The sequence below is a fragment of the Acomys russatus genome, chromosome 27 (assembly GCF_903995435.1).
Source record: "Acomys russatus chromosome 27, mAcoRus1.1, whole genome shotgun sequence".
Classification (NCBI taxonomy): Eukaryota; Metazoa; Chordata; class Mammalia; order Rodentia; family Muridae; genus Acomys; species Acomys russatus.
In genome coordinates this window covers 14,215,011-14,287,099 of record NC_067163.1, presented here as the reverse complement: position 1 = coordinate 14,287,099, position 72,089 = coordinate 14,215,011, and the positions used below count along the sequence as shown (strand labels likewise).

General features: G+C 43.0%; 2 protein-coding genes across 3 annotated transcripts; both read left to right on the top strand.

Moving 5' to 3' along the window:
• The first annotated feature begins 37,759 nt into the window (after positions 1-37,759).
• Positions 37,760-52,426, top strand: Golga7 (golgin A7). Of its 2 annotated transcripts, XM_051169555.1 has the most exons (6): positions 37,760-37,866; positions 38,078-38,210; positions 43,723-43,875; positions 48,471-48,572; positions 49,877-49,939; positions 52,043-52,426. In XM_051169555.1, exons 2-5 carry the CDS (start codon positions 38,100-38,102, stop codon positions 49,922-49,924), a joined length of 414 nt encoding a protein of 137 aa, XP_051025512.1. In that variant the 5' UTR covers positions 37,760-37,866; positions 38,078-38,099; the 3' UTR covers positions 49,925-49,939; positions 52,043-52,426. The 2 variants fall into 2 exon arrangements, with proteins under 2 accessions (XP_051025512.1, XP_051025513.1); XM_051169556.1 differs by lacking the exon at positions 37,760-37,866 and having other exon boundaries at positions 37,876-38,210; positions 49,872-49,939.
• A 5,625-nt stretch (positions 52,427-58,051) lies between these two features.
• Gins4 (GINS complex subunit 4) lies at positions 58,052-68,053 on the top strand. Its single transcript, XM_051169907.1, has 8 exons — positions 58,052-58,132; positions 58,690-58,803; positions 60,909-60,995; positions 62,602-62,715; positions 65,193-65,290; positions 65,422-65,510; positions 67,704-67,794; positions 67,868-68,053. The coding sequence occupies exons 1-8, from the start codon at positions 58,064-58,066 to the stop codon at positions 67,962-67,964; spliced, it is 759 nt and encodes a 252-aa protein (XP_051025864.1). The 5' UTR covers positions 58,052-58,063; the 3' UTR covers positions 67,965-68,053.
• The last annotated feature ends 4,036 nt before the right edge of the window (positions 68,054-72,089 follow it).

The window sequence follows — 72,089 nt, the reverse complement described above, 5'->3', positions numbered from 1 at the left end:
GAGATGCAGAGTGGGCTAAGACTAAAGGCCTTCTATTTCTTCTTGGAGTCTCCTGTTTTTCTTCAGCTGAGATGCGGCATTCTTTCCTTTCCTCACACTCTTGTACTCCATGCTTGCTGTCTGCTTCGCCCAGCCCTGGATACTCTTGCTTTTGTCTTAATTTTCCAACTACAATAACACAGGCTGAGAAAAAGAATAGGCTGATGCCAACCCTTTCCTGATTGCTTTAGGTTTCAATGCTTTCTGTATTCCGTATTCGCTAGATTATAGGGATTTGATCTGAGACTGCACTACGTGGTAAATTACTGTAACCTGGTCTACAAGAAGTCTAAAAAAAAAAAAAAGAAAAGAAAGAAAGAAAAGAAAAGCAAACAAAACAGGCCCTTCAATCTCAGCTAAAAACCAGAAGTGCAGCCACACACATTATACACATTACAGCCAAGGAACTATCTTTGCTAAGCCTTCCGAGATATGTAGACCACAGCTAACCACAAAGATCAGCCACTCATCATATGATCTCTGGTGTACAGTGCCTGACTGGTACCAAACTCTCATGTCCAATGACTTCTATGTTCCCCTACAGCAGTTCAGGGTCTTATAACTGCTATTTCTTGAAGATTTTTAAACTTTATGAGTGTTTGCCTGCATGTATGTATGTGCACTGTATAGGTGCCTGGTTGTGGTGGCTTCAAGCCACCATATAGGCCCTGAGAACTGAATCTGGGTCCTCTGCAAGAACGGCAGGCACTCTTGACCACTGACCATCTCTCCAGCCCTTACAAGCGCCAATCTATGGCCTCCATATAGGTTGGACATTTTTTGTATTGCTTATTCTGGACATTTTATGTAATGAAACCATACAATATGTGGTTATTTGTGATATATTTCAAGGCTCATCCCTATGGTAGCACATATAAGGGCTTCACTTTGTTTGATTGCCCAGGATCAACTCATTGCATGGTTGTACCACATTGAAATTACCCCTCCAGTCCTTGACGGGCTTCTAGCAGGTAACCTTTTTTTTTTTTTTTTTTTTTTTTTTTTTTTTTTTTGCTACTTTGAATAGTGCTACAGTGAACAGTCTTGTGCAACTTGTTGTGTGCACATGTGTCTTCATACGCGTCTCAGCAGAACTGCTGGGTCGTGTGGCAATTCTGTGCTTAACTTTCTGAAGGACCTATAGACTTTTTAAAATAATGCACCATTTTACATTCCAACAAAGAGCATGAAGATTGCAGTTTTCTCTACATCCTCAACAACCCATCTCCTCAATGACTCTAGCTGTCTTTTATTTTACTTAAATTTTTTTTTTCCCATACTCCCGCTGCCTTAAAACTGCAGCGTTCCATCACGGCTCTGTTTGTATTTCCCACCGGTTGCTGATGTTGAGCATCTGTGCATGTGCTAACTGACCATTTGTGTATCTTTTTGAAGAAGGACTATACATCACAAGGCAGGGTTTGTAGAACGGAATCACACAAGCAAGTGGGCTTATTCTTCATCTCTACACAAACATCTGCATCGCCATGCCACTTAAATGTACTTAAACCAAAACACATTTCCTGATCCTTCTAGGTCTTCTCTGAAAAGTAAACAGGACTCAAAATATCTCAATATATAGTTCTCCGAGAAATGCTTTACCCCCACGGCCACACAAGACACATTTTTTTAAAGATACATCTCCAACATTGTCTTAAAACATGTATATCAAGCCAGGTATAGAAGTCATACTATCTGTGTCTGTATGATATGTAAAGCTACCATTCAATTAGCATGAGCCCCATATTCCTACTTTACTGTCTCCTGGACTTCATGACTCGCTACAGCAGAAAGGCTCAGAGTGTTAATAACTCAATGGTAGAGGGCTTGCCTAGCATGCACAAGGCCCTGGGCAGACGTAACTCTACAGAGTGGAAGCCTGGTGACCATTACTCTGGCCAGGTGGCAAAGGTTCACACTGCCAAATGATAAGTCAGGTTGATATCAGTGGTTCCCAATATGATGCGAAGATGAGGAAAACTGTATTGTCGTCTTGCCCAGAACTAATACCCATAGTCTGTTCATGAGAAAATATGTGACAAACCCAAATGAGAGAAATTCTACAACATACTTGACTAACACCCCTTCAAAAATAGGAAAAGATTAAGAAGCTATGGCAGACAGGAAGGTTAATCACACACACACACACAAACACAAAAACCCTAAACCTGCTGAAACATAGAAAAGATATTAGCTGCAAAGACAGGAAAATTCAGATAAAGGCTGGAGTTCAATCAGTGGGAACACACGGGGCTGGTTTTGGAGTTTAGGATTTTGATGGTTATGTTCATGTGGTCACAATGGAAGAAACTGGTCATGGGGGATACAGGAAATCTCTGTATTATGTTGCTTTCTTCACTGTGACAAAACACCTGAGAAAAGCAACCTAAAAGGAGAAAGGTTCAGTTTAACTCCCAGTTTTGAAGGTTTCAGCTCGTGGTCACTTTGCTCTGCTGCTTCTTGATAAATCAAAACATGACAGCAGAGAGCAAAGGGTTGCAGGCAGTGGCAGCAGGAAGCAGAACTTTAGCACAGGGCTAGAGTGGACATTTCAGACACAAACTAGAGTGCTGTCCTCACAGCTCTCTGTAAGTCTAAAGTTGATCTGGCCTAACAGCTATTAATTTACATAGCTTTATGAAACAATACAGCGCCTTTGCCTACCACTAGCCAGAACAGAATACAAACAATATGCGCATCAAATCACTAAAAACCCAGAAGGCTCCAGTACATCAATATAATGAAAGAAAATAAATGGTAAGACCAAGATTGCACTTCAGCACAGAGGGTACACTAGGCATTGTGTTCTGACTTGTACTTTTCCTATATAAAAACAAGCACAGCTGTCAGAAAACAGGGAAATCATTTAGATAGGTGTTATTATTTTATGAAACACAATAGAAATAGCTAAATTTCTTATGATTACTAATTCATAAAGTAAAAATGAATTAATACACAAAACCAGTGGTTTACGCACTTACTAGAGAAAATCATCCAGAAACGATGCCTTTCTAAACTCTATAAATAAAGATGAGGTCAAGTCCCAAAGAATGCATTTTTAAATATGAAAATAATTGCAAAGCTTTTCCAAAATAAATCAAATGAAAGGATACAGTTTGGATGCAGAGCCTCAAAATTAAAGAGATGACAAACATCCTCTAAATTATTCAACAGATAAAATGCACCTCCTATATTTAAAATGGAAAACAATATTCTAGGACTAATCAGGATAAAATGAACAAATATTTTTGGTGACAAAAACCTAAAAGCAATCTAAATATCCCACAGTCAGAGAAAGCCATGCTGATTGCCTCTTATCCTTCACCCAGTGGAAAATTACCAAGCTATGATAATGAGTCACAACTTTGTACATTCATAAGGAAAAATGTTTAAATACAGTTGCATGAAAAGCCAGCTACAAGGAAATAAATATCACATGATCACACTTTGGTAAACACGTATATACACATGTACTTGAATACATGCTTTCTGAATATAGGAAACCTTCCAGCTGTATTGACACTAACTGTTCCCGAAGAGCTGAGGAAAGACAAAGGGTTTTAAGTGGACCTTGCTTTGTGGCCAGGCTCATCTTGAATTCCTGGGCTCAAAGGTCATCTTGTCTCAGTCTCTAAAAGTAGCTATCATGGCGCATGCCCGCACATTGGGCTTCATTCTTTATTTGGTACCCTAACTGCTCTCTTTGCTATAAACATGCATCCCTATGGTAGCACATATAAGGACTTTACTTTGTTTGATTGCCCAGTATCAATAAGAACTACTTACAACACATAATAAATAATAATTTAGAAAGTTAACACAATGTCATATCATGAGTTATAAAAGACATAATGAGGGCCTGCCAGAAGGCTCAGCATGCGGAAAGCACTCCTCCCTGTCCGAGCCTGACAACCTGAGTTCAATCTGAGGGCCCACATGTACTCGTTAGATTGCTATTCCTGCAATAAACACCATGGCCAAAAGCAACTTGGGGAGGAAAGGGTTAATTTTATCTTCCTCTTCAGTCTTTCATGAAGGGAAGCTAGTGTAGAAATTCAAGGCAGGAACATGGAGGCAGGAACCAATGCACAGGCCATAGAAGAGGGCTGTTCACAGGCTTGTTCCTCCAGCTTGCTCTGTCTGCTTGCTTTTTTTTTTTTTTTTTTTTTTTTTTTTTTTTTTTTAGTAGACCATGCTGGCCTCAAACTGACTGCTTTCTTATAGAACCCAGGATCACCAGCCCAGGAATGGCCCCACCCACAATGAGCTGGGCCCTCCTACATTAGTCATTAATTAGGAATGCCCTTAGGCTAATCTCGTGGAGGCGTGTTTTTTTTAATATTTTATTAATTTATTCATATTACATCTCAATTGTTATCCCATCCCTGTATCCTCCCATTCTTCCCGCTTTCCCCCTACTCCCCTCCCCTATGACTGTGACTGAGGGGGTCTTCCTCCCCCTGTATATGCTCATAGGGTATCAAGTTTCTTCTTGGTAGCCTGCTATCCTTCCTCTGAGTGTCACCAGGCCTCCCCATTCAGGGGACGTGGTCAAATATGGGGCACCAGAGTTCATGTGAAAGTCAGTCCCCACTCTCCACTCAACTGTGGAGAATGTCAAACTTGTACAACCACTTTGGAAATCTATCTGGCGCTTTCTCAGAAAAATGGGAATAGTTCTTCCTCAAGACCCAGCTATTCCACTCCTTGGAATATACCCAGAAAATGTTCTACCACACAACAGGGACATATGCTCAGCCATGTTCATAGCAGCCCTATTCATAATAGCCAGAACATGGAAACAGCCTAAATGTCCCTCAGTAGAAGAATGGATAAAGAAACTATGGTACATTTACACTATGGAATACTACTCAGCTATTAAAAACAAGGAATTCCCAAAATTTGTGGACAAATGGATTGAACTAGAAATTATCATAATGAGTGAGTTCACCCAGAAGCAGAAAGAGTCAAATGGTATATACTCACTTATATCTAGACACTAGCCCAAGGGGCATGCCCTATGAAAGTCTTCACTTACCAGGAAAGTGGGTCAGAGGGGAGGACATCCTATTGGGACTTTAGGTGAGAGAAGCATGGAAAAATGGGCAAATAGAAGAATTCAAAAGGTCCTAGAAACCTACAAGAAGAACATTATGACAGGTAGATCTGGGCCCAGAGGTCCTGCTCAAACTATGGCACCAGCCAAGGACAATACGTGCAGTAAACTTCAAACCCCTACCCAGATCTAGCCAATGGAGGCATCTTCTTAACTGAACAGCCTCTTCCCAGATAACTCAAACTTGTTTCAAATTGACAAAAAAGTGACCAGGACACACAAGAAAAAAGAATATAATTGAGTTGTCCTCTGACCTCCACATGCATGTCATGGCATAATGTGTGAATGTATTCAGACATACAAATAAGTAGATAGATAATAATTTTTAGAAATAAATAAATATAAGCCAGGTGAGGTGTGCACACCTTTAATCCCAGCACTTGGGGAGGCAAAGGCAGGTGAATCTCTGTGAATTCAAGGCCAGCCTGGTCTACAAAGTGAGTCCAGGACAGCCAAGGCTACACAGAGATACCCTGTCTCAAAAAATTAATTAATAAATAATGAAGTTATGATACTCATCTTACAAAAATGATATGCTACAAATAGATAACTCAATGTCACAAATTATGTAACACTGAAGGGGGGTCAGGGGAACTTAGGCTCCTCAGGAAAACAGAAACTGGTCCCTTGAGAGACATTCCACTTGGACTTGGAGTTTTGTACAGGGTGATAAATATGGATCTATACACTAAATCTGTTAGTAGAAGAAGTGGGAAAGCTCATTGAGCTCATTGGCACAGCAGACAACTTTCTTAACAGAACACCAATAGCTCAGGCTCTAAGATCAATAATTAATAAATGAGATCTCAAGAAACTAAAAAGCTTCTATAAGGTAAAGGTCACTGTCAACAGAACAAAGTGACAGCCTACAGATTGGGAAAAGATCTTCAACAACCCTACATCTGACAAAGGGCTACTATCTAAAATATATAAAGAAATCAAGAAATTAAACACTGCCAAACCAAATAATCCAATTCAAAAGTGGGGTACAGAGCTAAACAGAGAATACTTAATAGAGGAATAGCGAATGGCTGAGAAATACTTAAAGAAGTGCTCAACATCCCTAGTCATCAGGGAAATGCAAATCAAAACAAATCTGAGATTCCATCTTACACCTATCAGAATTGCTAAGATCAAAAACTCAAGTGACAGCACGTGCTGGCAAGGATGTGGAGAAAGAGGAACATTTCTCCATTGCTGGTGGGAGTACAGATTTATACAACCACTCTGGGTATCAATCTGGTGCTTTCTCAGAAAATTGGGAATAGTGCTACCTAAAGACCCAGCTATATCACTCCTGGGCATATACCCGAAAGATGCTCCACCACACAACAAGGGCATTTGCTCAACTATGTTCATAGCAGCTTTATTTGTAATAGCCAGAATCTGGAAGCCACCTAAATGTCCCTCAACCGAAGAATGGATAAAGAATTGGTAGTGCATTTACACAGTGAAATATTATTGAGCTATTAAAAACAAGGAAATCTTAAAAATTCAAAGCAAATGGATGGAACTAGAAACAATCATCCTAAGTGAGGTAACCCAGACCCAGAAAGACATATACACAGTATATCCTCACTTATAAGTGGATATTAGGCCAAAATAGATCCCTTCTGAGAGACTCCACCCAGTGGGAGATCAGAACAGATACTAGGACTCAAAGCTGGACTCTGGGCAGAGCACTGAGAGTTATAGGGACGAGTTGCGCCATGGAAGGTCTGGGCAGGAGCAGGAGCTCCACAGGAGACCATCAGGGCCTGCAGATCTAGACACAGGGGAGCCTGCACAAACTAATGCACCTTTCAAGAGCAATGCATGCAGAGAACCAAGACCTCCTGTTCAGATGTAACCAATGGACTGCCTATTCTCCATGTGTGTTTGTGTTGGGGGGGTGGGACTTTGTTGAACCTCTGACATGCACTCAGCTGCCCACGATTTGGTCATTGTCCCTAGCCAAGACAGCCTAGCATGCACCCAGAGAAAGGGGATGCAGGCTAACCTGATGAGACCTAATAGGCTGTGGCCAGATAGTGGGGTAGGGGGGCCCCCCCTCTTACAGGTCTAGGGGAGGGGAATAGGCAGAACAGGGAGGGAGGGAGCGTGGGAATGGGAAGATAAGAGTGAGGGGATAACAATTGGGATGTAAAGTAAATTATTTGTAATAAATAAAATACACATTTTAAAAATAGACATTCCAGCCTGTCATGGTGGCATATGCCTTTAATGCCAGCACTCTGGAAGCAGAGGCAGCCAGCTCTCTGTGGGTTCAAGACCATCCTGCTCTACAAAGTGAGTCCAGGACAGCCAGGGATACACAGAGAAACCCTGTCTAAAAAACTAAAGAAAGAGACAGAGACAGAGACAGATTCCATGCTATCAGGTTGCTCATCCTCACAGGTTTGCAAAAACAACACATCAAATTTTACAAATTGCTAATGGCTTGGATAGGACCAATCAGAGGGAAGGTGTTCTAATGAGGGTTACTACTGCTGTGATGAAACACCACAACCAAAAGCAACTTGATAAAGGAAGAGCTATTAGGGGCTGGAGAGGTGGCTCGGTGGTTAAGAGTACCGCCTGCTCTTCCAAAGGACCAGGGTTCAATTCCCAGCAACCACATGGCACCCCACACCTGTCTGTAATTCCAAGATCTGACACCTCACACCAACACACATAAATTAAAATTAAATAACGTGTTTAAAAAAAAAAAAGAAGAAGAGCTGATTTGGCTTATACTTCCACATCATAAGGCATCATTGGAGGAACCCAGGACAGCAACACAAATGGGGCATGGATTTGGAGGTAGGCATTGACACAATAGACATGGAGAAGCATGGCTTACTGGCTTGCTCAACCTGTCTTCTTTCCTTTTTCTTTCTTTTCTTTTTCTTTCTCTTCTTTTCTTTTTTGGTTCTCCACCCCACTCTCACCCCTAGACAGGGTTTCTCTGTGTAGCCTTGGCTGTCCTGGACTCACTTTGTAGACCAGGCTGGCCTCACACTCACAGAGATCCACCTGCCACTGCCTCCCTGAGTGCTGGCACCATGCTTGGCTTGGCTTCAGCCTGTTTTCTTATAGAGCCCAGGATCACCAGCCCAGAGATGACCCCACCCACAATGAGCTGGGTCCTCCCCCATCAATCACTAGATAAGAAAATATCCTATAGGCTTGCCTACAGCCCCACCTTATGGAATTATTTTTTTAATTGAGATTCCCTCCTCTCGGATGACTTTAGCTTATATCAAGCTGATGCAAAACTATCCAGTACAGAAGAGAAAAAGAGTCCAGAAAGGGAGGTAGGGTGGAATCCTACAGAAACTCCCACCCACAACTCTAGGGTAGGCTTCCCCCCTACTGGTGCCCCTCCCACACTCTTGGTGGGAGCTGTGTGAGCAATTTAATAAGATTTGTTTTTAGTTTGTTTGTTGTTTGTTTTTTCCTCTCTGTGTGATGGTGTGTCTCCTCTCTCTGTAACCCTCCAGATCTCCGAATGTCACTTCCACTTTAGGACAATGGCCACTCTAAAATGGCCTCTGCAGTCTGCAATTTCCAACTGTCACTCAACTTTCCCAGTGGAGGCCACTCCCACTTTCCTAGCCTCAGCTGCCCTCCTGACATAAAATTCCACCCCACCGCCCCGGGATATGCAATGCTTTGTGTCACAGTACCCCTAGATGACCACGCCTTACTCAAACCCCTATAGCAGTACAAGAAAAAAAGAATAAATATATAAGTATTTGTTATAAGATTTAAAAAGCATCTCAGATTCCTGGGAAATGGAAAGACAGCATCAAGTAAGGCAGCAGATGCAGTAAAGCACACATGTTGAGGCTTAGGGTCCAGCTCAGCAGAAGAAAGTCGTCTATTAGCATGCCTGAGGCCCTGAGTTCAATTTCCAGTACTTAAAAACAATGTGCATAAATACTCAAAGATTAGTGGTTATAGCATGAAAGGCCATAGAAAATTAATGAGGAAAATGTCTAAAAATAGAAATTTGTTTAAAATTTCATTGGATAATTATGTTGTATAATTTATATGGAAATGCAAAGGACCTAGGATAATGAAAATAGCTTGTGATGACTAATCTTGCCTGTCAACTTGACTACATCTGGTTTTACTAAAACCTAAGCCTGTAAGGGATTTCCTTGATTGGATCATTTGGGGTGGGCAGGCCCACCCTAAGTCAGGGCCACACCTTCTGTAGACATAAAAGGACATGGAAGAAGGACGCTTTCGGTTTCTGCCTGTTTGCCCTCACTGTTCCCGGCAAGTTCATCTGTCCTGCTGCTGAGGTGCTCCTTCACTGGATTAGAACCCACTCTCCCAACACTGACTGAACTCTCTAGGAATCCTTTGGGACTCCAGCACCAGAGTGCGGCTACTGAGACATCCAGTGTTGTGGAGTGAGCAGCTAGCAGATGCTTGGTCTTTCCATCCAGAAAGAGTCATTGTTTGCCTACATATATTCCACAGCCTGTAAGCCAGTCTAATAAATTGTGTGTGTGTGTGCGCGTGTGCTCTGTTCCTTTAGAGAACCCTGACTAATACAGGCTGTGGCACCAAGAAGGTTTCTAGAAACAGAATTGCCAGAATGAGTGTTACAAATATCTAGAACGGGCTTCGAAAGTCACAAGCACCCACAGTTCCTGGTGAGTCCTCCGGCAGCAGGGAGAACACTGCAAGCCCATAGTTAGAAATACTTGAAGGGCTTACTGTGTAGAACAAGGAAATAGTGACTCTGTATAGAGAACTTTTGACAATTTGTGGATAAATAAGGAATGAGGTTTATGAAAAACAGTGGTAGTGCTGGCTAGCTGGTTCTAGAAGCTCTGCATAAACCAGCAAAGGAAAAAGTATGAGCTCAGTGAAAACCCAACCACTGTCAGAGTCACATAAAGAAGACAGTGCTTTCTGTGTGTGCCCTGGGAGAGAATCTTCTCTCCAGCAGTTTGAGCTGTGGAAAATCAAACCAAAGCCCTCATTACACAATTGGCCGATCTACAGTGATAATTCAAGTCCCCGCCTCAGAGAGTGTTACCGTGATAGTCTTCATTTATTATCATGGATGGTTAAAACATTTGGAGTTCCAATTATGGCCTAGATTTCCTAAAGATGTCTTTCATTTGAAGAGCGCAGTCTCTGTCGTAGCTAAGCAAGAAAACAATCAGATGTGCCTGTTTTCTTTTGAGTCTCTTAAGAATGGCTGTTCCCAAAATGTTGCTCAATGTGGCCTGGAATATTATTCTGCCTTTTTGTTGAACTGCAAGTGACTTGCAAATGTGCAAGTTATGTTAAATACAAGGAGAACCACTGTGACTAATTTTGTGTTGAAGAAGTGGTTTGTCAACCATGATAAACTTGCAGAGCCTTACACAGAGTGCATTCTTGATGCTACAATGAAAAGGGGAAAAGGAAAGCCTTCTGCTTGGATGTCGTTTTGTGTAGGTCGCCACTGGAACCTGTGTCCTAGACTTAGGGTGGGTTGCTTCTGACCAAGGTACTTACTTCGCATCCAGAGAGCTGCAATAGTTGGGTCACTCTGGTGGAATCCTTAAGTCTTACAATGTTCGCCACTATCCTGAAGCATCTGGCCTAACAACATGGCAGGATTTCTCTGTGAAGACATACTTACAGTGCCAATTAGGTGGCAGTAGCCCGGAGGGCCAGTGCAGTGTTCTCCAGAAGGCAGTATGGCTTTTGAGTCCATGCCCAATGTATGGTATGGTTCTGTTGTGGGCTGTCCACCAGAGAAGACGGCTCGGGCATGGCTTTTAAGTCAGTAGAAGGTCTTTTTCAATCAGCCTGCAACTACACTGGCTGTTCCGGATCCCATTGTGAACATGAGCCTTTCTTACTGAGCTTTTACGTACAAATACCATGTCCTAGGTTGACATACATCTTCAGTTAACAAGAACAGTTAGCCAGAAGCAGAACTACAGAAGCCAAAAAGCAAGGTTGGTACATTTAGAGACTTTCGCAGAACTATGGACTTTGGTGAATTAGGTCTTTGTTTTGTTTTGGCAGGTGGTGCTGTCTGAATGACACTTCCATCACGGAGTCAGTTGTGCTAACATCTGGGGACCTACTAAGGTCTAGGGCCTTGTTACAGTTTCTGCCATAGCCAGGATTCGTAGGTCCAGGACCCAAGGAGTGGAGGTGGGAGTAATTCCATCCACTATCACCCCTAGTGACCCACCCGGGGGAAGTTTTGGTCCCTGTCCCTGAGACCTTAACTTGTGCTGGCCTAGAATTTTGGTTTCAGACTGGGAACAATCCTTCCAGAGACAATACAAACATTTTACTGAACTGGAAACTCAGACATCCCTTCGCCACATTGGGCTTCTGATGCCATTCAGTCAAAAGGATAAGAAAGAAATAACAGTATTGGGAAAGGCTGATAGATGCCTGCCCTCCCCCCAGGGGGTGTTTGCTTCTCCACAATTGGGTAAAGAAGATTACATCTCAAGTGCAGAAGATCCTTTAGGCCATCTGTTGATGTTACCATGTCCTGAGATAAAGGTCAATGGGAAACTACAACAACCCATCCCCATCCAGGCAGAATGACAGAGGGCCCAGATCCTTCAGGGATGGAGATATGGGTCACTACTCTAGAGAAAGAACCAAGATCTATTGAACTGCTTGCTGAAGGTGGAAGAAATACAGAATGGTGAGGAGTGGAAGATAGTTATAAATAAGCTAAGGCTATATGACCAATTTCAGAAATAAGGATTATAACTAACTTGAATGTTTTTGTCTTACTTTGTTAAGAACCTCTTTGTGCATATATATGAAGCAGGTATTTGTTTTTTCCTTCCTCTATTTTCTTATCATGTGATATAACAAAGATTGAAATAAATGTGTTTAAATTTATCACATTTAAGTTTTGAGGCACTAAAAGACTAATCATTCCTCAAGGGACATTGGCATCTTCTCTAAAATATATAACACATTTGTATTTGCACAGGCTAGTTATATCACATTAGATTATGGCCTAGTTGTTGTTTTCATTTGGAAATTAAGCATGACACAAAGAGATGTGATTGTATGTCAAGGAATAGACTTAAGATGGCAACTTTTTGTCAACTTAACTATCTCTCAATCAATTAAAATGAAGCAGCTGTACACACCTCTAAGGGATTTTTTAATGGATCATTTGGAGTGGAAAGACCCACCCTAAACCTGGGCCAAACCTTCTGGTGCCAGCCTACATAAAAGAACATGAAAGAAGTAATCTTTTGCTTTTTGCCTGGCTGCCCTCACTCCTGCTGGTGAGTTCATCTACTCTGTTCTTGAACCTGCTATTAGAACCTACTTATTTGGTATTCCAACATTGACTGATGACTACCTATACCATAGCCTATAATCCACTCTGAGAAATCACATATATGCATGTATTCATATTCATATGCATATATATTCATTCTATCAGTTCATTTTAAAGAACACTGATTAATATACAGCCTTTAAAAAGAGTTGTACCACAAAAATTTTCAACTCTTCTTAAAACAAATGCTAAGGTAAATATAGAAGAATATTAATTTTTAGCAAATGCAAATGGTAGTAAGATTGGTGTTGTTTCAGTCAGCTTTCTGTGGTTCTTTATCACAGATACCCAAGATAAACAACTTCAGAGGCTATGTATTGACTCATTGTTTCAGAGGTGTAAGCCAATGGTCACTAAGTCCCTAATGTTTTGTTTTGGAGCCTCATGTGAGGCAGAACATCATGGGCTGTGGGAAGCACATGGTAAAGCAAGGCTGATAATCTCATGGCAGTGAGTAGCAGAAGAAATAGAAGAGGAACTGGGGTTTCTCAATATCCCTTCAAATACATGGCCCGCCTCCAGTGACCTAAATTTTTCCTCTACACCTCAATCTCAAATGTCTCAACACTTTCCAGTAATTCCACAGGCTAATGACCAAGCTTCAATATACGAATTGTTGGGTGGCTATTTCCTCTAAATGGAAATAGTCCTTCCTGGAAGGCTCTTAAGTCCTGGACAGAGGCTCTTAAGTGGTGGGTGTAAACAATTTACAAGTTTCAGGAAGTTGCTGAAACTTACAGATCCAAAAGGCACTCCCTGTCCCCTCAAGTTATGTAATCAGTAACAGTTGCTGGGGAGTTCCCCAGCTGCCTACAAGTTGTGAATGTTCCATAGGTGCAGCTTTTGTGAGTCATTTTCCATCTGGGGGTAGGCTTTTCGGTGATATAGCTACCTTTGGGTCATTCATGTTGCTATAAGTAACCTGTGATAGTTTTATCAACTTGACAAAAACTCCACTCCCCTGCGAAGAGAATTTCGATGAGAGACAGTCTAGATTACTGTGACTTACAGGCATGTCTCGATAGATGCTAACGTAGGAAGACACCAATAGGTGGTGCCACCATCCTCTGGTCTGGGGCACTGGATTGTAAAAGAATAAAGAAAGATAGCTGAGTATTAAGCATGTGTGCATTTATTCTCTCTCTCTCTCTGTGTGTGTGTGTGACTGTGGATGGCAGCTGGCCTAGAGACCCACCTCAGTTCCTATTCTAGCCATCTTGTCAGTGAGGTCTCCCCTGTGCTAAACACAATGCCCTAATGCTGTTGTCTGAATATTTGCATCCTGTCAAAGTTCAAATATTGAAACTTAATTCTCCCTATGAGAGCATTTGAGGTGGGGACATTAGGAAGTTGTTAAATCCAGAGAACAGAGCCTTCATGACTGTGACTAGTTTCCATAACAACAAGATCCTGGACTCTTGGCCTCTTCCACCCAGGAAGCGACACCTCCACAGACACTAATTCTGCTAGTAGCTCAGTCTTAAGACTTCCCTGCTTCTACAACTGTGACAAACAAAACCTCTTGTTTATAAGCCACTGGGTTCTGGTATTTTGTTACTGTTGCTCAAAGACACTAAAACATGTACACTTAGTAAGGTCTCTATAAACACATGGAAAATAAATTACATGGTCTTCAGCAACCTGGATACCCACTAGATTCACCTGGAGAAAATTAAATTATACCTTTTTCTAACCCATCCCCAAAGGGAAATACTTTTTTTTTATTATTAATTTATTCTTGTTACATCTCAATGTTTATCCCATCCCTTGTATCCTCCCATTCCTCCCCCCCCCCCATTTTCCCATTATTCCCCTCCCCTATGACTGTTCCTGAGGGGGATTACCTCCCCCTGTATATTCTCATAGGGTATCTATCAAGTCTATTCCAAAGGGAAATACTTAATCCAGTGAGGATCTGAAGAGAAGCCCTACCTGAATTTCCCTAGTTGTTTCAAATATATGGTTGTGTGACAGTCCTGGTGAAAATCTAATAAGAAGCCTCCAGGGCTAAAAAGATGCTTCCACGGTTAAGGGTAACTACTGCATTTGCAGAGAACCAGAGTTTGGTTCCTAGCCCCTACACTGGGCAGCTCATACCCACCTTTAACTCCAGGTCCAGGCCATCCAATGCCCGATTTCTTTAGCCTTGTGGACATCTGCTCTCTGTCTCTGTCTCTGTCTCTGTCTCTGTCTCTGTCTCTGTCTCTGTCTCTGTCTCTGTCTCAGTCTCTGTCTCTGTCTCTGTGTCTCTGTCTCTGTCTCTCTGTCTCTCTCTCTCTCTCTGTCTCTCTCTCTCTGTCTCTCTCTCTCTCTCTCTCTCTCTCTCTCTCTCTCTCTCTCTCTCTCTCTCCACACACACACACACACAAACACATGCACACACACTATATAAATAAAATAGATCTTTATAAAAGCAGTCTCAAAGCAAGTGAGCATTCCCTGCCTATCTGAGAATCAGATAGTAGCAAGCCTAGGATCTTGGCTTCATCTCTCCAGCCCACTCACTCTTCATGACACAGGAAAAGTGCTCAGTGAAGAATTTGGCATATCCCAGGCTCTGAGGCCAAACTGGGGAGAGGTTTGTTTTTATAGGATCCACACTTGACAGATTAAAATCTGAAGTTGGAAACTGTTTACAGCCTTCCTGCTGTTGTCCAGGAGTTTTCATTTGCTGGAAGAGCACTGGCCCTTTTTAGAGGCCATGAGGAGGCCATATCAGCCCTTGTTACACTAAACAGAGGCATTCCAGGGCCCAGGAAGAGGCACATACAGGACCAACTGCTCATTTTCATTTAAACTGTTTCTAAATAATGTCATTAGGTCCAGAGTCCCATTTATCTGGAACATGTAGACCTCCCTAATATATAAACCATCTCCAAAGTGGACCGTCTTTCAGCAAAAGCTATTTCCTGTTGCAGCTGTTGCCTCCCCCCGACACTCCATCACAGGCTAGAAACCTGCCACACTACCACAGCAAATAGGGTCACCTAAGTGTCTGGGAGGCTAGGCAAGTCATCTGTAGCACTCACGTGATCTAGGGCCAACACTGGCCTCAGCTGGGGATTGTTGCACGTGTGGCATCCTGAGCCTGCCCCATACCTGCTGCAGCAGAACCTGCGTTTTCCCACAGGCATCTTTGTGCGCATTTAAACAAAATGAAACAACAACAACAAAAAATAACCCATAGCCCTCAAACTCAGTGTGCACTGAACTCTCCTGAAGAGTTTTTAGAAACTCATAATGCTGGAGTTGGTGTGTCTTTCAGCAGTAGAGCTCTTTGCAGAGTATCCCAAAGGTTCTGTATTTCATCCCAACACCTAAGACTAAAAGGTGCGACTGCCTAGGATCTGCCCCAGAGGACTCTGGCTTGACTGTGGGAATAAGATCTTTAAAGTGTGAAATCCCTCATCGAGACCTTTCTCTACTGAGTACATCGATCAGCACTCAATAATTGGGGCCTCGGCTTTTAACTTAATTACCACTTGAAAGACTTCCATCTCCAAAGGCAGTCACACATCGAGGGGACAGGGTTTAGGCCTTCAGCCTGTGCCCTGAACACTCTCCCTTCTCCAGGAAAAGTAGTCAGTACTCCATGTAAAGTGAAATCAATATGTTGAGAAAACAGAAACTAAACTGTCAACTTTAACATTTATCAGGCATTACAAGATCCAACACCTGGCCCTGGATACACACAAGCTGTAATCTCACCTGGCCTGGAGATCGATGGATGGACGGATAGATGGAGGGATCAAGGGAAAAAGAAAAGGAAGGCTAAAGGAAGGGAAGGGGGAGAAAAGAAATTGAAAACGACTTCAAGAGTGTTGTTAAGGCTGAGTACTTAAAATGTTGTTCCAAGTTTATCATCGCAGTAAGTTGTAAAATGCAAATATTGGAGCTTTTTTTTGTTTGCTTATTTGTTTGTTTGGTTTTGGTTTTTTTGAGGCAGGGTTTCTCTGTGTAGCCTTGGCTGTCCAGGACTCACTTTGTAGACCAGACTGGCCTCGAATTCACAGCGATCCGCCTGCCTCTGCCTCCCTGAGAGCTGAGGTTGAGGGAGTGCGCCACTACGCCCTGTTAGGACATTCCTTTTTAAAGGGTAGCTAAAGCGATCTACAGAGTTGTATATGAAAACAACTCCAACTTTTCACTGAACAAAGCATCCTTCCATGCTGCTGTGTCTTGTGAAGGCAGGATGTTGGATGTCAACGGTTAAATGGTCTGGAAACCGTAGTAAGTTTATTAGCAAAATAAACCCAGAAATAAGATGTGAGTGAAAGCCAGTGTGTTTTCATTGTCTCAAGTTCCTAGAAAAACAATTAAATTGACAAGCCAAGCAGTCTTTGCATTCCCTTTATGTGGGTCTAAAGATGAGTGCCAGTACAAACTGCTGCTCTCCACTTCTGAACAGCTTAGGACATCACTATCGCCTCTGACCCAGGGACAAGTTTTTACAAGTATTGGAGTCTCTTCACACAAAAGTAATAGTGGATTTTCAAATCCCTCTTAAGTCCTTTCTTGTTTCTCTCAGCCCACTTCCTTGGTAAATACAATGGTCGCCATGTTCTATGTAACGCAAGGGAAATTAGGCTAGCTCACTGGGTCTCTTAAAAAAATAAATAAATAGAAAATAAATTAATAATAATAATAATAATAATAATAATAATAATAATAATAATAATAATAATAATAATAATAAAAGACAGGCAGGGCCTTATGTATCCCAGGCTGGCCTTGAGCTCCCTATATATTCGAAGATAACATTGAACTTCTGATCCTCCTGTCTCCTGAACATTGGGATCACAGCCTGCATCATAAGACCAGGTTTATGCCACGCTGAGGACACAAAGAACTCTGCCAACCAAGCTGTAGATCTCTAGTCATGGTCCTTAGTTTTCTTAAAGACTAGCTGGAGAAACTCAAAAGCTACTGTAGTAACACAATGACCACAGTATCTCTATTTTTAAAACTGACCTTAAAGAAAATATATTTAGGCCAGGCATAGTGGCACATGCCTTTAATCTCAGCACTCGGGAGGCAGAGACAAGCTGATCGCTGTGAGTTCGAGGACAGCCTGGTCTACAAAGGGAGTCTAGGACAGCCAAGGCTACACAGAGAAACCCTGTATTGAAAAACCAAAAAAATAAAAAAGGAAAGAAAGAAAGAAAACATATTTAAACTTTAGCTGACAGAAAAGGAGCAAGATGGGGAAACCAGCAGGAAATGAATCAGCTTTGCCTTAAATAAGCACTGCTACTGCAGAGAGGGCTAGGTGACCTACAGGGGGTACATAAAGGTGGGGTCCTCACACACGGATCTTTGGGTAAAAACACAGGCTTATATCTTCCTTGCAGTATGACCGTCATAACTAACAACACAGTAACATCTCTGACCCTTCGTTTTGTTTTGTTTTTATCTGTGAAGGGAAATTAGGAGAGATAGCCTCTGTCTTGTATGGGATTGTTTTAGCAAAGCAGCTGGGTATTGTTAATTGATAAGAAGTTTCAAAGAAGACCCATCTGTTTTTAATTAGATTCTATTCAGGGCATCTTTATAAATGCTCTAGATGGTACTGAAAACATGCATATTGAAGCCATATGGTAACAGACAAATGATGGAGCCCTTCGGATAGAATTGAGCTGGTGACTTCTGGGAACACAAAGTTTGAAAGACTGAGCAAGAAGCTAAAGGATTACCAAGAACCAGGAAAGGAAGAGTGTTTTCACTGGAAACTGGTTGTCAGTGGAAACATCATTACAGGGAACAGGCATTCCCAACATGTGGACAATAGGCCAATAGACAGCAAGAGCGAAATAAAAGAGATGGTTGAGATTCAGCCACGAGCTGCAGAGAGGACAGCCAAGTACAGAAACTATAGCACAGGACAAGGCTCACCCATGCTTGGGTCCTTTTTTCTCAGGACAGTGTTCTGTTCAGAGCAAAATTGGGCGGAGAGCACGGGCTTCTCATATATTAGTGGTGGGCATTTGATGAGCCCGTATTGGCATCATCACCCAAAGTAGACACTCTACACCTGGGCTTATTGTGGCCTTTGCACATCCTTCTGGTACCCAGAAATGCCTAATGGCACGGTGCCCCCATTTCAGCATCCCACAGGACAGTTTGGAAAAGCCTAAGAGTCCTTTTTGCCAGTGTCCTCCCTCCCCCAGTCCTGTCACTGACCTCATAGGTTCTTGCCCTGATGCCGCTGAGTTGGGACCATCAGGTGTAGGGCACCTTTAGATCAGTTTCTTTCACTTACTTGTATGTATTCAAGGTCCTCCTATATCTTTCCATGGCTTGGTGGTTCGATCCTTTTTGTGATAAGTCATCCTTTATTGTCTATTTATTTCAGTAGATTTATCCCATGACTCAATAAAAGACAACTGCGTTCTAACAGTTGTAAACAAGAATTTATGTGCACATTTTTGTAAGGACATAAAATTCCAGTTAATGTGATCAAATAGCAAGAAGTATGATTGCTAGGTTATATAATGAAGGTTATGTTTACTTTTGAAAGGTAAAAAGGTAGCTAGCTTCACCATTAACCACTCCGCCAGCAATGAATGAGAGTTCCTGTTGTTCTGGGTCCTTGTTAGTGCTTGGTGTTGACAGAGTTTGGGGGTTGGGCTTTTCTGATAGATGTGCAGTGGTTTTAATTTCCAGCCTCCTAATAAAATGTGGTGGTGACCATTTTGTATATTTATCATATGTAGTGAGAATTTTGTAATTTTGGTTTCTTAAACACACACACACACACACACACACACACACACAGAGAGAGAGAGAGAGAGAGAGAGAGAGAGAGAAATGTTATGGGAATATGATTTTGTTTTAATCCCAGGAATGGAGATACAAGGCTGCCTCACAGCAGGTGACTATGTTTTGCCTCATATGTTAACAGGGATGTGTTTTTGCCAGCTGTGTGATGTTTGGAATTCTGTAAATGTTTCAGAGGATATATATAGGGCTAGGGACCCCAAGAGGCCGGGTTGCTATTGTTGCCATTGGTGGGGGGTGCTGTTTGTTAATAGTTGTGCACAACAAAGAAACAGCAAGAAGAAATTATATATCCTGATGGTGAAGATCAAACTTGCCCCAAGGAACTCGATGCCCCTAATCTGCAGAAAATAGTCTATAACTTTGCCCCTTCCCCCTCTGTTCATTTTTCTCTTGTATCTAGTGTTACAGGGTTAAAACGGTGGAAAAAAGTATGCAAGAGTAAAGAAGCAACAAAGTAGTAAAAAATGACAGCTATGATCATATATACATGTATATATAATCGTATATACATATATAATTGTATACACGTACGTGTGTGTGTGTGTGTGTGTGTGTGTGTGTGTGTGTGTGTGTGTGTGTGTACTGAATCTCCCTCTCTCAGTAGCCACTGATTGCCTATAGCTTTTGATCTAGGCATAAGGGCCATAAAGCACTTTCCCAGTCCAAGTTGTCATGTCACCTATTGCAGTTGTTATGCAAATCTTGTTTGGGCAACTTTTTTTTTTTTAAGATTTCATGGGTACAGTTTCCTGTCATGTCTGACTGACATTAAATGCCTGAACCTTATACCCTTCCCCCCTCTCCTCTAGGATGTCCTGGGCCTTGGCTGTAGGGGTTGTACATATCATCTGGGCGAGACACCCCACAGTTATTTATTCTCTGCATTTTGCCAGTTGTGGATCTGTAATGTCCTCTGTTTGCTGCAAAAATAAGCTTCTTTGATGAGATGTGAGAGCTACACTTAGCTAAACATATAGAGCATCTTTTCTTAGTTTAGTGATGACAGCAGTACCGGGTGTGGTGGCCCTTGCCTTTAATCCCAGCACTTGGAAGGCAGAGGCAGGTGGATCACTGTGAGTTCAAGGCCAGCCTGGTCTACAAAGTGTGTCCAGGACAGCCAAGGCTAACACGGAGAGACCCTGTCTCGAAAAACAAAACAAAACAAAACAAAAAATGACAGCAGTGGGCTCTCCTCTAGAGTCCATGTCCTCTGCAGCCACAAGTGGTTGGCCAGGTTTGCAGTACCAGGCATGAACTCTTCCATGTTAAGTGGGACTTAATTCCAGCTAGTCGGCTGTTGGTTACACTCCAAGACAAAAGTGCCACGATTGCATCATTTAGGGCTATTCTGCTAGGCCAATCATTGTTGCAGTTCATAGGCTTTACTGCTGAGTAGAACCATTGATTGACTTTCCCTTGACAGCTTACATGGTACCTTCCAATACTATGTGAGCTTGTCCTCAGGCAAGAGGCTTCCAGATCAGTTTCAGCTTGATTAACAGAGAAACATCAGACTTAAATTACATTCATCAAAAGGACCCAACAAATATCAACAGAATATCCTACACAAACAAAGAAGTATACATTCTTCCACTCAGAAACCCGTGGAAGTTTCTCTAAAATAGACCACATACTACATTCAAAACAAATCTGAACAAATTTGGGAAAACAGAAATAACTTCATGTATCCTATCTGGTAACAATGGAATCGAGCTTTAAATCAACAGCAAAAGAATCTCTTATAATTACACAAACTCATGATGATTAAACAGCACATTACTTAATGGTGAATGGGTCAAGAAAAAAATCCAGAGAAAACATTTTAATCCTAAAATTAAATGAAAATGAAAACAAAACACACACGCACACCCACACACGCACACACACACACACACCATATTGAAAGCAGCCCTAAGAGAGAGGAATTATAACTGAAGTGCCCACATTAAAAAAAAAATCAGAAAGAGCACAAATAAATGACTTATGATGAAACTAAAAAACAAATAACAACAATAAAAAAACAAAGACAAGAACAAACCAAACCCAAGCCCAGTAGTTGAGGAGAAATAATGAAAATCAGAACATAAATTAATAAAATAGAAATTAATAAAAACAGTATCTCTTAGTTAGGGTTTCTATTTCTGTAAAGAGAAATCATAACCGTGGCAACTCTTATAAAGGAAAATGTTTAACTGAGGCTGGCTTACAGTTTAAGGCTTAGTCCATTGTCATCATGGCAGGAAGCATGGTGACACAAAGGCAGATTTGGTGCTGGAAGGAAGCTAAGAGGTCTACATCTGGATCAGCAGGCAACGGGAAGAGGGTGAGGCACTGGGCCTGGCTTGAACATCTGAAACCTCAAAGCTCACTCACAATGATGCACTTCCTCCAACAGCGCCATGCCTCCTAATATGTGCCTATAAGGGTCATTTTCATTCAAATCACCACACAATAAAAAGAACCAACAGACATAAGAGCTAGTTCTTTGAAAAGATAAACAACATTGGCATAACCTTAGCCCAATTCACTGAAAGAAAGAGAAGACCCAAATTAACAGGATCAAAGATAAACAGGGAAATATTACAACATATACCAAAGACATTCAGGACATTATAACAGAACACTTTAAAAAAAAAAAAAAACACCTATGTACTCTAGGAGAAAGAATATGGTCAAAACATACTGCATTTTAAAATGCATATAAAAATGTAATCTCAGCACTCTGGGAGGCAGAGGCAGGAGGATCTCTGTGATTTCCAGGCCAGTCTGATCTACAAAGTAGAGTCCAGGACAGCCAAGGATACACAGGGAAACCCTGTCTCAACAAAACAAAACAAAAAAAAAATGTTTAGTTAAAAAAAGAAACACACAATATTCCATTAAGTTAGAGGACCTAAAGGAAATGGATGAATTTTAGATTTACTGGAACCACCAAAGTTAAACCAAGAGGAGACAACTTAAAGAGACCCACAACAAATAAGGAGATTGAAACAGTAGCAAGAAGCCTTCTGACTTACAAGGCTCAGGTCTAGATGTTCTTACAGCGAATCCCAGCAGACCTTCAAGGAAGATCTACAGCCAATGCTTCTTCAGCTATTCAAAGAATAGAAAGAGAAGGAGCACTCACAAACTTTTTATATGACACTAATACCCAAACCAGGTAAAGATACACCAGAAACCAAATCTACAGATCAAGAGCCTGATTAACATAGATCCAAAAAAATTCTCAATAAAATACTTGCAGACTGAACACAGGCATGTATCATCAAAAAAAGGCCATCCTCCACAATCAATCTGGCTTTATCCCTGAAGATTCATCGATGTTTCAACAGACATAATCAATAACCACAATCAATTGTATAAGTGAACCTAAAGAAGAAACCACATGATCACCTCAGTAGATGCAGGAAAGGCCTTTGACTAATCAAACATGCCTTCATGATAAAAGTCGTAGAGACAACAGAGCTGGAGGGAACATACTACAACATAATAAAGGCTATATGTGACAAACCCACAGCCAACATCATTATCTTTTTTTTTAATTTTTTTATTGTATATGAGTACTTTATCTGCAGAAGAGTATATCAGATCACATTATAGATGGTTGTGAGCCACCATGTGGTTGCTGGGAATTGAACTCAGGACCTTTGGAAGAGCAGGCGGCGCTCTTAACCACTGAGCCATCTCTCCAGCCCCAACATCATTATCTTAAGTGGAGAAAAAAAATGACACATTCCCGTTATCAAGAGACAGACATGGCTGTCCTCTTCCCCAACTCCTTTTTGTCATTCTTGACATCTTAGCTTGAGCAGTAAAACCAGAGATGGCAATGAACGGATACAAATAGGAAAAGACGTCACATTATTCCCCCTTTCCCAATGATGATGACATTACACATAAGAGATCCCAAAAATTCCATCAGAAAACATTTTAAAAATAATCATTGCTGGGCTGGAGATATAGCTCAGAGGTTAAGAGCATTGACTGCTCTTCCAAAGGTTCTGAGTTCAATTCCCAGTAACCAACCACATGGTAGCTCACAATCATCTATAATGTGATGTGATGCCCTCTTCTGGTCTGCAGGTGTACATGCAGACAGAGCACTGTATACATAATAAATAAATAAATAAGTCTTTAGTCTGGGCACGGTGGCTCATGCCTGTAATCCTAGCACTCAGAAGGCAGAGGCAGGCAGATCTCTGTAAGTTCAAGGACAGCTTGGTCTACAAATCAAGTCCAGACCTACCAAAGCTACACAAAGAAACCTTATCTCAAAAAAGAAAAAAAAAATCACCCCTTTCAGCAAAGTGTCAAGCTATAAAATGCATTTTCTTATTGTTTTAAGAGATCTTTATATGCTTTAGATAACATCTTCATCCGATGTATCTTTTGTACATACTATCTCTTGGTCTGCAGTTTTCTTCTTTTCTTGCCCATGCTTTTTAAATAGACAATATCTAGTTGGAATAAATTAGGCTGACCTTAAAGCAGGCAAAAGTCAGAAATCTATCACTTTAAGAGAGTGATGGGCAGATCAACGGAGGGGAAGGGAGTGCGTTGCACAGCCAGTGTATGTGGTCATGTTCTGATTCACACGCCCACGATGCATACAATGCATGAATACATATAGCGCGATCTCAGGGGAGCAGTTAGAAGTGGCAGCACTACTTGCCATGCTTGCCACCCCACTTTCTGTCCTGTTTACAGTTCATCTGAAGCATTGTCAAATGTGAATGACACCTCTTCCAGGAAGCCATGCCTTTGTCTACTCCGCTCTACTAACCAGAGACTTCTGTGAATCCTGATGTCTGAGCCCTGGCCTTAGCCTACACTGAGGTATATATTCAATGATGCAGGAATTGCCAGCCTTGGTTCTGGCTGTATCCCAAAGTCTAGCACAGCATCTCACCAAGCATTGGCTGCACAAATGTGGGAAGCCAGTACTGGAAGATGATGCAGGGCCCATTTTATTATATTCCTAGGCAACCCTAAGAAATTGTCACAAATGGAGTAGTATCACTGTATATAAGTCTGAATTCAAAGTCTCCGGGGGACCATGGCCCTCTGAAGGATCTAGAAACAGCCTTTCTCCCTCCCCCAGTTATATTGAATAAAGGCCCACTGAAATTACCTTTTTTTTTTTTTTTTGAGATAGCATATTTCTGTGTAGCCCTGCCTGGTCTCTGAGCGCCAGGATTATAGGTGTGCACCATTACACCTAGCCCTGGCCCTACTTTAACTAGATAACCTCTGTAAGGACCTTAACACAGAGCTCAGGAAGATGCTGAGATTGTGATTCTAATTGTTTTGCGCAAAGGAGAAAAATTACAACCAGACAGATGATTTAAAGGGAGAAGAGGGATGCATTCCAATACCCCTTTTAAGGGTAAAAAACCCCAACAACCCCCAGACTTCCCAGTAGGTCTGCCTCCTAAATGTTCTTCAACCTCCGGTAGTGCCAAGATGAAGACTAAGACTTTACCACATGCGGCTTCACCGGGTGTCTCAGAACCAAACAGCAGCATAGGTCCAGGTGTGAGTGCCAAGGATGGACGGCGACAGGAAAAGAAAAGAGCAGAGTTCCAGGGGTGTGTGGGAGGCAGACAGGAAAGGATGCTATGACTGAAGATGAGAATCTAGTGACAGCGTTATTTATTTGTGGCTTCTTAGCCCTCAAGACAGACAGACACACGCACACACACACACACACACACACACGCACGCACGCACGCACGCACGCACGCACGTGCGCTTACACGGACACACACATGTCGCCCCAGGACACACACACACCGCCCCGGGAAGCCCCCTGGTGCCCTTCTCTAGCTCAAAATCTTCCTTTCCACACGTCTCCATGGGAAGGAAATGCATCTACCTCCTGATGGACTCCTGCAGGCCCTCCAGGCTCCTAAAAGCAGCAGGATCGGCCCAGACTGTCTCGTAAATATAAACATACCCTGGGTGAGAGATATATGCATTTCCTCAACAGTGAGGCCCTGGTGAAAAAGAAGTGCAGCAACCAAATGCAGAGCTAACAGCTGAGGCGGGGCGGTTTTTGCAGCTGAAATGATTTCTTTTGAACTTCTAATACTCGATGACCCTCCCCACACCAAGTTAACTGATAGGAGTAGAACCCCATGTTCATTAAACTGCACTAAGAGCCAATTAGACTAATGCTCAAAAATTCATGCGCTATACAAGTATAGCACGCATGCGCAACGTGCCCTCACAGTTGCCTCTGTGGTTTAGCAACTGTCGTCAAGAGATAGGAATCTCCAAGCACTCCTCCGCCAGTCACTTCATACAAGATCGAGCTCCCATCTTAACTTCCAAATGAAAGAAAGGACCCTTCCCAAGGGCAGCATTCAGTCTGCTCTTCACTCTCACAATACAGGAAACACAGCATCTCAGCAAAGGCAGCTCTCTCGGGGGCAAAGTGTTCGGTGTAACAGTTACGCATTCTGTGTATATCCTGAAACTGGGACACAGTTGCTCTGGATGGTGGGATTTAAATGGGAAAGAACAGAGGCTCTCAGCTCTACATGCTATTAACGCTATGTGAAAAGGCAGCGAAGGCAGGCTGGCTGCTAGAATAGCCGCTGACTTGAAATTACCAGTGGATGCATAAAAACAAAAGGGCAGTGATTCTTGGAGCCTAGCCCACTGTGTACCCTAAAAATACCACAAATAAAAAATAAAAATAAAAAACGGATCTGCTCGGCCCACATGGTTCTGCTGGCTTCTTTGGAACGGCACAAACAAAAGCCATGATAGATGGAGCAGAAGGTAGCCTTAGATAACAGCACAGGCTTGGCCAAGGATGGCAGTTTAAAGTGCCCTTAGTATACGAACAGCTTTCAGTTTGACCAAATTTCCTGAAAAAATGTGAGAAAGGGGTTGAACATTAATAAAACAAAATGCAGGGGAGAGAGGGTAGCTGCAGAGTAGGAAAGAGGAAAATAACTCACAGGTGGACAGTGGAACTTGAGGCTGTGATGTAGAAAAGCAAGCTTTGCTCTGATATGGAAAATTTTAGTTTTGAATGAAGGGGCTGAAAGCGTTCTACAGTAATATTCTGTGCGGGTAATGCTCTCACTGGGGTAACTAGTTCTAAACACCGAACAGCTGTGATGGCCATATGAAGCTTTGGGACCATGAAAACTCCTCCATCCACCTTGAAGGAGAGACCGTGTAGTTGGGTTAATAGGATGTCCACCACCGTTTCCCTCTGCTGAGGAGCCTCCAGACTGCCACCGCCTCATCCAAGAGACCCAGACTCAACACACTTCAGGGATACTCGGCATCCTGGTTCACAGAGCCTCTCCCTGTGTTGGATCGCCCCACCCCTCCCAAGCTCATGTACCTGTCATGCCTCAACTTCCCGCTAGACATGTGAGCGAGGCTGTCATGCATGTGCTTGTGTTTTGTCTATCCTTTCAGCACTAACTATCAGGATTACTCAGAAAAGGAATTTATTCTTCATGTTCAAAATGTATCTTAGGAATATTACGGACAAGAGAGTATAACAGAAAATATGTAGATTTCAAAAAAAAAAAAACCTGGATGCGTGCACACTGTCAAATTCCAAGAAGAATGAAAGAATTTATTTTCAACAATATAGACTAGCATCTTAAACTATTAAAAGATATTTTGAACCATAAGAGAATTAGAGGAACCTTTGAATCTCTCATAGGTAGATGAGTTTGAGATCATATCAGAGTTATGTTATAATTTTGCTTGGCTGAAGTTTCTAGACTAAGGGGTCAAGAATAGGCAGTCCAGGAGGCTGCATATGTAATTTAGTTAGCCTCATTCCTAACATCAATAGTCAAATAAAGAGTGGGTGTTAGTGGCTGAGTGTATCTCCAATAGCGATCAAAACAATCAGGAATGTTGTGGTTTGGGCCTTGAACGTCCATTTGTTAAAGGCCTCGTCCTCAGTGTAACGTTATTGAGATGTAGGGGAAGCTTTAATTGGTGAAGCCTAGTGTGTGACATCAAGCAAGGGGCGGGGGAGAGACACCATATTTATTTCCTTCCCATTTGTGGCTTCCTGGCAATGGGGGGAGCACTTTTGTTTTCCAAGTACTTTCCACTATTACCGTTCAATGCGAAAGGCCTAAATCATAACCCATAAACCAAACTAACCTTTTCCTGCTTTTTCTTCTGTATGTGCCTATGTATGTGTGTAGTGTATGGAGGTGCCACAGCATACCTGAAGAGGGCAAAAGACAACTTAGGGAGTTGGTTTTCATCTCCCACTTTGTTTTTGAGACAGGGTCTCTATTTATTTGCTGCCACTGTGCCACATACTGCAGACTAGCTGGCCCATGAGCTCTCTGGTGATTCTCCTATCTCTGTCTGCCTTCGCTCCTTAGGAATGCTTGCGTTACAGATACATACCACGCATCTGGCTTTTCATATGGGTTCTGGAAATCTGAACTTAGGTTATCAGACTTGCGTGGTATGTGCTTTTACCCACTGAACCATCTCTCTCAGCCCCCTAAGTTAACGTTTCAAATATTTACTGTATGTCAAGTCCCCCCACCCAACTGCACAGATTTACTGGACTGAATAATGTTCAAAACTCCATGTAAGCCAAGAATGTCAGGCCTTCATTTGGATACAAGATCTTTGCAGATATAATCAAGTTAAGTCAGGATTACTGTGGGCCCTAAATCAAATGTTTACTGTTCTTTTCCAGGAACGAGAAATCTGAAGACAGAAAGGAGACATGGGAAAGAAATGTGTATGAAGACAGAGGCAGAAATAAGGATTGGACTGCCATGAACCAAGACATTTCAAGGGTGGCTGTGTCAAGATGGGCTGCCCCCTGCTCTTAATCACTCCAGACTTTACCTTGCCCCGAGAAACTCTATTTAACTCTATTTTACAAGCAGCTTTTGATTCGATTCCATTTGAGTGCAGGATTTTTGTACCTATTGTGCAACACACACACACACACACACACACACACACACACACACACACACACACACACCTGTCTGGCACCACCCATGAAGCACAGACTGAGAAAGTAAAAGTAAAAAAGGATTCTACCTTTTAAATGCCCATAAACTTTTCAAAGTGAATTAGGACTGTCTTAGACACTGTTCTATTTGCTGTGAAGAAACACCATGGCCAAGGCAACTCCTATAAAAGAAATCATTTAACTGGGGCTGGCTTACCGGTTCAGAGACTTAGTCCATTATCATCACAGCAGGGAGCATGGCAGCAGGCAAGCAGACATGGTGCTGGAGAAGGAGCTGAGAGCTACATCCAGATCTGCAAACAAACAAAGAGAACTGGGCCTGGCATGGGCTTTTGAAACCTCAAAGCCCACCCCAGTGATATTCTTCCTCAACAAGGCCACACCTACTCCAATAAAGCCACACCTCCCAATCTTTCCAAATAGTGCCGCTCCCTGATGACTAGGCATTCAAATATATGAGCCTATGGGAGCCATTCTCATTTAAACTACCACAGTGATAATATGAGCACATGGACATATTAAAATATCAGGAAAACCAGGACTAAGAATATATCAAATATATCAAACTAAGAAAAGGACGAAAACACCTGAACCCCTTAAATAGATGGACATATAACTGTGTGATTGTGTGTGTGTGTGTGTGTGAGAGAGAGAGAGAGAGAGAGAGAGAGAAAGAGATAGAGATGGGGGCGGGTCCAACTATATGCAGAGAACTCCCCACTGTCCTACAGGCCTCTGCTTAGCTACAGTCCCACTGCTGGCATGGCCGACTTCAATTGCTGTCTGTCCATTTAGACACATTGTCCATCTACTCCACATGTTTGTCCCTCTGGACTTGGTCCTACCCTTGGCCTCCATGCTCATCACAATCGTACACCTTGCTTCTAAGGCTCAGCTGGATGCTCAACTCTAATCTGTGTCCCAGCAGTGTGACTCTGCAGCAGCACTTGACACCGATCTCCAATAGGGTTTGTCACCCAGACCTCCACGCTCCCCAGAGATGCCCTTTGTGCCTCTGTAAAGCTTAAAAGAAAACTCCTTAAATTATGCTGCTGCCTCTTTCCTTCTTCTGTAGGACATTCAGTAACCTACACACACATATTTACTGTGTGATATGTAGCATGCGATCTGAGGGTATTAGTAGTTAAGATGGGAATCATTTTTAAAAAGTGTTTCTGAGGATTTATAGGCAGTTGATAGAGACTGGGGAAAGGGGCTCATGAATCAAAGATATACACAACACATATCTCCCAAGAATCTATAGACAGTTAGAAGTCGCTAAAGGAGGAATGCCAGAACCAATGAGAAAGCACACGCCAAAAACATGGAAGTATTTATCTTTTCACAATGTCAGGACTTGTTGCATATCCAATAGACTCACAAGGTACAGTGCTTCGATTGGCATCAATTTCCCAGATAACCCCACCGGCATTGCTAATTGACTAAGACAAATATAAGTTATTGTATTTTAATCTTAATTACTAATATTAATTCTCCATCACATAACCCACAGTAGATAATATTACATATGTAGTCACAGGGCAGATATAAGGCTACAGTACAGGGGTGTGAGATGCAGGTTGATAGAAACAGAACACAGTCTTTCAGAGAAAGGCACAGCCTGAAAACATTACAGTTTTACACAGCATAGAGTACGGTGGTCGCTGTTCTTGGGTGTCAGCTCTTGAGTATGTCTGGAATTAGCTAAAGTACAAGTAGCTGGGTACACCTGTGAGGTATTTTTCTTAGTTTAATCACTTGAAGTGGAAAGACCCACCTCTAATCCAGATTTCTTTTTTTTTTTTGGTTTATTTTTTGAGGACAGGGCTTCTCTGTATAGCCTTGGCTGTGTTGGACTCACTTTGAGACTAGGCTGGCCTCAAACTCACAGAGATCCACCTGACTCTGCCTCACAGAGTTCTGGAATCATATTTTTTTTAATGTAGCCACTCTACAGCCTGTAGGCCACTCTAATAAATCCCGAATGGATGGATAAATAGACAGATAGATAGATATTTATTTAAATGGATATAATGAATATATTAGAATAGAATGATAGAATATATATATACATATATACATATGTGTGTGATGGTATAGAATGTATATGTACCTTGGGTATAGAACTATCCAGTGGAGCCTAGTAGGCTCATCAGTGGATACTCAATTGAAGACAATGAATTCCCCTCCTGGGCATCCATCAATAACCAATAGTTCCCCAGGCAGGGGTAGGGGGCCCCATGAGTCTGGCTGCTGGCAGGTCTAGTCTTGTGCAAGCCCAGTGCCTACAGGCACAGCTGCTGTGAGCTCATTATTTCAGTGGCTGTGTCATACTCAGAAGACAGCCTTGTGCACTCCTTCTCCCTGCACCCAGCACTTCCACAGTGTTCCCCGGGCCTTATGGGAGTGATAGAAATATTTTGCTTAGGGCTGAGCACTCAAAAGTCATTTCTTCTCAGCATTCTGAACATGAGTCTCTTAATTCACTACAAAGAGAAGCTTCTCTGATGAAGACTGAGAGTTGATTTGTCTGTAGGTATAAACAGTCAGAAGGCAATTTGGAGGCAAGCTAGCAAAACAACAGAAAATGAATCCAGATGCTTAAGGAACAGCTGTAGAGGGGATTCTGTACAGAACAGGAAGTCACCAGGTGGCACTGTGGATCTCCATTCCCAAGCAACCTGTGCTTCTATAACGATATCTGCCTCTGTGTTTGCTATGTGCATTATAAGGGCTAAGGATGTCATCCGGTTCCTTTAATGCTTGTTTAGCAAATACAAAGCCCTAGGTTCAATCCCCAGAACCTCATAAACCTGGCACAGTAGCCCATACCTATAAGCTCAGCACTTGAGAGACAGAGGCAAGAAGATCAAAAGTTCAAAGTCATCCTTAACTGCATAAGTTGAGGCCAGCATCTGGAATACAAGAGACCCTGTCTTATTATATAAAATAAATATCTCTCAATACTTCTGAGTAAGATTGCAAATTAGAAGTAACAAAACAGAAACTGGGTAACAGAGGAAAAAAATAGTCACGTTAGTACCTACAGCTGCAACCTCTCTCAAATGCAAACCACATAACCAAATTAAGCTGTAATCACACTAGACTACAGTGCTTCAACCCATATTTGTGGTAGGCAGAATAATCTCCTCCTAAGACATATGCACACTATTTTCTCAAGCCTTTTATAAACATGCTAAGAAAGGGAAAAGACAGTGTCTACGGTCTAGGAAAAAATTGTTTGCAAACCACGTGTCTGATGAAAGACTTTTCCTCAAAATACACAAATCCCCAAATTCAGTAAGAGAAAAACAAACTGTTGGGCTGGAGAGATGGCTCAGTGGTTAAGAGCACTGGCTACTCTTCCAGAAGTCATGAGTTCAATTCCTAGCACCCACATGCGGCTCACAACCATGTGTAATGGAATCTGAATCCCTCTTCTGGTGTGCTTGAAGACAAAGCACTCATATACATAAACAAATAAGTCTTTAAAAACTTCTATGATTTTAGAGTGATTTTATATGTAGAGATCTATATGTAAAGATTTGGTCCTCAAGATATGGAGAGAGGGTTGGGGCTTTGGGAGACAGGGGCTGTGGAGGGTTCTTAGGTCAATGGAGAGCTGCTCTCAAAGTCTTCATCTGCTTTCTAGGCTAAGATAGATTCCCTTAAAAAAAGAAAGATAGATTCCCTTAGAACAGAGGCTCTCAATCTGTGGGCCATGACCCCTGCTGAAGATCAAATGACCTTTCTCTTTATAGGAGTCATTTAAGATTACCAGAAAACGTGAATATCAACACTATTGCTCCCAACAGTAACAAAATTACAGTTATGAATTAGTAACAAAAATAATTTTATTGCTGGGGTCACCACAGTGTGAGGAAGGAACTATATTAAAGGGTCACGGCTTTAGGAAGGCTGAGAACCACTGCTTTCGAATGTGCCATCTATGCACATTCTACAGCTGAAGCAATGAAGCCGCCCAAGCCTGGACTTGAACTTCCAGAACTAAGACTAAAATAGACAGCTCTTTACTGCGTAAGAGGCCTGTGCCACATATGTCAGCACACCGACAGAATACTGACACAAGCATACACCAAACAATAGGACAGGCACTGCCCAAGAAGGAACATGTCAGGTACACAAGTTCATGTCAAGTGGCTCCAAATTATTATTCATGGAAAAATGAAAATCAAAACCACACTTTTAGGCAAAGGTGTAGAGCACCTGGAAACCTCAGACACTGCTGGTAGAAATGTAAAGCTGGAAAACAGTTGAGTAGTTTCACAAAAAGTTAAAAACCTCTACCCATCTACTCATAAACTTACTAAAGAGAAATACGTGTTTTGTAGATCATGCAACTAGAAGGGGGAGTATTCAGAGGGAAGGGAAAGAACTTAAGGGAGGCGAGAAATAAGCTGAAGGAATACATGTACTAGGAAGCTGAAAGGGAACTAACTGCAGAAACAGAGCAAACTGGCTGCAGAGAAGAGGAGACACAAGGGAGGAGCACGGGGGAGGGGAACAAACGAGAACATAGCATAGTTACAAGTATGTATGAATGTCATACAAATAGAACAAATCTATTAATGGGTGTACCAACTTAAACATTAATAAGCGTTTCTCTGGTCTTCAGAGGGGAAGAGGTGAGAGATGATTCAGAGGCAGTAAGGGTTTCTATTGCTGCATGACCATGACCAAAAAGCAAGTTGGGGTGGAAAGGGTTTATTTGGCTTACACTTCCATGTTGTAGTCTATCGTTGAAGGAAACCAGGACAGGAACTCAAGCAGGGCAGAAATCTGGGGGTAAGAGCTGATGTAGAGGCCAACGGAGGGGTGTGGCTTACTGGCTTGCTCATCATGGTTTGCTCAGCTGGCTTTCTAACAGAACCCAGGACTACCAGGCCAGGGATGGTACCACTCATGATGGGCTGGCCCTCCTCCATCAATCACTAATTTAAAAAATGCCCTACAGTTGGGTCTCACAGAGGCATTTTCTCAATTGAGAAGGTTCCCTCCTTTCACATGATTCTAGTTCGATGGTTCTCAACCTTCAGAATGCTGTAACCCTCATGTTGTGGTGACACCCCCTCAACACAAAATTATTTCATTGCTACCTCATAACTATAATTTTCTACTGTTATCAATCATAGTGTAAATTTCTCATATGCAGGATACAACCTCTATATGTGGGGTTATCAGCCCACAGGTTGAAAACTGCTGCTCTAGTGTGTGTCACATTGACATAAAACTAGCCAGGACAATAATCTTGCAGAGGATCCAAGTTCAGTTCCTAGCACCCGCATCAGGTGACTAATAGCTACCTGTCACTCCAGATACAGGAGCATTCCACACCTCTGGCCATACACATGCATACAGATATGCATACATAATTTAAAATAGTAAAACTAAATCTTAAAACAAACACATCCAGAAGAGCATGATACATGCCTGTAATCTTGATCCTTCGAAGGCAGAAATGGAGACTGAAGGCTAGCCTGGGCTAAATGAGAGACCCTCCTTCAAAAATGTAAAATAAAATGTACATCAATACTGTAGTTTTTAAGTATTTGATAGGTGTGCTATAACCCATATAATCACAGAGGTGAGGTATCAAGTAAGGGACTAGAGGAGAGGGTGGATGCCCCAAGGAAGAGAAAACAGAATATACAGTTATGGAGAGACAGAGGAATGACTGTAGTGAGGGGATTAAAAGAGGAGGAAGATGGATAAAAGGGGCAAGAAATATGGATAGGGGCCACACAGATGCCTACTATTATATAGCTTCCTAAAATATGTACATATATGAGAGAAATCTAGAGTCGCCAAATAATGGGGGATACAGGGTCCCAACTATTCAGCTTTCCCCACCAACTAAAATATCCAGTGCTGGGGAATGGGTTACATCTAGCTGAGTTGTTGGCCAAAGAGGCCCCGTGGAAACATCTCAGGCTATTTCCAAGGCTTGCTTGCTCTCCACAAACTGATGGTAAGGTTCTATTGCTGAAGACAGTATTTATATATCTCATTGAACACAGAGAAGCAGGGCTGGTGTCTACCCCTGTTGACTAATGTTCCTGGTACTGGAATGTACCCTGTACACTATCAGGTGAGGTAACCAACCACCAGCCTAGCTGCAAACCCTGAAATCTGTAATGGTCACCTGCCTCCATGAAAGGTGGTAGTGCAATAGTGGCACTAACTTTGTGGATTTAAGGTCCACAGCACAGAATGGAACCCATGCCTGATCCTGCTCTGGTAACTAAAAACCTGAAACTATCTAGACCATGGGCCTAGGAGAAAACCAAATACTATTGTTCTGCTAAAGCAATGTAGCATATTGCTATATTATATTAATGACTCCTAATGACTTTCTGCTATACCCAGAGAGCAGTTCCTTGGTCAGCCATCATGAGAGTTCTAACACAGAAACCACAACTGGCCAAATATGCAGGAAGTGAGAAATGTTGGAACACTTAGTTTTAACTAAGATGTCTTCATTGAACCCCTCCCCTCGGGGCTCAGGGAGCTATTCGGAAAAGGTGGGCAAAAACAATGTAAGAGATGGGATGGATGACACCAAGGAAACAGTGTCTTCCAGATACAGAAGGATTGATGCACATATGAACTCACAGAGACTACAGCAGCATGAACAGGGCCTGCACAGGTTCAAAGCAGATGGGTCCCAGCACTGAGAGCGGGAAGTGGATACGAGCTGTCACCCTAAGCAAGAAGCTAGCTACAACTGACACTCTTAACAGAGGAAAAATCAGTTTTCTTCAATGGAGTCACGTTGGGTACATTAACTACATTAAAGGACAGGGCCCATGCCTAGCAATAGATGACCAACACTAAAACCAACTCAATGGTATTTTTGTAGACTCTTTGTATCATATTGCTTTGTTTTGTCTCATTGTTTTTTTTTTTTTCTTTTTTGCTTGTATCTTATGGTTTCTGATTTTGTGTTTTTGTGTACACTTCTTGTGGGTTATTTGTGGCTATGAGGGATATTTGTTTGCTTTCTCACAAGAGAAAGGAGTTGGAGGTGGGTGGGTGGGGAGGTGGAAAGGATCTGGAAAGATTCAGGGAAGGGAAAATCATGATCAGAATACATTGTATGAAATGTTTTCAATTAAGATGTATGAGGGAAAAAAGGTCTCCTGTTCCATTAGCAAGACAGAAACAGAAGCATATTGAAGTCACTTCTGTCCCATGCTCTTGTATCCTGAACACTCATCACTTCATTCTTTTTTTTTTTTTGCCCTGTTCGTATTCCTGTTTTCCTGGTATGAAGGTTGTGGGCCAGGGCAGAAGCCAGAGTAAGGGCAGCAGAAAAACTGGCTAGTGCCCTCTCAGATAAGTCGGATAGCTTTCCAGTGACAGTGGCAGTTGCTTTCACTGAAGTGTTTTGCAAACCAAATCAAGGTACAATGAAAAATAGATTTATCCTACTTCTATCAAGGATTTATTGATGTTTGTTTGGGTGGTCAATAAGTGCATTAGGTATGAGAAGCTCGAAATTCAATGTGAAGCTCCAGGGCTTCTGTTCTGAATGCAGTTCTAACTGTACAGAAGTTCATTTGTATAGATTTTGGGTCTGGTTAATTTTGATGTGTGTTGTCTTTATCTATTTGAGAGCTTTTTAATAATACAGTTTGTAAAATTAAAAAAGAAAAAGTGCCTTTACTGGATTCACTGATAGAAATAAAATGAAATGTCAACCTCTAATCAAACAAGCAAGCAAAATAAAAAACAAAAAAGAAAACCAACCATACAAAGACTTGGAGGTTAATGTCTATAGAAGCTTTATTTACAATATTCCAATATTGAAGCCGGGTGTGGTGGCACACACCTTTAATCCCAGCACCTGGGAGGCAGAGGCAGGTGGATCGCTGTGAGTTCGAGGCCAGCCTGGTCTACAAAGCAAGTCCAGGACAGCCAAGGCTACACAGAGAAACCCTGTCTCAGAAAACAAACAAACAAACAATACTCCAAAACTGGACATTTCCATATGTCTATCAATAAGTGAATGAATAAAAAAGGAAAGCCAAATAAATGAAATTATGTATGACACAACAGAGAAATCTCAAAATAATCTGTACGATAAGAGCCAGACCAAAATCTATGATTCAGTTTAAGTAAAAGCTAAGGAAATGCAAATTAATTTCTAGTAACAGAAAGATCAGTGTCTGGGTAAAGGATCTGCTGAATGGCTGAAAACGATGATTATACAGAATAAGGGACGTTTCAGAGGTGGCATTTACTATCTTGGTTGTACTGATGGTTTAAGGGTGTAAACATGATAAATGAGGAGGTTTACTATACACCCTTTACTGGGACAAAGCTATTCACTTGCTCTGGAACTATCTCAGTAGACTCAGAGATCACCAGGGGGTGGGCCAGCCTCTGCCCCTTCCCCTGGCGCTGGGATTAAAGGTGGGTGCTATTATGCTATTTTTAATTTTTATTCATTTTACATCACAGCCCCCTCCCTCTTCTCTTCCTGGCCCCTCCTCCTTCCCACCACCTTCCTCCTTTCCCTCTCCTCAGAAAAGAGCACCACCCCTTTACAGACCCAGAACATCAAGTCGCATCAGGACTAAACACATCCTCTTCCATTGAGGCCAGACAAGGCAGGCAAACTAGGAGCAAATGATACAAGGGGTCCAGACGCCCCACTCCACTTTCTAGGGGACCCTCATGACGACCAAGCTGCCCATCAGCTATATATGTGTCGTGAGCCTAGACCACCATGCTACTTTTAAAACATGGGAAGAGAAATCAACTATTAGGCAGTGATACTAAAAATTGTATTAGAAAATAATAATAATAATAATAATAATAATAATAATAATAATAATAATAATAATAATAGTTGTATTCGGGGGGAAAAGGCCACCATGAAATGCGGATAGAGATTTTTTGTCTGTCTTGCAAAGATAAAATCAGTAAATTGAGGACCAGTGAGAGAACTATAGGTCCAATCTGGTCACCTAAGCGGGTATGTAGCTATTGTACAAAGGTCTCTGGGATGAAAAGAGCCAATACCTCAAGGAAGAGCTGAAGGACGGTATCGCGAGAACGCAGACCAGGAGTATTATCATCCTCCCTCGCACTCAAGAGTGTACCGAGGGCCAAATACATCCTCAGTTGTCTGCTTTGTAGTTGTAAATATAGGTGAGCAGTTTATGTCTAAGGGTTCTGGAGGGTGACGATGGTTTAGGTTGTGCTTTTTTGCTTTGAAAGTGGTGGTGTGGCCCACAAGAAAGCTGGCACGCATAGTCAAGAAGGGAGATACTCCTGTGATCAGAAACCGTTTCACCAAAACAGGGAATCCCGCGCCTCAAACCCCAGCATCTTCTCCACCGACTCCCTGACACACGGCTATTCCATCTTCTTCCGCCCGGAAGAGTTTCATCCGCCTACAGGAAGAAGACTCCTAGCCACGGCGCACCTCAACGCAGCGCGCAGCCGCGGAGGAGTCGCTTTACGGCCGGAGGGGGCGGGGCACAAACTTGTGGCGCAGAATGAGTTTAGGAGAGGCAAGGCATCTTGCGACAGGACGTAAGTGACAGCGAAGGTGGTGCGACAGCTGCTGGAGGGCCGAGGAGGCGGGTTTGTGTTCCCTGGGCCGAACCAGGATGTTGGGGGGGCGCGGGTCCTGGGCTTGGGTAGCTGGAGGCCCTCCGCTACAGCCATGAGTGAAGGAGAACGGCGAGGGGGAGGCCTTGGGCATCTTTGGGCGGCGGGTGGCTCCGAAGGGCTGGCGGGCCGGAGAGCCGGCTCCAGGCCGGCAATCTGACCAGTATCTTCCCCGAACTCGCAGAGCGGCGGGTCCTGTCCTCGCCATGAGGCCGCAGCAGGCGCCGGTGTCCGGGAAGGTGTTCATTCAGCGAGACTACAGCAGTGGCACACGCTGCCAGTTCCAGACCAAGTTCCCCGCGGAGCTGGAGAACAGGGTACGCAGCCTGGCTCCCTGCACCTGGCCCTGGGGAGGGAGAGTCCTTGCACCGGGAGGGAGTGTAGGTCTACTGTCCCACCCACTGTCTCACGGTGCTGGAGAGCAGCTGACCACCAGATCATAGCAAAAGATGTACAGGGAAGGTACGGTCTGGTATTTGGACAAAGACTCCTAAGGCCAATGCACAGAGTACAGTCATCTTATAGAACTTTAAGATGCACGCTGTCCCGCAATCCACACACACACACACACACACACACACACACACACACACACACACGGTTATTAACACCTTGAATAGGTGATAATTCCTGGGACTCCAGGCCACCTCACACAGCCTGTTTTATCAGTGTCCTCATTCTCATGACTGATATTTGTGGTCGCCGTGCTGGGCACCCTCTTCAGCTGGAAGGGTTTATTACTGATGTGCCTAGTAGGCCAGAAAGGCCTTCTTGGAACCTGAGAAACGTACATGGGCCTGGGCAGGGACGGCTAAGGAACTCAGCTGAGCTCGTCACTCCCAGTCATAATCACTGGGAACTTCCTGTTTGTCCCGATTATCAAAACTGTCATCAGGGCATAGGTCCTTTGGGCAGCCTTGTACACAGAGACGGGATTTGTTTACCGTTCCGTCTGATTCAGCCACACCGGCAGTGTAAATCTACTATAAAAGTTAGTGCAGTGAACGTGTATATTCTTGTGTCTACCCATTGTGATTCTTTTGTTCTCCGGCCGTATTACTCAGATTCTATTTCCTGTTAGTAAGTCAGTTTCTGGATACTGAGTTAGGAGGATGAGGCGATTAAGCATGGTGTGGGTGTGGGGGAAGAAATGCTGGTCATGTTCTAGGTGGGTAGTGATGAGTGTGTATTAGAGAAACGTGTACCAGCCGTTTAAAGCCAGTGTGCTGGGTTGTAGGCTGGGTGTAGAGCTCAGTTTGGAGATCCTGTCCTTCGCAGGTTGAGTGGCCCAGGGTTCTATTCCCAGCACTAAACATTTAGCCAGGCCTGCAATCCCAGCTCCTAGAGAGCCAAAGGCAGGAAGAATGCAAGTCCGAGGCCAGCCTGAGCAGCTTGAAAATACCACACTCCAAAATAGATAGAAAAAGGTGAGAATCCTGAGGCTGTAATTCAGCGGTAGACACTTTTGTGAGTGAGGCTTTGGTTTCAGTCCTCAGTACTGACTGATTTTTAGGGTTGGGAAATCATTGATTGTTACTTTTCCTGAAGTTTGATTTATAGCCCATAGGCAAGTTAGTGGCCCGGTTGCCTTTCTTGAACTGCAGACTACAGCTCAAGCTTTGAAAAGATACTGTGTAAACAGAGTATGGTCATGGAGACGTGTCATCTAGCGCCCCAGTGCCAGGGGCAGGAGGACCCAGAGCTGTACGTCAGTATGGCCTGCGTAGCACGACTGTGTCTCAGAGAGAGCGAGAGGGGAGAGGATAGTGAGGTTTTTATTGACTTGTGTGTGAAATGCTATTTAAATGCCTTCGGTGGTTTAAAAGTCAACCTTCTCTCTCTATTGAGCCAGACTTCGTCCGTGCAGCATTAGGCCTTAGCCTTTCGTTGTGCATGGTGGAACCTTTCTTTACTCAGACAAGATGTAGTCATATCACCCCACACATTGTTAGAATGTTGATGTCACTCAATTCTGGCATCCAAAAATGGCACTTCTCTGACTTGATAACCCAGAATTTCTTACAGTACTGACTGCTGTATGGAATGTGCCTTTGCCTTTCTCAGTATTTGAGTTACACACTCATTTTAACCACTTAGAAAAGCTTTATGTGTATGTGTTGAGCATACGTGTAGATTGTCCTTACTTTGTGTGATGGGAAACTATAAGCTTTCCTTATTTCTCTACTAAACTAGAAATAGAGACTAGCCCTGATTTTTATTCTGTGGGAATGTCACACTTGCTAGCTTAACAGAGAAAGAAACTAATACACAAATGTCTTATATTACATTTAAAATGCATGCAGGCTGTTTGAGAGAGCAGACGAGTTATGTCAGTTAACAAGTGCGCTCTCCCTGCCTGTTACAATGATGCTTTGATGCCTAAGAGCTTAGTTGCCTCACTCAGTAGTTTTTCAAATGAAGCTTTGTTGTAATTTTAGCCAAAATGCAAATGTTTTCGTCACTCTTGGTCTTCTGGAAAGAAGAAAATCCAAATGATCTACTGTAGAGATGAATTCTACTTAATATATAGTCAGGAGAAAATCGTTTGACTTGACAGCTCATGTTTGTGATCACTTTAGGCCTCAGAGTGTGTATTTCAACAAAAACAAAACTGAGAAAATAATCCCCAGTACTATTCTGAGTGGTATTCATTGGGCCATATTTTTTAATTTAGCTCCATTTTTGTGTATCTCCAATTTCCAAAACAGTTTCTGAATTGATATCCAAACCGAGGACTATCTTAATGAGCTTAGATGTAAAACATTTTAAAACCTCTGGATTTGTTCTTTGGAGCTTAAGTTCAATTGTGTGTCACTTAATAACATTCAGGCAATTTTGTTATGCTAACAATATATTTACATAAACCTTGGGTGTATGACGGTAGGATTACAGTCCGAAAGAACAGTGAAAATGATAGCAGAAAGTATATGTAGTAGATAGTAACATAACCACTTACTGCCATTGCTAAGCATTGAGTGCATATGCTGTGCTTCTGTAAGGCTGGAAGCTTAGGTTTATTTGTACGGATATTACCACAAATGGGGAGCAATGCACTGAGCTGCTGGCTACCATGTATGTCATTAGGCAGTAGGAATGTTCAGCTTCATTATAGTCTTAAGGGGCCGCTGTCTGTATGCACACCATAGGCTCAACACACTATGAAGCCCATAACTGTTAGTGCAGTTTGCCCTAACTGCTTCCTTCTGGCCCCCTACCACACTCTTTTATACTAACTTTTTAAAAATCGAATATACTGCACTAAGGTTGGAGCCCAGGGCTTCAAGAAAACTCAATTTTCTTATAATATGCTTTTAAACAGCTTCATTCTTCCTTGTCTTCAAAAGCTTTAAAAGGAATCACTGGCTTCAGATTTGTTTATTAAACTAGCCTATGATTTGCCTCCATCTTACAACCTATGGGATTCTCAAGATAATAATTTGTATTTCTAGTTCTAGAAGGGCAGTTCTAATCTGGAAGAAATAGGTAATCCTGGGTTGGATCTCTTGGGTTTTAAATCATATGGTACATAAATAAATGCAAACAATTTAAAAGAACTTATCAGATCATAACATTGTAGGTAATTGAAGCAACATGGAAGGTTAGGCTGTTAAATGCCCACTGGCTACCCGAAGGGTTAATTTAGGCATCACTGAACTGTTCTTTGTATATTTCCATGGTAAGAGCACTATGGCTTAGGTTCTCAATGGCTGTACTGGAATTCACTCAGTAGACCAGGTTTGCCTCAAACTTACAGATTCACTGCCTCTGTCTCCCAAGTGCTGGGATTAGAGGTGCACACCACCATGCCAGTCCTCCATGACCACTTTTGACCCTATCTTGCAGTAGGAGAAAAACGGAAGAACACTGCCTCTGCTCTCCTTGTCCACCTAGCCTTGTTATGAAAAGTAATATAAAGAATGATTACAGATGCTTCTGACTCCAGAAACTTTAGGAGCTCAAGGACAGGATCATAAAATACTATCTACTTTTCAAATTGCTTTCTTGGATTGGAGATATGGCTCCATGGTAGAATGCTTGTCTAGCATGCCTGAGGCCCTGGGTCAAAATGAATGACAGTGTCAGATGAAATTCTCTATTATGAATGAGCACTTAAAATTCTGTGATAGGATAGAGAAATTTGAAGTCTACAGAACATTGCTAGAAGAAGTAAAAAACAGATTACTAGGGCTGGAGATACAACTCAGGTTTAGAGTCCTTGACTAATGTGCAAAAGTCCTAGGTCTGTCTCCTGCTCCAAATAAAATTAGGTGTGATATTTGTGCCTTTAATCCTGATGAGAAGGAGAAGACATAGGATCAGAACGTGAAAGTCACCTTGTCTTTAGCTATAGGAGGAGGGGAGGGAGGAAAGAAGAGAAAAGCAGAGGCAGGACTAGGGTGAGAAGCAAGGCGGTGGCCGCAGTGCTGTGCTCCGCCACCCGATACAGAAGCGTAGTCTGAGAAATGTGTTGTAAGGCGGTTGGCTCCTCTGGGCATCATGTGTTGCATGTTTGCCATGGAACTAGTGATACAGTCTTCTGGGACGAATACAGGCTGTCCTTAGCCAAGCTATCTCCTGGGACAATGGCCAATGTACAGTATGAGCAGAGCGGTGGCATTAGAGGTTAGGAGTGGCTTTAAGAGAAGCACTGTATCAGTTGGAGAAAGTTGCTCTTCTCAATAGTATGGGCATCTAGTCACAAAATAGCAGCTTCAAAAGAGAAGCCTGAGAAAACAACAGAACTTACCATTTGACCACTCTGCTCAAAATACTCTTTCCCCTTTTGCCTAGTAAATTACAGTATTCAATGCATGTTTTATAGTTCCATGCTCTAAATTGGGAATGGTGGTGCACCCTTTAAATCCCAGGGTTTGGAAGGCCAAGGCAGAGAAATCACAAGTACCAGGCTATTCTGGGCTATGTAGTGAAACCTTTTCTGGAAAAATAAATATTCTGCCAAGGTAAAAGGAACCTCTTACGTGCCCCTACAGTTAAGGGTGTGTGTATGTACAGACTTGTCATGGCATTGTAGGTGCTCAGAATACAAATACATATGACTGGAGAGACTATCACTAGGATGTGAGTACGGAGAAGTAGCGTTTGAGCCTCTGACATACCCAGCATCCCATAAGGTTCAGCTCTAAGCAGTTATGTTAGTAGCATGGGTCCAGAGTTAGTCACATGAAACGACATTTGCCTTATCTTTGGGGTTTGTTTGTTTTTTAGTCAAGGTCTCATGAGCCCAGGCTGATCTCACATTTGCTATATAGCTAATGTCCTAGTTACTTTTCTATTGCTGTGAAGAGACACCATGACTAAGGCAACTTATAAAAGATAGTATCTAATTAGGGGCATGCTTACAGCTCCAGAGGGTGAGTGGACTCTGACCATCACGGAGGGAGCGTGGCAGCAGGCATGGCCCTGGAGCAATAGCTGAGAGCTCACACCTGATCTGCAAGTTGGAGACAGAAAAAGCTCACTGGAGTGGCAAGAGTCTTTTGAAACCTTAAAGCCCGCGCCCCCGCCCCCAGTGCCACACCTTCTAATCTTTAGCAAACAGTTCCACAACTGGTGACCACGCATTTAAACATGAACCTGTGGGGCCATTCTCATTTAAACCGTCACAGCAGAAAATGGCCTTGCACTACTGATCCACCTGCCTTGGCATCTCATATGCTGGAGTCAATGTGTGTGCTACCATGTCTGAGGTATTGATTGTCTTTTAAACACAGAATATTGTCAAAACAACAAGGTGACTCTGTAATACCAAATAATGAGCCAATCATCTTTGTTTCTAAAACTTGTTTTTAAATTCTTTCTTCCCTACAGATTGATAGACAGCAGTTTGAAGAAACAGTTCGAACTCTGAATAACCTTTATGCAGAAGCGGAGAAGCTTGGAGGCCAGTCGTATCTTGAGGGCTGTTTGGCTTGTTTAACAGCATATACCATCTTCTTATGCATGGAAACTCATTATGAGAAGGTATGACTGCATTTGTGTTCAGAAGGATCTCTAAAAATCATAAAAGAAGATGAATTTTATATTGTAACAGTTGCCTTAAACTTTAGAAACATTAAGAATAATTATTATTCAGATTTTATTACTGCTCTTATGTCCAGAGCATATAGGGGTGGCTCCTAAGAGCTTCAGGAACAGGTCGGGTGTGTGTATCTGCTTGGAATGACAGGTCAGTGTTCAGACTCCACTTGTAAAGTGAACACAGAAAATCTCTGTGTCCTCATTGTCTCCAGCTTTTTGAGAATCAGGGTTCCCCCTCCCCCCCAATTTTACATCTTCAATCTTATCCTCCATTGAGTTCTTTTCTTTCCAGCCTCCTATCAGATGTTGTAAACTAAGATGCTGAGAACACAAACTCCCCAACTCCCCTGCTGTTCAGTTGGCCCCATCTTCAGGTGGGACAGGCGAAGGGGAAGTGGCTGGAAGGAGCTGCACTGCTCTGTTTCCCCCTTTGTTACAGCATCATGGTGGCCTCTGCTGTGGCCGCTGTTGCTGCCCTCCATCTCCCTCTTAGGCTGCCTCGTAGTCTCCTGACTCGGTCCTCCTTGTTCTTTGCTTTCCCAGCTTGCCTTCCCCTGCCACTACTGTGTCAGTTAGGATGCAGTCAGGCAAGATCCGAGGTCAGGGTGCCTTTCTAGCTCCTTCTCCATCTCCATGCCCCTTCACTTGTTCCCACACACAGACTTAAGCAGAAGTGTGGATTATATCTCTGGAGCAGGAGCCACTCAGACTTCATGCAGAACACAGATGGGGCAGCATGGACTGCTAAGTCAGCTTTGCCTTTGTGGGAAAAGAGCCCAAGAGTGGGCATGGGCAGGCAAGTAGCAGTCCCACAGAAGTCCAAGCTGAGGCTGCTTGCATTAGGAGCGTGGCAACGTGGGTGGAAAGAAGTGAATGATTTCAAAGGGTATGCCAATAACAGAACCAGGATTTGGGGAAGAGCTAACTTTAGAAGAGGAGGGGAAGTTGAATCCCATGGATTAAAAACATGGTGATCCAGTGACGCTCTTAAAGAAGTGTGTTCCTGCAGTGGTGGTAGAGGCTCATCCTTTGGAGTGACAGTTGTAAGAGGGAATTAGTAATTGGGTACCGGGCAAGTCATGCCAGCTATAGGATCTTAGACATTATTTCTTGGAGTTCTCTCAACTATAAAGTAGATCTTGGAGTTAATATATTGTTTCACATGTAGTAAATGCTTAACAAACATTTTCTTGAAGTAGATTTTAAAAATATTTTTATGCATTTATATGTTGTATGTGCACACATACACATGCCAGAGCACCTGTGTGGGCCGAGAACATCCTCAGGTACAGGCCTTGTCTTCCACTGGGTGTGACTGAGACAGCTTCTCTTTATTCACTGCTGTGTAGCCCGGCTGGCCCTCAAGCTTCCTGTCTCCTGGTGAGGTGTGTTTGGGTTATAGATGCTGGTGTTTCTGTCTCCAGCTTCCACATGAGTTCTGGGGATCCTAACTCAGGTCATCAGGCTTGCACAGCAAACCCTCTGCCCATCCCGTATGAAAAGGCAATGGGTTTTTTGTTGTTGTTTTAAGATTTATTTATTATGTATACAGTGTTCTGCCTTCATGTACACCTACAGGCCAGAAAAGGGCATCAGATCACATTATAGATGGTTGTGAGCCACCATGTTTTTACTGGGAATTGAACTCAGGACCTCTGGAAGAGCAATCAGTGCTTTTTACTGCTGAGCCATCTCACCAGCCCCCAAAAGGCAGTGTTTTAAACATTAAAAATTTCTAGTCTGCAAACAGTAAACCAAATATAATGTTTATACTTTATCATGTGGATTAAATTTTTAAAAATTGTCAGTAATCCTTTTAAAACTTGCTTGAACAATTACAGACTTTGTTGCTTATACTATGTTATTTATGGATTTTTCAGTGAAGATACAGATGCTAGTGTTGGTTCTCCATTGCTGCTGTCTGTTAGGATTGGAGAACAGTGGCCTCGTGGAAGGTCTCCTCACTGCTCTGTTTACACTGGAAAGCATCCCTTCTGCCTGTGGGTTGAATTTAGAAGGACACTTGAGTATTTTCTGAAAATGCAAAGATTCTGTTGCTGACTCAGCGTCGCTCCTGCTGTCTAGCAGTCTCTTCATTGAGTCACACTCTCAGGAAGAGCAGTTGTCTTGTCTATTCTGGAGGTCTGATAATGTTTCATTCTGTAAATGCTGAGGTTGTATTGCGAGTTTGGAAGTAAGGTAATTCTGCTAAATATTTTTGCCTGTTTGACATTGATTTAAAGTGTAAGAGGCAGTGAGGTGGCTCAGTGGGTGGAGGAGCTTATGTGTAGGCCTGATGACCACGGTTTGAGCCTTGGGTTCTATAGGATGACAGGAGAGAAATGACCCCTAATACTTGTGCTCTGACCTTCACACATGTGCCCTGGCTCAGGCATATACGCATACACACATACACATAAAAAGTTAATTTAAGCATGAATAAAATGTCATCTTAGAGTCTGTTGGGACAGAAGTGCCAGGTGCAGTTTGGCATGGCTACTCATAGGAAAAGCTTACTGTTTCTATGAATGGAGAGTCCAAAAGCAACTTGTATTGCCTTCTCTAAAATAGAATAAGATTTGTAATTTTGCTTTTGGAGAAAGAGGGGGTAGAAGGAGAGAATGAGAGTGAATCCTTTGTTCCTGAACTGATAGCCAGATACACATAAGTAACACTAAAATTTAAACAGAAACTTTGCCCAAGAAAATTATGCTTGAATCAAATAAAAGGAATGCTGTTTCCTTGCTAGTGCCCTGTGTCCAAGAAGGGAAGCTGTTCTAAAGCAATCTGTTCTTAAAGCCACGCATGCACACATATCTCTCCCTTCTAGTATTGATGGACTGGGGCTGAGGGAGACGTGGGTTCCAGTTTCCCACTCTGGTGACTGAGGTAAGGGAAATGGGAAGTTGATTGAAGTCCTGAGCTGAGCCACTCATGGGCTTCTTTCCCTCATTGACTTGGGGTGGTTGACAAGCTGATGATAGTGCCTGAGGGCTCGCTCATAATAAGCAGGCCCAGCTCGCATTCTTTACAGCTGAAAACAAACAGCGATAAACATACTGCTTCAGGTAATTAGAGTTAAAATGTGTCATATTTAGCAATAGTGTTTTTAATTTACCAGAGAACCATGTAGATTGCTCCTTCATTATCCATAGCATTTTCAAAAAAGAAGTAAACCTGAGATTATATTATCCTCAAAGATAGAATCTAAATAACACATACATAAACATTTATATATTTCCCTTCAATAAGAAAACTATTCAAAAAAAAAAAAAAAAGAAAGAAAGAAAGAAAAGAAAACTATTCCTTTTCCTGGTACATCTGTACACTTAGTGCTTGGCAGCAAGACTGAGTCATCATCCCGTACAACTCCGGAGCCAGAACAGGGCTCTGGTGACTTTGCGCCCGGGTACTGCTCCTTGGCTTTCCATAAAGCCACTGAGATCTATCTTCTCACTCTCCCAGAATTGCCCCTATCAATGCTGGGGTTTGCTTGTTTCTCAAAGTTCCTTTGTGTCCTATCTGGGTTTTGTCTACATTTGTTTTGACTTTTACAAGCTTAATACTAAATTTATAATTTAAGGCTCCTGTCTAGGAAACCAGAGCAAACCACAGAGTATCAATGTATGCAAACATAGAAATGATTTAAGACACCTGTGCTCAGAAGCCCCAAGAACACTGACGTTTGTGTGCTTTCCAAAGAAGATAAGCCTCCCAGTAGAGTGACAGAGCTCGCTTTTGTTATAGGCCAAGTTATTACTTTAAATGACTGAAAACGCACAAAAGGGAGAAAAGGTAGTTTTTTTGTTTTTTTTTTTTTTAATATTTATTTATTTATTATGTACACAGTGCTCTACCTACTTGTACCCCTGCAGGCCAGAAGAGGGCATCAAATCATATCATAGATGGTTGTGAGCCACCATGTGGCTACAGGGAATTAAACTCGGGACCTCTGGAAGAGCCGGAAGTGCTCTTAACCGCTGAGTCATCTCTCCAGCCCCGAAAAAGTAGTTGTTAAGCAGGAATACCAAGAACAGTCCTTCATATTAGAAGAGGCCATGAATTGATGGCACTTTATAGTAGGAAAAGGAAATCCTGTATAGACGACTTATTCCCTGTAACCAGGACAGAGCTGAGGGGAGGGCTGCTTCTCCCTGCGTTTGTGTACGTTCGCACTATACACATGGTACCTGTGTACAGCTGATAGGAGCCAGATGACCCAGACTCTGCTGCCTTAGAAAAATCAATATGATTTGCATTGAAAACCAACTCATGCCAGGCATGGTGGCTCACGCTTTTAATCCCAGCACTCAGGGAGGTAGAGGCAGGCTGATCTTTGTGAGTTCGAGGCCAGCCTGGTCTACAAAGTGAGTCCAGGACAGCCAAGGCTACACACAGAGAAACCCTGTCTCAAAAAACCCAGGGGGCTGCAGAGGAGAGAAAGAGAGAGAACGGACCCACTCATTGTCTGAATATTTTGAGATGGAGCTAATGCTTCAAATGAACTCTATAAAAGCTGTGGTGTTTCCTTCTGGCAGGTCCTGAAGAAAGTCTCCAAATACATTCAAGAACAGAATGAGAAGATATATGCTCCCCAAGGCCTCCTCCTAACAGACCCCATTGAGAGAGGACTCCGAGTTGTATCTTTTTAGTCCAGATCAGAAGGTCTGAATATTTCTAAGAAGCCATCTGGCTTGGCCAGAGAATTTAACTCCTGCCCCTTCTTCTGTGCGCATTCAGAATTGTCATGTGGATTCCATACGTGCGCACCCTCTGCAGCATGTTCTTAAGCCTTGTCTCTGAACTTTGCATTGTACAGGTCTCTGGGCTACTGAGTGTTTTGGTCACTATGCTCCTTGGTTCTGAGGGCATCTTGTGGTAAGAATGACTCTGTAAGATGTATCTCAGCTGCAGCACCTGAACCTGAGCTCCTTTGAAATGTGTGGTGAGACTTGTCATCCAGACGAAGTGCAGGCCATGGGTTCACCTGGCCCGTGGAAGTCTTACAGCTTCCAGATGTATAATTCCATCACCTTCGGCATATTGTCCATAGTTTTAGAGGCAATAGGCTTTGAGAAATTACTCAAAGATTTGGTAAATAAAATTGCAAAAACCTAACTTACTTGATAAGTGAATGACTAAATAATTTTTAACCTAGTGACATAATTCTAGACCTTGTGGCTGAATTTTAGCAGTTTATTTTACTCTGCAGCAATGATTCTTGAACCCCCTTCCACAAAAACATTTTCATATAATTTCAGGGCATTTCTGAGCCCCTCAGTATCTGATTTCTCAGTTATGAATCTCCTAGTTAAAGAAAAAAAAAAAAATACTTTCCAGGGGCTGGAGAAATGGCTCGGTGATTAAGAGCGCTGACTACTCTGGCAGAACCTTGTGTTTGATTTCCATCACATACATGGCAGTTTACATCCAAACCTCTGGCTCCAAGAGATCTTACACCCTTTTCTGACCTCTGTGATGGGCACTACATATACTTCATGTGCACGCATACATGCAGGCATACACATAAGTAAATATAATAAAAGAAAAATACTTTGCAGATTCTTTTCAAAACTAGTGTTTTAGAGGTGACTGTACTCAGCTAGGTAGTGATGGCACACACCTTTAATCCCAGCACTCGGGGAGGCAGAAGCAGTAAAATCTCTGTGAGTTCAAGACCAGCTTTGTCTACACAGTTCCAGGACAGCCAAAACTACACAGAAAAACCCTGTCTTGAAGAAAAAAAAAAAAAGTAACTATATTCATCATTGCAGATAATTTATTAAAATTTTCTGCAAAGCAGAAAAGTTTTGTTTAATTGAAGTAGGAAAACATTTTAATAATTCAGAGGAAAGCAAAACAGAATCTGCACGGTCCAAACTGTGCATGTCTGGCTCCTTCCTATGTTACATTCTAGTGTTTTCTTAACGGCCATGCTGTTTAGATTGAAATCACCATCTATGAAGACAGAAGTGTGAGCAGTGGAAGATAAACCACAGAATTAAAGGTGAATATCAAATCACGTGGCTTATATTGCAGTTTTAAAATTTTTAGTTATGCATGACCTTTTCCCCTGCATGGTAAGTAACAGGTTAAATAAGGTGTTCTATTCTTTATATAAGCTTAAGCTAATCACAAGTTCACTTTTTAAATTGTGCATGTAGCCCAAACCTACTTGATTATACACATTAACTTCTAGTTTCCCCCTCTGTGTTGCCTTTGGACTGGTTGATACTTTGATATCTAGTAGTTTATTCGGTTTGAGGTGCCCTAGTGTCCTAAATGTTGGGTATTATATATATGAACCAGCCCAGAGGTTTTCCTGTCTGTATGCCTTGTCTTTAAGGAAGCCCAGTGACAGACCAGGAGGGACAGTGGCTTCAGAGCCTTCGGAAGGAATCTTACCTCCAGGGTGCAGCATAGCATCTCATGCCTTGGTTAGCATGTTAGTATTCTGTATATCCAGGTGATGCTTTTCATAAATAGAAACAAATGTGTCCCTGGTAATAAAAACCTGCAGTTGGCTCTAGTTGAGTCTGTGTGTGTGTTTGCCCAGCTCTCTAAAGGACAGAAATGGCGCCGCACTGCCCTATCTAATTCAGTTACGTGCTCTGCGGCGGTTCACAGGTGTCTGGTACTGATTAGTGGGCAACACAAGACAACGTATAAAGCATACACATCTTCTAGGGCCACAAAACTAGCAGCCGCTGTTTCAGGGCTCCTACTCTGCTGAGTATTGTGCCAACAGAACTGATGATTCTCACAAAGAAGGCCTCCACTCCCAGGTGAGCAAACTGAGGTACACATAGACTAGTGACTAAGGCCACACAGCTAACACGTTTGAGCCCAAGGCCCCTTATATACCATACTTGGTCTCTGTGTTCACTGGTGCAGGAACATACAGAGAGGGCAGATCTTGGGGGCCTGATGTTAGCATCGCCCCCCTTTCTCCCATTTTGTCTTCTGTTCCTTTATTGAGTCTGATAAATTACCAACATTCCAGGACTGTAGTCCTGCAGCTCTAGCTAACGTGTCACCTAAAGTTGTGAAAGCCAGAGCTCTAAATAATGGCTGCCATATGTTTTATTTCTTTTACAAGGCTTTGTTTTGAGCACACAGCATTACTTGTCCATACGTTTTCTCATGTACAGTTTCCAACCTGATATTTCTCAGATGGGCTGCGGGGAACTCAGTGTGGGTTTTGTTAACGTGCCCTTGGGATAAGTTTATCCTTTACAGCTGCACTGACTTGGCCCAGCCCATTTGTCACGACTCATTTCATAGCTGTTGGTGCTTTAATAAGATGCTTTTCTGAGGTGGTGTAAAGTGAGCAATTACACCCTAGAGTCTAATGTATCTATATTAAGACAACCATCACATTTTTGAAGTGAGAAAGATTTGCATTAGGAACTTCTAGATGGTTCCATGAATGCAAGTGTTTTGTTCAATACAGTGTAGTTTTGTGTTGCTCAGTTACAGGACCCAGTGTTGGGAGGGTTTCGGACAAGAACACTACACTCTCACTTCCTCGCTTCCGCCCTTTCCTTTAAGTCTGCAAGGTGTCTGTAGGTGGAAGTATTATTAAAGGGGAGGTAATATAACATGAAATCACACATCATGGGCGCCTTTACTTTGGAAAGATCATTAAGCAAAACTATTTTGCCCATTTCTAATATATATTTATATTAGATATATAGGTCTCTTCTCTAAGATCCTCTATATTAAAGATGAAATAGGGGCTAGAGAGATGGTTCAGTGGTTTAGAGTACTGGCCCCTCTTCCAGAGGACTGGGATCCAATTACCAGTACCCTCATGACTGTAACTGTAATTCTAGTTCAGAGAATGTGACGCCCTCTCCTGGCATTGCACGTGGGTGGTACACAGATAACATGCCAGGAAAACACTAGTGCACATAAAAAAAAAAGAGGTGAAATGTAATTGCCATCACAATAAATTGGGTGATAAAAGTAGCTGATTTGTTATGTGACAACACATTCTAAGTAATTAGAAATCTAAGCAGGTATGAGTGTAGCCCATATCATTTGTAAGAGGTAGTTTAGAGATTAGTTTAGCATTATTTCTAAAACATTTACTTTTCACTTCTTACAGATCCCACCTCCAGTTGGGACCTTCGTCTATCCACTGGCTGATGGCAGAGTGTCCCTACCTCCTCTCCAGAGCGATATTCTCTCGTATCTGCTACCAGAACCGCGGTGCCACACCCGGAGTGACCACTCTTCACTCAGCATACACTTTGTGTCTCCAATTGTGTAGGACTGTGTACTCTTTTGATTTGTTTCCAAGAAAATTCAAGGAAGCATTTCACTTTTTAAAATTCAAAGCCATTTAAAAAATAGGCAGTTGGTCAACCCAAGACAAAGTCTTTTTTCTTACCTGACACTGGTATCACTGGGTCTCCTCATCTCTTGGGCCAGTTTCCTAGGTGGCTTTATAATTCCCCAAGTCATATCTTAGCTCAGTTATTCCCCCCACCCCCACCAATTAGTAATGGGCTTTGAGGGTGTGTTACACCTGCGGTTTGGCTAATGCCCCGCCCAGATCTCCAAACGCTGCCGGTCTTGACATGCTTCAGTCTTAAGATTGATCTCTGCTGTTCAATTTCCGAAGCTGAAGCTCCTTGAGAGAATAATATATGTTACTTGTTTTAGTATTGCAGTTATTATTAAAGCAGTATTTAATGCAATTCAGGTTATTTCTTTGAAAACATTTATGTTAATGTGCATTACCTCGAAATGTTGGGGAGGTGTTGTGTGTTGCTTGTTCATTACACAAATAAGTAAGCACAATAAGTAGATGCTCGGCCATCAGATACGCCTGTCCCTGCTCTGCCCCAGTGTGTAATAAGCAAGTGTCCTGAATGTTTAACTCTAGTTTTGTTACAAATATAACTTAGGAGAAAAAAAATGATAGACTAATACTGTATGTTGCTAATTTGTAATCTACTCAAACTGACCCATAGCCTCCTCACATACAGTATTCAGGGCACAGAAACCTTTCGATTGACTCAAGTAAGTTTTGGCTTCCACATAACTTGCAAGTTTAAGTCAGTTTTTCCAGTTCTTCTTTCTCTTACTCTTAGTATTGGAATTTCTTATGTCCTTTCTTTTAGGAGTTTGAGAGCACTGTATTTGGGAGAAAGTTAAGAAACAAGGAATGAACAAAGCACTTAAAAGTTTAACTTTTAGAGATATTGTAGGTGCTAATACTGGATTTAATCTTTCAGATTTAATTTGTTTTCTGGGCCTTGTAGTTATTCAGTAAACTCCATAGATCCGTGTAATAATTTAATTGTATAAAACCCCATTTGTTCCTTTAAAGCCTACACTAGTCTGTCTGCCTTTCAAACCTGTTGCAATAACTTTGCTGAAATATTAACACATTAGTAAAACTTTTCTTAAATAAACTCTGTGTCATAGTTGATGTGATTTGATAAAGGTAAACGGTGTGGCATTTTATTTGGAAGGCAATACTGGAATAGCTGTATGTAAGTATTTTTATTTTTTTTACAGAGGGGGGTGTGGGGGGGTGCACACAGCATGCCATGGTATGCATGTGGAGGTCACAGTCAGTTCTCTCCTTCCACCATAGGGACACTAGGGATTGAACACAAGTCATCAAGGTTGGTGGCAAGAGACTTTACCTGCAGAGCTATCTTACCCACTGTCACTTAACATAAATAGATAGTTTTCATTAGGAAAGAGATAGCAGAATTACTACTATATCTTGGATCATGTGATTACTTTTTAAAACTTTGGTAGATTTATAGAGAGGTCCAGGGTGTCATCCCCAGCACAGAGAAATAATAAACTTCAGATTTATAAGTCACCTTGTTTTTTAAGAATTTCTTGAGATTGGGTGTGGTTGAGCACACCTATAGCCTCTGCTACAGAGTGACACCTTCCAGGGTGTCACAGTTGGTTTTGATTTTTAAAGAAAAAAAGGCAAAGATGGAGACCTAAAAATGGATGCTCTGGCTGTTAGCCTGGTCATTCTGTGTTCTCACCCCATATTTTCAGATTAGTTCATTGTCAGGAAGTGAGTGTGATCCGTATGCAAAGTGTCGTGGTAGTTACTCATCTGGTACCCACCAAATGCCAAAGAGCTTCCCTAAAGGAGATGCAGCCCTCCACAGTGAGGGGCTGGCACGTGCAACTCAATTCTCTTTTATGTAGTCCACTTCTACCTTTATGGATGTTTGAAGAATTGTATTTGAAAAGCAATACTAATCGAGCGGGGGTGCTGGATGGGGGCAGCGGGCAGGGTCACACCTGAACCTCACACGTCAGACAAGCTCTCAGCTACTGAGCTATGCTCTAGCCCCTGTAGTTGTAATTTTTTCTTTAAATTCTAAAATATCTAGAACATTCTCCCACAAAACAACTTGTAGGTATGTCAGGTATGGTAGCTAATCCCAGTAGAAGCAGGCAGATTTCTGTGACTTCAAGGCCACGTTGGTATACATAGTGAGTTCTAGGCCATCCAGGACAACATAGACAAGGAAGGTTGTATAGCAAACCTTTGTACGTCTATGTAAGTTACCATGTCAATAATCACCACTTGCAGGGTGCAGTGGCTCACGCCTATAATCCCAGCACTTGGGGAAGAAGAGACAGGCTTATCTCTGAATTCAAGGCCAGCTTGGTCTACAAGATGAGTCCAGGAGAGCCAAGGCTACACAGAAACCCTGTCTCCAAAAAACCAACAAAACAAAACAAAAACAATGATCGCCACTCCTAGGAATGTTAAAGACACAGAGGGGCGCTGGAGAGATGGCTCAGAGGTTAAGAACACTGGTTGCTCTTCCAGAGGTTCTGAGTTCAATTCCCAGCAACCACATGATGGCTCACAATCATCTATAATGAGATCTGGTGCCCTCTTCCAGCAGGCACACATTCAGGCAGAATGCTATATAAATAATAAATCTTTTATTTATTATTTTAAAAAGATTAATCATTTATACAGTATTCTGCCCACACAGGTGTTTGCCCACCACAAGAAGGCACCAGATCTCATTACAAGTGGTTGTAAGCCACCATGTGGTTTCTGGGAATTGAACTCAGGACCTTTGGAAGAGCAGATGGTGCTCTTAACCTCTGAGCCATCTCTCCAGCCCCACATAGTAAATCTTAAATTTAAAAAAAAAAAAGTGGCAAAGTAACTTTCTGCCTTACAAGTAAGTGAAGCTGAAGAACAGGCCAGTGTTGAGGGTAAAGGTGAATCCTCACTTAATGTAAACACTGCAGCCAAGACCTTCTCACAGAAAGGAGCTCAGGGTCACCTCAGCTTTGCTGGGGGCTCCATAGGTCACGTCAGAGGCTCATGCTTGAGCGTTTCTAGAATGGCAGCAGTTTACAGGATCTACTGTGATACACCAGATAGCCAAGGCTTCTGGCTCTTGTTTCAAAAAGCATAAAAGCAACTTGTTTCAAAAAGCATAATAACTCCATGGCCAGCTTCAGTACTGTCAGCTTAAGTGATATTTTCATAACTGAAGATAAATTCCTATCACTCTGGGATGTTCCACAGATGGAATTTACCTTATCCGCTCCATGTTAATTTGACACTAAAAATATCAATATAATGAATGATACGTGGCCCAGAGTATGACCATCCCATTCTTTACCTTTCAAAAAAATAGGGGATAGATGTTAAGATGTCTGCAGCCATCAGGAGGCAAGGCTGGGTGGATCTCTAAGTTTGAGGCCAACCCGCTCTACACAGTAAGCTCCAGGTCAGCCAAGGTTACATGGTGAGACCCTGTATCAAATAAAAATGAATAATGAAAATATTTTTTACATCAGTGATAAGTTATAGAGAGAGATTTTGGTTTGACTTAGCAGCTAGGGACTGGACTGAGGGTACATGCTAAGATTGTACTGTACCACCCCCCCCCAAATATATGCAAATTAGTTTAACAAAAAAAGTAGGCATAATGCCAAAAGTCTTTAAGCTACTATAAGTTTAAATGACCACAACTTCCTACTAGTCCTGTTATTTACTATTCCAAGTATTAATATGTCAAAATGCATAATTTATAGGTATATAAAACTTGCAATATGATTTCATGTCTGGAACTAATTAGGAAGTTTGGCTTTAAAAATTTTAGGGATTTAGGGCCTGGATAGCTCATTGGTTTAGAGCATTTGCTGCTCTTACAGAGGCCTGGAGTTTGGTTGTCGGCACCCATGGTGAACAGCTCAACCACACGTAACTCTGGCTCCATCAGGATCCAGTGCACTCTTCTGGCCTCAGTAGGCACCCACATTCATGTGCAATCACACATGAAAATAAATAAGAAAAATCTGTAAAATAATAATAATAATAATAATAATAATAATAATAATAATAATAATAATAATAATAATAATAATAAACCGAAGGCGTTCAGTGGGTAAGACCACTTGTTATGCAATCATGGCCTGAGTTCAATTCCCTAGCACCCACATAAGAAACTTCAATCTGGCTACACACACTTATGGCCCCAGTCATGTGGGGCGCAGAAACCAAAGGCTTGCTGTGGCCTCCTGGATGCCAGCATAGCCCCAAGTTCAGTGAGAGGCCCTATCTCATGGGAATAAAGCAGAGAATGATAGAGCATCTTCTAGCGTCTGTGGATAGGTACATGGTCCTCACACACACACACCCCACCCCTGTGAACATGCGCATTCAAAAGGTAGAATCCTAGATAGAGAACAGACAAGAACAACTCAGACAAGATCAGAGAACATTCCTGCACAAAAGAATGTGAAGGAAGGACAATGAAGTCTCTTATATGTAGTTTCAACATATATATCTATGAATCTATGAACCGTACAACAGGCTTGGCAATGGACCAACCCATAGTAAGTGTTAAAGGAGGGAGGGAACATTCTAAGTTTCTCAGAGTGACGGGTGAGACCTTCTTTGAAGGTCTTGGAGACTTGGAGAGAGCTGCTGCACAGCATGAGGACTTGCTTTTGGACCCCTAGCACTGCCTAGGACTATGTCTGTAAACACAAGAACTGAGGAGGAAAAGAGGAACCATGAAGATCTTTGGCCAGTTGAAATAATCCTGGGTTCAATAAGAAAGCCATCTCAGACAATAAGGTGGAGAGCAATTGGGTAGAGACAACCCAGTGTTGTTGACCTCTGGCGTCTACACATTCACATACCTATGTGGCACATGGCCACACAAACACGTACACACAATAGCACACCGAGTGCATGTGCGCACGCACACACACACGCTGAGATTCCTTCCCAGAGGGTGACATAACATAATGTCTCCCCCTCCTCCTAAGGTTCTGACGACAGAGGCATGATTCTTCCAAAGTTCATTTTGGGGAACCCATGAGTTTGTTTATATTAGGGTTCTCTAGGGTACCGGGGCTCCTGATCGGGCTAGGTCGGCTGGCCTGCAAACCCCAGGGATCTTCCGGTTATCTCCTGTAGAGTGCTGGGACTATGTGTGCTGCCTGTCATGACAGACAGAAATTCTGGCATTGAATTCAGGACTAAACAGGTGAACACTGTACCAGCTAAGCTCTATTCCCCAGACCTGTAATTTGTCATAACATAGGCAAAATCAATCTAAACTTCCCATTTTTTCCCAGTTGGTCAACATGACATAGGAAACTTTGCAGTCCTCCAATCTAGAGACAAACAAATCTTGAACAGCCAAAAGTGACACTAAACAGAGCTCATCAGAGAGAAAGGCACCTACAATTCAAAGTAACGCTGGCACCGGACAACGGGAATAATACCCCCAGTATTAAAATAATGTAGGCCCGCTTTCCTTTTGTGTGCTGAATGGAAGCAAACCGTCTGCATCACAATCACCGAGAGTTTGATGCAGTAGCCTTGGTCGAACCTGAGAATCTGCAGTTACTCATGGGCTCCCAGGCGACTGTTGCTGGGTGAAGAAAGCTCCCAAAGAAGATGGATTTTAGCAGATGAAGGCAGGCCCCTGCTCCGGTCCGCCGCAAGGCGGCACTGCCTGGTTTCTTTGCTGTGTGGTGAGCGCCCCCACGTGGCGACTTCGTGCCGATGTCATCCCAGCCTCTTCCACTGCCTTCCGGAAGTACAATCTGTGTCTCTCCGCGAGTGCTCGCCCTCCGGTGGGCGGGGCCGATGGGTGAGCTGACGTTTTCCGGTCGCCGCTGTGTTTCGGAAAGGAGCGCGGGAACTGCACCGCTGGAGGTGGGGTCGGTGGGGTCGGTGTGGTCGGTGAGCCCCGGTCCGCAGGGGCCTTTCCGCGCGAGCTCCGGCGCCCGCCTCTCGTGGAGCCTCCGCCCGCGGTTCCCTGCGAGTGTGCAGGCTGGGAGAGGGGGAAGACGGCATTTCCGTGCCGTGTAGCCGCTTTTAAGTAAGATGAGCTTTTGGGTGCCCAGGCGTCTTAGGTCAGTTATAGCCGCGGGCTGGATGTGCCAAGCACTTAACGTGATGCATGTTTCACATATGAACGGAAATGGGCACCTGGGCCACTAAGGCAAAAAACTGTTAGTGGAGACGAAAAGGAGAACTGGCAGTTTAGTATGGTATGTGCTCAGTTCCAGGCCCGTGCAGTGGAAAGGATTCGGCGAGAAGCTGACAACTGACCCAATCCTTGAGGGACTAATTGCAACACTAAAAATTAGCCCATGAGTTCTCCAGGCTTGGCCAGTGGGCCCCCTCTAGCCCCAGTAAACTTACCCTAAAAGCTTTTTCTTGCAAGTAAATGGGGGAAACGCTTCAGGATGTTGGTTTATTCTCGATAGGTTCCTGGTTCAGAAACGATGACAGACGTTCTGGATCTCCAAGGACAGGATTCTGATGAGGGTAGCGAGGAGGTAGTCCTAACTCCTGCAGAGCTCATTGAAAGGCTGGAGCAGGTAAGCACCCTCAAATAGAACTCATATGACCCGTTCGTAGCCTGTAATTTACTCCAGGTGTGCAATACCAGGGCTCAGAAAATAAGGAAACTGAAAGTTCGTTTCCAAAGAGCATCTTTTCATAACATCTGCGTAAAAAATAGGAAGCCAGAGACAGAGCATTCCCTAGAAGGAGTCTGTCTTGTCAGTCTTCAGGGATGCCTAGTAAAGGACAACTCTGGACATAGTTAGCAGTGTGCTTCACAAAGCCAGGCTCTACTGTGATATTTTCAGGACCTAAAGATGTGTATGATGGAAGCAAACGATTCTCAACTGTTTTCCCCCACCGGAAAATGTCTAATTTGGCAAGAAAATGCCAGATTACCGTTTAGTCCTAATAGCAATGATTATTTTGTGTGCTCTAATAACCTAGCTTTTCCCCCCTCTCCTTAAATAATATCTTCTCATGAAACTCTGGTAGTTTAGGTGATCGGGAAATGCTTGAGGATTTTTTGTTTGTTTGTTTGTTTTTTGAGATGGGGACTCACTATGCATCACTGGCTGGCCTGAAACTCTCAGAGATCACCTGCCTCTGTCATCTGTGTGCTGGCATTAAAGGCACGCACCGCATTGCCCTACAAGTCCTGGGGCGTTCATGGTATGTACTACTGAATGCTGTTTAGAGAGCAGCTGCCCATAGGTGCCCAGCTCCAATGGACACATCTACAACAAAGCCCCTACAACTAAGGCTCAGGGGACATCAAAGAGGAGAGAGCAGAAAGAGCCAGAGGACCCGGAGGTCTGCTGCAGTGCTGTCTTCTAACTATGACAGGGGAGCTGCACCCATGAAAGCTCAATAATATGGCTGCTTAAACAAGATCTGAGCAATGAATGACAGCACCAGGTGACTTCCCAACAGGCACAGGGGAAGTCTCACAAGGCCCCACCCCTAAATGAGCCTCAGGCGATGAACAACTGCATTCTTTCCCTGGCACGAGGTTCCCTAACTGGTTATCCAATAGCAAATAGTCAGCCCTGAAAACATATATACAAGCAACACTAAGTGAATTCAGCAGGTTGTGTCTATATGTATTTATTTGCATATATATGTAACAATAATTTAAATAGAGGACATGAGTTGGAAAGGGAGTAGGAGGATATGGTTGGGTTTATTAGGTATTTCCTACAAGGTGGTTTCTCATTTCCGTGATTGTATTTGTTTGGTGGGACTACATAATCAGACACGGGTTGAGTGGCTTACCAAGGCATGTAGTCTCGTTTGAAAAGGCTGAGGTCAGTGCACTTGCATGGATGGTTTCCTCTGGGCGTCTCTCCATGGCCTTTGGTGGCTGTCTCCAGGGTCTTCACTTGCTCTTCTCTCTTGACTGTGTGGTAAAATTTTGTTTCCTGAGAAGGACACAAATCACATCGAATTGGGTCTCATCTTCGTGAGGTCATTTAAGCTCCCTCCCCTCCTTAAAACAGTCCCATTCGGAGGCACCAGATTAGGGTCACAACACGAAATACTGTGTTTTTGTGGTTCTGAAGATAGGACCAAGTCAGAACCAGCCAGCACACTGATTTTGAAGGACAAAATTCAGTTCATAACAATAATGAACATATTTAACATTCTGACTGGAAGCTGGGAGTATAGCTCATTGGTAGAGAACTGGCCAATGGGATTGAGGTCAATATGCTCTGCAGAGCCAGTTCCAGGCCAGCCAGGACTACACAGTGAGACCCTGTCTCAAAAAAGGAGAAAGGAAGGAAAAGAAGGAAGAAAATTGATGATTCCCCTGCTGGTCAGGAAGTAGAAATGTGTTTCCAGTTGATGCTCTTAGGTGACAGGTCGGGCTAGGACGTCGTGTGGCATCACTTAGAAGTTACCATAATGCTGAATGAAATAAGCAGTGACTTAAATTGTTTGTTCAGTTGAGAAAAAGCCCCTTTCCTAAAAGAAGATATGGGAAGGTCACCCTGAAGCATGAGTTGTCTCAGAGCACCCTTAGTCTTCGGCTGATAGCCTTTGCCTGAGACATCTGTAACCTTCACCATCCTAGGAACTGTTTTTAGTGTGTTTTACTCCATTGTGAGTTATCACTCATTTTTCCTGTGCTGCTTTTTAGGCATGGATGAATGAAAAGTTTGCCCCTGAGCTACTGGAAAGCAAGTCTGAAATTGTCGAGTGTGTCATGGAACAGCTAGAGCACATGGTAAGAGTTACTGTCTCTGGGCTGCAGAGGAAGAGAAAACATTTGGCCAGCATAGTGAACTGTGGTCTGATACAAGTCTTTCTGTTACACTCAGCCCAGCACTTTAAAAAAAAAATAGTTACCGTGTTAGTGAGGGTTCTCTACAGGACAAGAAATGGAAGAATGGAATCCGTGTTTATCACAGTGGCTTACAGGCTGTGATCTAGCTAGTCCAACAAAACCCAGTTCCCTACAGAAAGGCCAAGAACCTGATAGTAAGTGGCTCAGTCCAGTAGGATAGATGCCGCAGCTGATCTTCAGTGTATGCTGGGATCCTGAAGAAGTGTGTTCTGTCACTGGGGAAGGAGCGCCTGAACAGCAGGAAAGATGAACTTGCCATGAGAAGGCAAGCAGGCAGAAAGCCAGGGCTTCCTTTTCCTGGTCCTCTTATGTAGGCTGCCCATAGACGGTGCGGGCCAGATGTAAGGTCAGTCTCCCCACCTCAAGTGATCTGATCAAGAAAATCCCTCACAGGTATGCCCCGCTGCTTGGGTTTTAGTTGATTGCAGATGTGGTCAAGGTGACAACCAAGTGGCCATTATGTCTGTTTATAAACTACAAAAATTTCCATAAAATTTTTTTGAGTTAATTTTTATTTTGTGTGTATAAATGTTTTGTCTACACATATATTTGTGTGCTACATGCATGCCTTGCCTGGTGCCCTCAAAACCCAGAAGAGGGTATCAAATTCCCTGGACCTGAGGTTACAGGTGGTGATTAGCCACTATGTGGGTGCTAGACACCAAACCTGGGTCCTCTGCAAAAGCAGCAAGCACTCTTAACCACCGAGCCCTCTCCAGCCCAAGAGGTCCTGTTTCATACAATCTCCGACAACCCTCCTGCCTTACATCCTTAACCTGCCTGACCCTTGTTGACGTTTAAGTGTGTGGCCTTTGGCTTAGAATGATCTAGGCTTAGGCTACTACCACCTTCAGGGCAATTTTACAACATCTGTGTCTCACAGAGCCTCACAGTGGGTGGACGGTTGGTGTGTTTTAGCTTTGTGTGTGATTCTCAGGCATATGTGTGCATGGGTGTGAAGGTCCTAATACAACCCTGGCTGCCGGCACTCCTCTTCCACCTCTTCCATAGGGTCTGTTAATTGCCCACTGCTGGGCATGGCAGCCTACCTGTCTCTGGAGCATCCAGGATTTTCCATCTCTGCCTCCCTTTGTACTGCCTGAGTGCTGGGATTACAGTCACACACTACCACCCCTGGCCTTCCGTAAGATCTGGGAATAGAAGCTCAGGTTCTCATACCTGCAGCACTTTACCCACAGTGCTATATCCCCATTTCCAAACTAGTGTTTTGGCACTGGTTTATAGACCCTTAGAAACTTCTGCTGTGTGCTAGGTTATCTCCTTTACAATTGGATTGGATCCTTGCAGCTGACCATATTCAGAGTCTATTCAAATAGTCATCTTTAAAATGGATAGTTTTGAATTATATACATAGAGTGTTCTTTGTTTTCTTAGAACTGCATAGTCTTTGAGTCCTTGACTTTGCTAATCCTAATCATATTTAGTGTTTGGACATCATGATTTAAGTTTCTATTATAATAAATAGGAAGAAAATCTCAGAAGAGCCAAAAAGGGGGATCTGAAGGTCAGCATCCATCGGATGGAGATGGAGAGGATCCGCTATGTCCTGAGCAGCTACTTGCGGTGTCGACTCATGAAGGTCTGATAGGCACTGATACAGTAGAGTTTGAAGTAGTGGACAGCATGGGGAGAAGCTAAGGGCCTGAAGATCCTGAGCCCGACATCACTGTAGCCAGGGAATGAGCAGAGTGCACTCTGGGAAGTGTGGCTGAAACTGTAGCTTGGATAAGCCCAGGAAAATTTAACGTATTTTAAGTCTGATCTATTTGATGTTAGTGGTGCCTCCGGGGGTTAGAATGGGTCAGTGCTGAAGACAGCCCTTTGGGAGAGAGTTGCCTGGCTAGTGAGAGCCGGTTCCAATTAGCATCTGTCAAATGGACCTTGATAACTTACTGTTCTATCTGCTATAGTGCTGTGGCAACCTGACTTACAAAGCTGAAACTGAAACTCATTTACTTTGTTTCTTCGAGACAGCATCTCACTGTGTAACTCTGACTGTATGACTGTCCTGTTCCATAGAAGTGGCCAAACTGCAGTGGAGTAGGACAATGACATCCATTACTCTGGATTTTAAACCGATAGGAAAAGCATTCAGGACCATTTGCGTGTAGCTGACAACTTCAGAATGGATGTAGAAAGCACAGAAAGATCTTCCTGTCTCCACTTCCCAAGTGTTGGGATTATGAGCAAACACTACTATTGTGTGTTCTCAGAGGCGCTCTGCCAGCTGAGCATCTCTCCAGCCTCTGTTTTTGTTTGAGACAAGTGTTCACTGTAATCCAGGCTGACTTGAACTCAAGAGACTTCTAGAGCCTAAGCCTCTGAAACGCTGAGATTACAGGCCTAAGTGAGCATGCCGGCTCAACAGGGCTCTGTTTTGTTTGTTTATGTTTATTAGTGCATGTTGAGGTTAGAGAACTTGGGGGAGTAAGTTCTCTGCTTCCACCATGTGCGTGAGGTCCTGAGGTTACATGGCCAGTGCCGTTACCTACCAAGCCAGCTCCTGACCCAGGGCTGGGAACTGAATTTAGGACCTCACATCTCCCAGGTGACCTGCCACTGAGCTGTTTCCATCCCTATAAACCATTATCGTTATTCATCCGTGCATAATCCTACCAGCTTTGTCTACACAGGAAGCAGGGAGATAGCAGATCTTTCTTTTACTAAGACAAGGTCTCTGTGTAGCCGCCGTGCCTCAGACTTGAGCTCTTCCTGGTTTCACCTGAGTGCTAGGATTGCAGGCATTCACCACCAAGCCTGACTGTTAAGTAACTCTACAGAATAGTATATGAGAAAAAAACATACAAAACACATGTCCAGTTTTAAAGGGCAGTCAGTGAGTTGTGCTGCCTTCTCCCCCGAGCCCCAGGCCATTGTCAGTTTCTTACTTCCAAAGACCATTTCCTCTAACAGGAGTATCAGCACTTCACATTGCAGGCCGATCCACCCAGCCTTCTGAGTACCTTCTTTTTTTTTTTTTTTTTTTTTTTTTTTTTTTTTGTAGCATTTAGCTTTTTTAGTTTGCTTTGCCTTTGTTGTTGATGTTGAGCTTTTTTAGGTCTTATTACTGTTTTCCCAGATAGATAGATAGATAGATAGATAGATAGATAGATAATTTCTGGTAATCTATCAAATATCATTTTTGTATTTGTGTTCTATATACATTTTTTTCAGTTTTTGTATAGGTCTCAGCTTCTAGCAAGGTACCCTCTACATTAAATGTTAAATATACCCCTTTTTTCCTTAGCATCAGATACATTTGTGTTTTCAGAAATTATTTACCAGAAGCTTCCCTCTTTGCACTGTCTTTCAGGGGCTGGGACATGTCTTTTATTGATTTCTTAGAAGCTTGCTGCTTGTGTGATTATTTTTTTTAACCCCCTAGTGCTTGGGGAGCTGGACCTTGCATATGCTGGACGTGCACTCAGCCACTGAGCCACACTCATAGCTTGTCAATGTGATTGTTGCTGCTGCTGGTAATTTTACACATGGGGTGTTTCACCTGCATATAAGTCATGTCTGGAGCCCATGGAGCTCAGAGGGTGGAATTACATCCTCTGGAACTGAAGATACAGATGGTTGTGAGCTGTCATGTCAGTGCTGGGTATTGAACCCTGGTCCTTTGCAGGAGCAGAGAATACTCTTAACCACTGAGCAATTTCTGTAGCCATTTCTTGTCAGCTTTAAAAGAAGCATCAACCTCATGCAGCAAGCTGCTGGCCAGTGAAAGACACTGTCTGAAAAAATAGCATCAGTGATACCTGAGGAATGAACCAAGATTGTCTTCTGGCTTACACATGTATACACATACATAATTGCACCCCACCTGCCACACACCCACATGTACAGACACATACACAAAATAAAACTGGGTCTTGGGTCGCTCGGTGGCAGAGCACTGGCTTAGTAAGTGCAAGGCAGTCCCCAGCACTGCCAAAAGAGAAGGAGGAGTTTGAGGAGGAGGAGGAGCAGCAGCAGCAGCAGCAGCAGCAGTAGCAGCAGCAGCAGCATTTGAACCCTGAGTGATGAACTTTCATGACTTATTTCTCATCACAGATAGAGAAATTTTTCCCTCACATCCTAGAAAAGGAGAAAACACGCCCAGAGGAGGAGCCTTCCAGTCTTTCTCCAGAGGAGTTTGTCTTTGCCAAAGAGTAAGTAAATGAGAAATGAGGAGCTGCTTTTGTGCTTGGCTTCAGGCATGGGGTGCATCCGCGGTTGTCACCCTGATAACCTTGGTAGCTCTTGCTGTGCACACCACAGCCATTTGCATTCTTTGTTCCAGGTATATGGATCACACAGAGACCCATTTTAAAAACGTTGCCTTAAAGCACATGCCTCCCAACCTGCAGAAAGTGGACCTCTTGAAGGCAGGTAAGCAGAGCCGCCTTTTCCAGATCAAGATCAGGACCATAATGTACATACAAGACATCGTCAGTATGGAAAAATAGGTATGCAGATGAGCTACGAGATGCTAGAAAGAAAGAGGGCGGGTTCTGGTTAAAAACAAAAGTAATCAAAGATAGAGGTCATGATTACTGTTTGAGCATTAGTCTTATGTCCTCAAAGTTGGCCTGGACTCATGGCTGTTAGTCCATATAGACCCCTTCATTTATTCAGCCCCACACCAGAGGATCCTGGGCCGTTCTGAGCTCCAGGGAAGCAGGCCTCACAGATTTCATAGGGTTCCGAATGTGGTGGCTATAGAGGAGGCTAGGAGACAGTTTTCTGCCTCTAGAAAGGCTTTTCGGCTGTGTTGTGAAGATGAGCCAGCTGAGGTTTGTGAGTCGTCAGTGACTCCCACAACCCTCAGCTTCACCGGCTTCTGTATTAAGTGTAATGAGACAAAATGCCAGATCCTACTTTGTGTGCTGAGCTCAGTGTTCCCAGGCCACGTGAGCAGCAGTGCCTGAGAACTCATCTCTTGCCCTAGCGTGCATGGGTGCTGCGCCAGGAGTCCTGTGGTATGGCTCACTGTCCTAGTATATTTGAACAGCTCACAGTTTTGGAAGCTGGAAGTCCAAGATGAAGGTACCAAATTTGGTGTCTCATAAAGAACCTCATGGTTCCTTCTGTGTGTCCAGCATTGCCAAAGGGAAGAAGTAAGCACTCAGGCCTCCTTTTAAAGTCACTTATATATACCCTTCTGTGTCTTCACGTCCTCTTATGAGAGCACTGGTCAGACTGACTCAGGGTGCACCCCAATGGCCTTCTTTAAACTGAAGTGCCTTCCTTCATAGTCTCATTCCAAATACCAGAAGTCACAGCATGCATATATGAACTTTAAAGGAATACACTTTAGCCTATGAGACTTGGGCAAACCAGACCCATAGCACTGTGTAGAATTCTAAGTCAGCAAGTTCACTAAGTCTGCCATGAGAACTCCAGGAATAGAGAGCCACTGAAGCCCGGCCCAGCTTGTGACACATACTAGCAGATGCCGGCCAGTGGGAGTGGACGGGTGGCAGCCTTTCTCAGCCTTAATCAGTGAGAGACTATTAAGGAGAAGACTGTATTCTTTTGTCTAATAGTCAGCCCTGCAGCCGTGTAACCCAAGCCTTCCTTCATGTAGGTCCTAGATCTTCATGCACATTTCCGCGTCAGCCTTAGTGTGGCATCCCAACCTCTTTCTCCTCTTTAAAGCTCCATCTGCGGCTTCCTTCCACGTCACTGACTGTATACGCCCCCAATGTGAGGCTTCACTAACGGCTCACCTACCTCCTCGTCTGGAAAGGCGTGTTTGCTTGTTCGTATCTTCCATAACATGCAGTGGTTCCCACTCATCTGTGGCTTCATTCTTCAAGATTTGTTACCAGTGGTCATGCATATTCTAAAGTACAAACTGGACAGTTCTAGAAGTAACTTGAAAGTTTTAAGTCTTAGGAACAGAGAAATGGCCTGCTGGTTAAGAGCACTTTCTACTCTTGTAGAAGACCTGGGTTCAGTTCCCAGCACTTACATGGTGTTCAGAACTGCCTTTTAACTGCAAGGGAGCCAACATCCTCTTACGGTCTCTGTGGGCACTTCATGTAGTCCTGCAGGCAAACACTCATGTACATGACATAAATACCTAAATATACTTCTTAATCCTGCACTGTTCCAACCAGTATTATAAAAGCTCACTTATCAGATAACTCAGTACTTGTGTTAAAGTGGTGGCCAAAGTATTTCACAATGTGTAAGTAGCTTACCTTCTTCATCAGACAAGCATTGTATCCTCCTCAACCTGAGCGAAAGGGCAGGTAGCGGACAGTGACAGAAACCACACTATTACAGTATAGTCGCTCTATCGTGACTAATGCTATTAAACTTTTAGGTATGTATATGAGATTCAGTACTATTCACCGGGGTTCTTGGAATGGACCCCTTCCAAAACAGGAAACTGCTGCACAGGAGTGCCCTCCACTCATTGTAAGTCTGTGTCATCTGTTGACTGAGTGGTTTCTATGAAGAGCCGGACTGCCCTCACATCTCCCCTGACAGCACAAGTCTCAAGCGTTAGCCCTATTGGCTTGTCAGGTTGAACATGTCAGGTGTTTTATGATGACTTTTTTGTTTTCCTGGCAGTTCCCAGACCAGACCTAGATTCATATGTGTTTCTGAGAGTGAAAGAACGTCAGGAAAACATCCTAGTAGAACCGGAAGCGGATGAGCAGAGGTGAGTAGCATGTGTGTCTTCCCCACGGAGAGTCAGCTAAACTCCGCACATAAAACTTCTCCTCCTCTTTCAGAGACTATGTTATTGACTTGGAGGAGGGCTCACAGCACTTGATCCGATATAAAACCATTGCACCTCTTGTTGCTTCTGGAGCAGTTCAGTTAATATAAATCAAGCCTGAGGATGTGGAATCAGAGACTGTCAGAAACTCCATCTCCTTTTGTGCCTAAGGATAATGAAGCCGTGCTCCATATAGTAGGCTTTCCTGAGCAACAAGTGGACTGCTTGACATGGCGAAGGAGCCAGCGCAGCAGTTCCTTCAGCACCATACCCTTCTTCTAACTGCCTGTCTCAGTAAGGGCCGACAGATGGGGCCCATGCTCTGTTTACTCCACAAATAAATCAACTGTCTGGTACGTGCCTTCTCTTTTTCTGTTATTCACTGAGCTCAGGAAAGGTCATGAAGAGGCTTCTGTGCCCTGCTCGTGATAGGGGGGAGATGGATTTGGGAGATTGGGTTGATGGTAACAGGAGAATTCCTTTAGCTTTCCTAGTGGAAGATCACAAGCAGGGTAAAGCAGACAGTTGTGGTCTGCTTCTGTACGTCAGTAATGTGTGACCTGTTGTTTTGGAACCTCAAATATTAATAACAAATTTCTTTCATGCAAAACTGGAGAAAGTGACAGCTAACTAAGCCACTATTAAATGTCAGGCTGTGGTAGGAGTCTTTCGATGGTTCTTAGCTTGGTGTCTAATGAAGGAGATTCTTCTGTGTCTTGGGCAGCTTTGCCCAGCAAGCCTCCAGGCCACCTGGCTGTTCCTGATCCAGCCTCTGAACAGAGCATCATCATTAACTGCCCTACGCTGGGATATGTGAACAGCTTCACAAGGACACTGGAAAGAACACAGACAGTGCAGGAGGCAGGACCTTCAGACTGATGGAAAGCAGCCTGTGTTTCAGTCTCTTCCTTCTTCTTTCTTAATATTTTGTTACCTATTTTGAGACAGGAAGTTCTGGCTGTCCTGGCACTCACTATGTAGACCAGACTGTGTTGAACTCAAAGATCCACCTGCCTCTACCTCTCTACAGCTGGAACTAAAGGGGTGAGCCACCACGCCCAGCCAGTCTTTTTGTGATAATGCAGATTTTCACTTAACATGACCAGAGAATAAACCAGTGAAATTTCTATCGTTGCCAAGAGAGCCCATTAGTTAAAAGCAAGGAAGGCTGCAGTCCTGCAGCTTACATGTTGCCAAAGCCAGTACACATGGAAGCCTCCTGCATGTACCAAGTTTAGTTGCAAGTCTGAGATGTACCTCTGCTGGACCACAGCTGTGTGCTGATCCTTAGGGAATCCTTGAGCTCCATTTGTGGAAGGCACCCGTTTGTTGAGGAGTAGTAGACTTCACAGCACAAGTTGCACAAAATGCCATGGATGATTACTTGTAGTCAGGGTCCGTAAATCTGTATAGAACAGACTTGAGTCAGCAGCAGTTAGGTTCCCAGGTCTAGTCGTTAAGGGTGTCGAAAGTTAGCTTTGATTCTACATTGTAGACAATGAATAAGCTGCATTCCACAGATGACTTTAAATGCTTATTGTAGCCCTGAGTAAACACAGTTCTCCATTGGCTCTCCGGTCCTGACCAAGTTCTCCTTTCTCTTTCCTATAACAGTTTATCTCCTTTTATGCCTACAGTTTTACTACTTTATCTTTACTTAAAGCCCCAAAATTCCATACGGAATTAAGGAATTACTCAGAATTTCAAGTACTGGTGAGATCAAGACAGTTTGTGCATACACACCATGTCACACCTGCCTCCTCCCTTCTAGAACAGGTCATGAAAATTACATAGTGAAAAATGGCATCAGTCATGTCCAGCTTTATCTGCTAAATCCAGCATGAGGGAATGTGGCCCAGACACTCATAATTCTCCTTGCAGGCCAGCCTGGCTTCTACGCCCAAACAAGCTGGCCCTCAGGCTGAGAGAAGGGATGCTCAGCCTTATTCTTTTATAATTGGCCCTTACCTCTGAAGTCTTAATACCTTGTGATCTCCAGTCAACATCATGTGCTTATCAATGCTACACATTAGTTTTGGCAACAGTCTAATAAGTGAGCCGAGAGAGCTTAGAGCAAGTCCTTCAGTCTGCTGCTTAGCTCCCCGGGTTTCCCTCTGTATCAGACTTGGTTCCAGAGGAGTGTTTCCGAATCGACGTAGTAGTTCTTTGCATTTAAGAAAGAAATAAGAATTACATTTCTTTGTCTTCTAAAATTGAAAGGAGCAGCGACGTTTGCTCACACGATGAGGACTGATCACAGCACCTATTCGCTGTTCTGAAGCATCTCCTTGTACACTCCCCAAGCAACGGTGATCAGCAGGAAAGGATCCAGGCCAGACACAGTCACCACTGGGGAAGGGATGGCAACCTGATGCCAGAGGGGGAGCCATGAGCACTGCTGACTGCTTAGTGTGAGGAGTTGACACAGCCAAGTACACACCAATGTGCGCCTATGTCAGTGGGGTGAGACAACTGCTGCCTTGCTCAGGGCACCACCTCAAGTTGGGCCGCACAGCAGCACAGCCGGGCTCATGCCTCCTATCTCTCCTAAGCAGACATGATAACTTGGTTCCAAAGCATGTCTGCCCTAAGGATAAACACAGAGGTGCTAGAGGCTCTGGGGTGGTAAGCTATGAAGACGATCCTTGCCAGCCTCAGCTTGAATAGACCCTTGGTCATGAAGTCTACTCAACTTCTGAAACTGTAAACAAGCCCTCAAATACTTTGTCTTATGTGTTACTTTGGTTGTGGTGTCTCTTTCCAGCAATAGAAAAGTAACTAAGAGACACTTGGTATTTACCTGAAGGATTCCAGGGCAGCATGCCACACAAATACCTCCACATTAAGCTTTATTGCGGAACCACCCTGTGTGTCCCATACCTGAGAAGTAGACAAAGAACAGCATGTGCTATCTACACAGTGAAGCTTTTTCATCCATCAAGAACAAAGTTACATCATTTGCAGGAAAATGGATGTAACTGGAGATAATTATTAAGTGACTTAAGTTAGTCTTTAAAAACCAAATATGTTTTTCTCTCACTTGTTTTTAAATTTTAAATAAGCATATAAAAGCTGTTAGTGTCTATGACATGAAAGTAGAAGCAAAACGCTAGGGAACAAAGAGGACAACAGTAGGACATGTGACTATAAAGAATAAAGGGGTAGGATGGGAATAGAGTCAAAGTATACTTACGAAAATATCCTTATGTATCCCAGTACCATGTACAATGGAAAAAGTAGGGCAGAATAGAAAGAAAACATTGAATTTTAAATTTTTTTCTCAGGAAAAAAAAAATACAGCTGATAAACAGCACTGTGCACACCTTTAATCAGAGTACCAAGGCAGGAGACCAGCTTGGGCTACATAGGAAGACCCACATCTCAAAACATCCCACAAAATTAGAATGAAATTATCATCAGTTGTATCTTCCACTGTTTGCTGTGTAAGAATTTATACAATAATTTTCTGAAGTTAGTACAAATAAAGGTTTATTTAAAATGTATAAGTTATATTACCAGGCAAATACATCCTACTTAAAAGTGGTCAACTGCCACAGTCCTTCCCCTAACAGGACCCTGCATTTTTCCTTAAGTAATTTTTTATTTCCTTTGTTATGTCTTTTTTTTGTTTTTGTGCTGTTGGACAGTGCACCCAAGACCTTGAGCATGCTAAGTTGTACCCCAGCCCACTGTTCTTTAATATTTGTGTTTTGTTTTAATTAACACACACACACACACACACACATTTAAGGGGAGAATAAACAATAAATACACATTAGTAGCTTGGATGAACTTTACTACTCTGAAGTTCTCCCTTTTGAAAACATAATAAGCATTTATCCTAGGTATGGTATTGTACGTCTTTAATTCCAGTATTCCGGAGGCAGAAGCAGGTGGATGGAACTCTGTGAGTGCAAAGCCAGCAGAGTCCAAAGCCAGCCGGATCTATGTAGCAAGTTACAAGCTAATCAAGGCTACATAGTGAAAGCCTGTCTTCAAAAAAAAAAAAAAACAAACAACCAAACAAACAAAAACCCAGCAATTTATAGGCCATTTCATGAAATACAAATTTGGGGAAGGGTAAAGGAGGCAGACACTTGGCACTCCTGCCCGACAAGCAGTTCAGCGCTTCGCTGGAGCCCACGAGAGGAAAGAACCAGTGTGACAGATTGTCCTTTGACCTTCACACACAGTACAGACTCACACTCAAAAATGAAAACCCAAACACCCACTTC

Bases quoted from the DNA above. Each gene is read 5' to 3' on its own strand.
- Gins4 (XM_051169907.1), top strand. From the start codon at position 58,064: ATGGGTGAGCTGACGTTTTCCGGTCGCCGCTGTGTTTCGGAAAGGAGC. The intron at 60,996-62,601 runs GTAAGAGTTACT...TATAATAAATAG, and splicing joins TGGAACAGCTAGAGCACATG to GAAGAAAATCTCAGAAGAGC. The intron at 65,291-65,421 runs GTAAGTAAATGA...TCTTTGTTCCAG, and splicing joins GAGTTTGTCTTTGCCAAAGA to GTATATGGATCACACAGAGA.
- Golga7 (XM_051169555.1), top strand. From the start codon at position 38,100: ATGAGGCCGCAGCAGGCGCCGGTGTCCGGGAAGGTGTTCATTCAGCGA. The intron at 38,211-43,722 runs GTACGCAGCCTG...TCTTCCCTACAG, and splicing joins CCGCGGAGCTGGAGAACAGG to ATTGATAGACAGCAGTTTGA. The intron at 43,876-48,470 runs GTATGACTGCAT...TCCTTCTGGCAG, and splicing joins TGGAAACTCATTATGAGAAG to GTCCTGAAGAAAGTCTCCAA.